General features: G+C 34.9%; 1 protein-coding gene and 1 long non-coding RNA gene across 3 annotated transcripts; both read right to left on the reverse strand.

The window, feature by feature from the left end:
* Positions 1-17,597: 17,597 nt before the first annotated feature.
* On the reverse strand, positions 17,598-33,444 carry LOC141370667 (uncharacterized). Of its 2 annotated transcripts, none has more exons than XR_012374919.1 (3): positions 33,110-33,444; positions 32,522-32,656; positions 17,598-17,660 (listed from the first exon to the last, which is right to left on the reverse strand). It is a non-coding gene; the product is annotated as an uncharacterized lncRNA (long non-coding RNA). The 2 variants fall into 2 exon arrangements; XR_012374921.1 differs by lacking the exon at positions 17,598-17,660 and adding an exon at positions 20,571-20,619.
* Positions 33,445-70,128: 36,684 nt separating this feature from the next.
* On the reverse strand, positions 70,129-71,516 carry LOC112809653 (heterogeneous nuclear ribonucleoproteins C1/C2-like). The gene is given in 4 exon segments (XM_073881486.1): positions 70,129-70,584; positions 70,587-70,966; positions 71,006-71,129; positions 71,132-71,516. Coding segments are annotated over 4 exon segments (879 nt in total). The 5' UTR covers positions 71,322-71,516; the 3' UTR covers positions 70,129-70,399.
* Positions 71,517-72,089: the final 573 nt, after the last annotated feature.

Here is a 72,089-nt window from a genome sequence, read left to right on the forward strand (position 1 = left end):
TGGATATAATGATAGCTGATAGTTGTGAGGATAGTTCTGACTGGTTTTATGTAAAAAGGAGTTAGATTCTTAATTTGTGAATTATGAATATTATTTGTTTATTGGTAATCCTCATTTCAGATACACAAAAAGTGAAAATTGTTTTCATTTTTCCCTCTGTCCCTTGAAACAAGATAACAATTATGAAGAGCTGAGTCTAGGCGAGCTCACACAAGTCTGAAACTAAAATACTGTCCCTTTGCACTGAAAACAATAGAAAATCATGTGGTTATAATAGCACCATTAAATCAAAATATTCAAATTTCATATAAAATATGCAGCGTTATATTAGATATTGTTGTTTCAGGAAAATGTGGAGAACTTAGAGGATGATAAACAAAAAAAGAGGCTTCTACAAAGATTGGGGACATTTAGCTACTTGCATACATCTTGGAGTTTAGAGGCAGAAGAGCATATGCAGATAAGTCTCTGGCATCAAATGTCCTGAGTTTGGATTCTGGCTTCATCACCTGACGGTGGCTGGGACCACGAGAAGATTCCACAATATCTCTGTGCCTCAGTTTCCACATCTTCACTACAGGGATAATAAGAGCTTTCATCTCATAAGGTTTTTTACATAAATTTATATTTTTTAAGCATACGCAAGATAACGACAACCAAGAATAATACTAGCTAACTCTGTTTAGTTCCTCCATATGCATTGCCTAATGGATGTTTGGTGACATATTTAAAATATAAGCAATGCAGTCATTGAATATTCTTAAAATATTCAGACCTGAGATTATGGTTAATGATCATCTTCAAGATAACGAGGAGAAAACGAATAGCTGTTCTCTTCCATCCTTAAGCTTTAACAGTGTGCTTAATGTAAAGCAATACGGCTTTGGTTAGACACAAATAGGATTTTCTAAACCTGAAATACCCTGTACATTGACACGGGTTATTGAAGGAGGAAGTAGACTTTCCTTCTTTGAAGAAATTTAAAAATGAGATTGTTAAAGGTGAGAAGGATGCTTTTGAAGCTGATTATATCTGAAGGCCCAGGGACAAAAGATTAGACTATCCTCCTTTGCTCTTTACAAATCATCTTTAACCACACGGAGAAGGCTGAAAAGACTTAGATCCTAGGCCGGTTCTACCCCATATCCTCGGGCCGAGACTGGGGACACAGACCCACATGTAATTCTGAATACCAGCAATCAGAGAGGAACGTCAGGCCAGTGTAGGCTGGGGGGCTTCCTCCCCGAAGCAAGTGCATTACATGATTGCAGGCAGGACCAGGCAGCAGTGTTTCTGTTGTTATTTATCCATTTTATCCCACCTTCGCCCTGCTCCAAACCATACACAGCTTATAAAAATACACTAGATTCAGCGAGATAAAAGCAAACTAAAGATAATTAGGTGAGCCTTTCTGGACTTTGGGGAGATAACTTGGTAGAGAGAGTCGGGTATGAGATTACTGCAAACAAGTATTGGCTGTGTAGTTCTGCATAATGGAAAGAGGTGGATACTGAATTTTCTAACAGCTATCCAAAGGTGGAAAACAGTCAGTTATATAATTCAGGAGTCCAAAAAGTCAAAACAAACAAGCCAAAAAAAAAAAAAATAATGCAATTTGGTTAAAACAATATGCTTCCTGTTTCTAGGTTCAAAGGGAAAGTCGTCTTTTTTTTTTTTTTTTTAGGATTTTATTTATTCATTTGACAGAGAAAGACGCAGCGAGAGAGGGAACACAAACAGGGGGAGGGAGAAGCAGGCTTCCCGCGGAGCAGAGAGCCCAATGTGGGGCTCGATCCCAGGACCCTGGGACCATGACCCAAGCCGAAGGCAGACGCTTAACAACTGAGCCACCCAGGTGCCCGAAGGGAAAAATCTTTTTACGTATCTTCATAAAGAACTCACTGTGCAAGGTGGTGAGAAACAGCCTTCAGAGCAGCTCTCCAGAGCTCACGGAAATGGATTTCACAGAGCTGGCCGATTCTTACGATGTCCTTCAGTGTTGGCTAATGGCGGACAAAACAAGCCAGTGTAACATGGTCATGATCACGGGTCACCAAGCAAGGGTTGCTCTCTCAGCAAGTAGCAGGGCTCCAGTAGGTGGCGGGAACATGCAGGCTTCTCTCTTCCTTGGTCACAAGGTGGGGAACAAAGCAGAGATGCAGTCCTAACAGCATTAGGGAATTTCTCAGATGATAAAAATAGGGACTACGATAGAAGAAAGAAGACAGAGACCCAGTTATCTAAACTGGGGCACAAAATGAAGTTGGTGTCTCAGGAACATTGCCTAGTGATAGACCTGAAAGCAGAGTCAAATCAGTTGACAGATTTTCGATGGGTAGCTCCACAATCCTTGGGAAGGATCTAGGAAGGCCATTCTGATTCAAGTGAGAGTAGGGGTTCCAATAAACTTGGAGGCTGAGGTCAAGCAATCCTAGCTGGAGAAAGTGACGACATATGATTGTACATTATTATGAGATTACTTGTTCAGCTTTTCTCTCAAAACAAATCGAAAATCTCAGCTGACTCAAACATAGAATATTGTAAGTGGACAGGAACACATTACAGTTTTTCAGAAGGCAATTTGAAGTTTCTCCTCTGTCATGAAGCTTGTTTTGACTACTCGTCGTGAATCTCCAATAACTCGGCTCTGACTCCAGGATGTGCTGCTATTTCAGAAACCCTATACCTTCCTCATATTTGTATTTCTATTATGGTTTCAATTTGCTTTTAAAGCCCTTTAGTCTTTACTTTTTGCTACTTTATTGCTTCCCTTTCCTGCCACCTCTTCAAACTTTGACCGTGTTATTCTTGCTTACACTATAGGACCATGAAATTTATTTATGTAATGCAGATGAAAATATCACTTCATCTGTTTTCTATCAGCTTCTATATAGTCATCCTCAATATTTTAATTATCCCCAGGTGCTTTAGCATATTGTGGTAGGCTGTGCAGAAATTAAGTAACACGAGCCAATAGGTATTACAGTAAAGAAAAATACGTTTATTCTAACATATTGAAAAACTATTTATCTCTTCTGAGGACCAATTTAACAAAACCAAAATGGAAAACTCAAATATCTATTCTGAAATTTTTGTCATTACGTAGGTGACACTGGTAGCAAGGGAAATCATTTTGTGCTTTGGAAAACAATTCTCGGCTGCTATTTTCTTCTTCTTTGTGCAAGAAAATTCCCCTGAAGGTATACAGATGAGGGCGAAGTTCAAGAACATTTGGAGTTGCCTGACTTGGTGTCAGTTTGAAACTTTGGATTTCTAAATAAAATTGACAAAGTCATTTATAGAAACTGCACATTTTTATCCTTGGGACTAATAGCAGCAGGGAATAGAAGCATCTAACCAGCAAGATAGAAAGAAAGGTCTACTGATGCTTTGTGATTTTTAAATGAAAATAATGGAAGATGAAAGCAAATCTTCATTTTGTCTCATTTGTGATGCCTAATAATTATGCTTGAGGAGATAAAAATACTCATTGAACAAAACATTTAAAAATTCCATAGGCTAAGCCATGCCGATGCAGGCTTACTACATTTCTTTATTAATCCTTTTAGAAAAGGACTTTCTGTCTGGCTTTTCCCTGAAAATGGCTTTAGTCGGGGGTTATTTTTATTTTTTTCTGGTAATTCATTTATTCAATATTGAACAGCATTTTACAATTGCTATTCTTATATTCAAGGAAGGCACTGTGGAAGATACAAGGAAAAGATGCGGTGTCTATTTTGTCCATAAATAAGGGACAATATATTCTTACCTTTGCAACCTACCTACTTAGCATACTACTTGTCATAAAGTAGGCATCCAAATTTTGTTGAATTTTAATGAAAACTCTCAGTCTGTAAGGGACAGGAATATTTATCACATGCTAAGAAAAATCTGTAGTAGTATGCAGGAACACAATGAAGACACAGAGAAAGAAGTTCACTCTCCTACTTAGAGAAGTCAGGGAAGGCTGTCCGGGTAAGATGATGATTGGGCTGAGTTTTACAGGAGGTGTCGGTGATTGCCTATAAGGGAAGGTGACAGAAGGTTGGGCCACAGGGGACCACGGGATGCAAGATGCTTGTTTAGTAAACCCATCTTGTGTTGTATGCATCATTGGCTTCTAAAATTTAGGTTATCTTCTAGAACAAAGTGAAAATAACAGCCTTATCATATTTGAAGAAAGATGAAAGATGTTTAAAAAGAATAAATGTACTTAATACGATAGTCAAAGCAGCAGGAAAAACTCAAACCGAAACAAGTGCTATGGCATTTGCCAGTACTGACAAGAATTTTTTAATTGTAAATCCAAGATCGGTTGTGAAAGGCAATAAAATGGAAAACCTTTCTGGAAGACATTTTGTCAAACTAACTTAGCGACAGAAAACACATTTGACCCCAGCAATTCTATTTCTAGGGATTTAGCCTAAAAGTATAATTTAGGTATGCACACCAGTATTTACATAACAACATCGTAAAATATTCATTTATAAAAAGGCAAAAGCACACAAAATATCCAACAATAACAATGGTCAGGAAATTTGAGTGCTTCGTCTAAAGAAATATTATCCAGCACTTACACATTATGTTTTTGAAAACATTTGATGACAGAGAAGTTTGCTCAAAACATAACATTAAGTGAACATAAAAGAATATGCAACCGCATATACATGATGACATCAATGTATTAAAAGCAAATACGTCTATTGCAATACCTACTCTTTTTAGCCAACAGCAATGGTCTTGGCTTTGGACTGGCAACCAAACTCATGAGTCAAGATTTGGTTCCCCCAGCACTAAGATTACATCGTGTTAAGAAAGGATATAAACACTGGGTGTTATGCACAAACAATGAATCATGGAACACTACATCAAAAACTAATGATGTAATGTATGGTGATTAACATAACAATAAAAAATTTAAAGAGAAAACAAAGAAAGGATATAAAACAGGTAACACAATAAACCCTGTGTACTTAGATACTGAAGATTCTCCCACTAACTACCCCCTAAATTCTTCCCGCCTTCTATGTACATGCCACATCTCCAATCAAGAGGTGGGGCTATATCCTATCTTTTTGAATTGGACTGGATCTTTAAGTATTTACTGAGGTTCTGGAACTCTGAGTTGGCATCTTATGCTTCTTCCTTCTTGGAACTCAACTGCTAAGAAGCTACATGGACAGCGTCACGTAGTGAATCAAGGTGCCAAGATGACAACACCAGCTGATGAGCCATTTCAAGCTGATGCCACATGGAACAGAGATGTACTTCCCTCCTTCCTTGTCCAGGTTATAAATAAAGGGTGCTGATTTAAACCACTAAGTTTTGTTACACAGCAACAGAAAACCGAAACAAAGGACAATTTCATAGGGGATTTAAGATCTAAATACTCCTCACTGTGACTTCTGAATGTCTCGTTCACTTCATCCATTTTGCCTTTAGGATCTGTATGGGCACAAATTCTAGGCTGGTTGGGTATCAACCACATTAGTTCAGGAATGCTAACATATCTGTGATATCTTCAGCTTTTGTGCCTTAGTTATGCAGTCTCTTGAGGGGTACATGACCAATTTCCATTCCTAGAATAACCATATCTCATAAATATCAGTGCTTAATAAACAACTTGAACAAATGTCAAGTACTTGATCCTGTACATGCTACCTTAGCTAGATTCTCATTTTTCTGGGATCTTGCTATACTCCAGTAATTTCCTTGAATTACCATTAAAGGAGTATTCAATCAAAGGACAGATTCTCAAGTGTCTTGAGGTACAGGAAGGCCACGTACTACTGTTTACCCTTTCTTCCTATCTAGCTAACTATATTTATATTGAAAAAAAGACCAGAAGGATATGTATGAAAATATACATGTCATAGTCATTGGATTGTTGGTGATTTTTATTATGTTTTATTTATGTTTTCAAATATTCCATTTATTTAATATAATAATGTAATAAAACTTAGGTCACTTTGGAAAATGCAATGGAAGCCAATTTTTAGGCCTCTTTAGGCTTTTACCAAGTGGTCTCTCTGACAGAAGACCAGATGCATTTTTTCAGTAGGGACGTCACTTTTTCAGAGAAAATAAAAAATATATTTTTTTATTGAAAGAGAGAGTGAGTGAGTGTGAGTGGGGGAGGGGGTGAGAAGGGAGGGGTAGAGGGAGAGGGAGAGAATCTTAAGCGGACTCCACACTGAGCATGGAGCCCAACAGGGAGCTTGATCTCATGACCCTGAGATCATGACCTGAGCCAAAAATCAAGAGTCAGAATCTTAACTGACTGAGCCACCCAGGCGCCCCCCTCTGACCTTATATTTCTACATTGATTACCATCCAGCAGTAAAACACTCTTGGGCTCTTGCTCTGCCTCTTACTCCTACCTACAGATAGTGAGTTACCAAATTGGTCAGGCATGCATCACACAGCCTTTCTGCCCCATTTCTCTAAAGAGCCAGCACAGCTGGGAGTATGCTGCTGTGTTTCTCCTTCCTGTAAGTTTGTCAAAGTAAGCCCCTCTCCATGGGAAGGCCTGTCATAATCCAATACTGCCTGTGACAACACAGAAAAGACTGCTTAATTATGGGATTTCTTATTAGGAAGTCAAATATTGCCCCATGTCTAAGTGACATTCCCCAATATAAGCTTTAACTGGTTGACTGTGTATTTTGTTGTCCATACTCAGAGACCTTTGAGAATGAAGGAAGGTACCAAATAGAATAAATACATGTTTATCATTTAGGCAATCCCAACTTTAGCGCCTGTAAAGCTGTAATATGGATTCTGTCTGATTTACTCTTGTGGTTTATTACTCAGTTGAGTAAGTCCTTATGATGGGAAAGGTTCTGCTATTTTGGATTCCCTTCAAACCCCAACACTGATCATTTTTAAAAGTTTTCTAGCTTTCAGAGCAATGTTTTCTAAAAATGAATTACCAGTGTGAAAAGAAAAAAATAAATCTGGAAAGCTATACCAAAACTGCCAATACTGCCTTTTTCAAAGGGTAGGATATTAAGTTAAAAAATATATACATATAAATGTATATATATAGTATAAAATATACATTGGCTAAATGCATAGAATGATAGGATATATATCTCTATCTACCATCTATCTATCATCTATCTATCTACACAGTGAATTTTTACAAGTATTTCTTGGATAAGCAGGAAAATGAAATTAAAGAAAAAAAATCTCATGATATCTGGTGAATATTTTTTAATGTAACAAGCCTTGCATTATCTCACTTAATCCTATTAACAACATATGAAGTAGGTCTTATTTCCCTGTCTTATTAAAAAGGACACCAAGACTCAAAGATACTGTGCTCAAGTAATGGTGAAGCCAGAATTTGAATGTAGGCCTATTTGGGCCCATGTGGTTAATTGTGGTGCTATGCTGCATCTTTTTTTTTTTAATATTTATTTATTTAAATAATCTCTACACCCAATGTGGGGCTTGAACTCACAACCCCGAGATCAAGAGTTGCATGCTCCTCTGAGTGAGCCAGCCAGGAGCCCGGTGTTATGCTGTCTTACTGTTTAGCTCACGATGGCTGATAATTGAGTTGGGAATTGATAGCTCATTTCTCATTTTCCTCTATGTTATACGGCTGGCTCATGTGTGAAGATAAGTGCACCTGAGCTCAGTTCTCAGATCAGCAGTGAGCACTCATTTCTAATTACCAAGAATATCTAGTATCAATTTTCATAGTCATAATACTCCTTCACATCTAACAGTCACACTCCTACCTCAGTGGAAGTTTTACCACTTGGTTGGGATATCTTGCCTTCTGTATAGTCCTCATATGATTGATTCGCATGTTTTGGATGTAGCATTCTATGCATTTAGCCATCTCTCCATTTTGCAAGATTCAGCACATTTTCTGCTGTTTTTGTTTTGTTTCATAACTTACTGTGGAATCAACAAATGTGTGGATGCACATGAGTACAAGATTGATTAAGGACAATGTACTCCATTCAATTGTGTGTGCTGACAATTGGAATTAAATTTCACACCAAATCTCGTTTTCCATGTAATAGCTCACTTATCTTTTTAAGGGAAAATTTACTTATGCTGAAGAATCAGCTGTGAATGAATTAGATTTGGAGAGGCCAGAATGGAGGCCTGTGAAAATGACTGTGTGATCTTTTACTACAGCAAAAATGCATTGATTTTAAAACCTCAGTGTTTTAATTGGCTTTGGGATAATCTTTGTATTGGACTCAATATAAGAAATTGATCCTACTCTGATGAGATGCTGGGTTGTGATCAGCTCTGAACGTGGTGAAAATCAAGGAAAGCAGCTGGGAGGAATAAGCGTGAAAGGATGCTATGTGAATAGGAACACAGATGCTGCCTAGGATAGTAATTGGTTCCTTCCATGGGAAAACTTTGAAAAAAAAAAAACCTCAATTGTTTTGAAAGTCTTTATGATCATCTGTAGCACAAATCTTTATGAATATGTCAATATTCATTTTTGAAGCAGAAATAATAAAATAATAGCCTTCTAAATATTTTGCAGTCCCTTTAAGAAATTTGTCTAGTACTAGGGTTTAAGAACGATCTGTTGTTAGATATTAAAAAAAAAATCTTATGTATTTCTACCAGAGGTTACGGTTAGCATACTTTGAAATATTATTATTGCCACTTAAGCAACTTATCTATTTATTTAGTAAACAGACATTCATTGCATATTGTTGTTATGTACTGGTGTGGTAGACAGGGTATGGATAAAGGGAGTTACTTCTTACCCATAGGAGTTCATGAATTTGTTGAGGATATAGCATCCCCTTGTCAGGAAAAAAAATGGATTCTTTATGAATGGAAACTGCTTAGATTTGTCTAGGTTGAAGTAAAATTGAAACTCTTTTATTTCTAGAATGATTAGGCAACTTGAGAAAAATTGATGTAGCAACTAACCAAAGGAACTAAGTTCATATATTCAATACCAAGCATCATATATTAAAGTAGTAAAAGCTCACCTAGTGCCAAACATTTAAAAGTTTACAAATAGTCTGACACTATACGCTAGGGAGTAGAGGGTTCAAAGTAAATGGTCAGTATGTTTTTTTTTTTTTCCCCTTGTACTCAAATTACATTGATGTTTATCGTTTAGTACAGAATTTTTAAAAATATGATGAAAAAATGAAAGCATTCTCTTTCCCAGAGCATTTTATTTTAGTCTTAGATCTCAACTTTAAAAAAGAACCTTGACATAAAAATTGTATTAATAATTCATGGACCATATTAATGGCTGAGTTAAAACTTTAACAAGTTGGTGTTACAAAACTGTCAAAAACGTAACAGCCCTGCCTTCTTTAATTTCAACTGCTTCTGATGAAGCGTAGGGAAATGCCTTATTGGTGTGCAGTGTTACCAATTATCTGACAGAGCCAGAGTGTATTTCCAGCTAATCAGAAATAAGAGTGCAGAATTAAATCTCCCGTGTGAAACTCATCATTTACATATTTATGATTCAGAAATGATAATAAGGCTAATGAGAAACTCACATACTGCCTTAAAAGTCAAGTCAATCTTACAGATAATTTTCAACAGATAAAGCTCCTGATACATGGTTGTTGAAAGATGACGTCTGTTGATAACAATTTCGTTTAATTAACATTGCAAGTTATTTGTGTGGACTTATCCGTACATTATATAAGGGCATTTGTTTTTAAACTGTTACCTTTGGGCTTCTAAGAGGGAGACACAAGGTTAATGGAAATGGGTGTAATGTGGAGTTTATACGAATACAACGCGCTGGGGGAGATGGTGATATTAGATGCATGCATACACGCGCCCAACCCCAGCACCACTTGATACGTGTCTGGGAGGATCAAACAGGAGGTGGCCGGTTGTAGTTTGTGAGGGGTCTTTAAAGCTGTTAAGAGCTTGGAGTTGTGAGTGACATATACATTTCTGAGTTGAGGCAATATGTCATGAGCTTTGATTATGCTCATAAGTGGCCCTACCCTCAGAGCCAAGGCATTTGAATATGTTCACTGCTGCAACATCATTAACTAAAGAGGTGACATGCCGACACCCCCACATCCGCTCTAAGAAATGCTTTATACAAGTCATCAATTTACTGATGCTGGCAGATGACCCTTTCTGTGTATGATACAGATTTTAGTTCTCTTTGGGCAGTCTTATTTGTGCAAGGATTTGGGCACACTGTGTAATCAAGCACTGTCACAGATCTTATTTTCAAGGCACACTTATTTTTTTTCCCACTGAGGTGGCTTTAAAAGAAAATGGAAACTTTTAGTGCCATAAGATGTGTTTATTTCTTTTTTGCTTTCTTTTTTAAGATTTTGTTTATTTATTTTGAGAGAGAGAGAGAGAGAGAGAGAGCATGAACAGGGGGAGGGGCAGAGGAAGAGGGAGAGAGAGAGTCTCAAGCAGACTCCATGCTGAGTGTGCAGCCCAATGCGGGGCTGGATCTCACAACCCTGAGATCATGACCTGAGCCGAAATCAAGAGTTAGCTGTTAACCGACTGAGCCACCCAGGTGCCCCGTATTTTGCCTTCTTATTTAACACCTTTCCTAGGAAGAATTTTTGCACTGAATAACATTGCTTTGTAGAAAAGAATAGAGACTTGGCATTTTAAAGCTCAGTTACAACGCTGTTTAATGCCTTATTGTTATTCGCATTATTATGACGATAATGTAATAATGACAGTCAAAATACCAAAAGCATTAACAATAGCTTATATGGTCATGGGAACAGCAGAGGCCAAATACGGCTGTAGAAAAGTAAAATATTGTCATGGCTTACACAGAATCTTGTATCTACCGTGCTGTAGTACTTTTCTATTGTTCCATAAGAAATTATAACAGAGTGACTTAAAACAATACACATTTATTATTTTGCAGGCTTTTTTGGTGTCAGAAATCTTGGCACAGCTTCACTTGGTTCCCTGCTCAGGGTCCTACAGCTGCATTCAAGGCATCAGCCTGTGCTGTGGTGTCTTGTGAGGTTCAGGGTTGTCTTCCAAGCTAATAGAGTCATTGACAGAATTCAATTCCTAGTGGTTGTAGGACTGAGGTTGTAAGCAATTAGAGTTTATACAATTGCCTTTTCTGTGGCCTTCTCCACTGGCAGTCCACCTCATAGCAGTTTGCTTGTTTGAAGTCAAGAAGAGTCTACTGCTCTAGTCCACTAAGATAGCGTCTTACAAAATGCAACTTGAGCGTAGGAGTGAAATTTTATCATCTTTGCCAGATGCTCTTGGTTAGAAGCAAGTCACAGGTCATGCTTTCACTCAAAGGGATTATGCAAATTTGTGAATCATTGTAGGTGACCTTACACTATGTCCACAAGTCCACCATAACCTCTGAAAGGCAGCAGAGAATACTAGTTATGAACATAGGCCCCAGCTCACACAGCCTCAAATATTAGCTCTATCATTTACTGGCTGAGTGACATTTGCAAGGTACCTAACCATCCTGTGTGTATTTTTTTTTTATCTTTAAAAGAAGGCTAACGATGAAATCTATGCTTAGTAGTGTCATGAGGATTAAATGCATTAACTCATTTTAAACACTTAGAACACTGTCTGGCACATAGCAAGTTCTCCATAATTCTTACTGTTGCTGACTATTACGGTGAAATAAACACTTCTCACTTCCAAATTCTTTAGGGAGGAGGTAGCACTGCATCTGTAGATGAAGACATGACCCTGTAGTGAGATGACAAAATTCACTAGATGATTTCCCTTCAGATGACCAAGTTATCTATGACTTTATAATCATTGAGATCATTATTTGTATTATATTCTCGTATCTTAACTTTTGGAGAAGATGACCTAGTAAGTAAAGTTTATGCCTTAAAACCTCCTTTATACTAAATATAGCAATGCCGGCGAAAATTTTTTAAATAAATAAACCGAAATGACCCAGGTAGAGTAAAAAAAACCAAAAACCAAAAACCAAACAAACAAAATCCATGCCCATCACCAAGGCACAGAAAAGAACTGGAAAATGTTAAACAACTATCATGGAGGAAGCGGCTCTAAAATGAGAAGCAGGGAGAGATATCTAGAGTTTGGCTCAGATGGGCTAAAGCTGACTGAAAGCATTCTAGGTAAAACAGAGGGCTGAAGCCAGGCTGTCTTAAAAACTAGGGACTTAAAACTAGGGACTAAGTTTGGACTTCTGCAACCCTCAACTCTTAGAGAAGGTGAAAAAATAATGTGTCTATTTTTTCGACGGCTAATGAACTAAAACACGCACGTGCGCGCATGCGCACACACACGGTAGAGAGACAAAAGCAAATACGGAGAGCTTCCTTCCATCAGAATCCGCAAAAACTTGCCTCACGCAGTCTCCATGCTGCATATGCAACATTCACAAGAACATCACAAGGCAACAGGAAGCCTGACCTGGAATCCTAACAGCACTCCACCTGGTCTGAAGGGTTAACTTGCTTCAAATGAACACACTCCTTACTTGCTGACCAAAGACCCTTGTTCTATAACAAAACTAATTTCCTCTCTTTGAGATTTGCAGACCACTAGCCTTGAGGAGTGAAGGACCAGACCTTCACAGGCCACAGAGACCAGCAAGTCTGTTTGAAGCCTCCTTGGCTTTCTGATTAGCCTAGCAATTTTTTTTTAACAAAATGTTTTTCTTTCTTTTAGGTCACACAGATGGTTTTATTGTCCTCCCTTTGTGGATCTGTAGACTGTGCCCTCCTTTGCAGAAAGAACAGAGTCCTCCTGCGCATCATGAAACAAGAACTGGACCCTCTCCCGCAAGCCCGGAGCACTGAGATCACACTTGTAGCGGGCATCACTGAGTCTGCACATGATCAAGACATGTTGCAGGCCACTGCACTGTCTTTGCTGATTAACTACCCTAAACCCCTTTAAAAGTCCCTGGACCAGGCAGAAACTGGGAGGAGTTGCCGTTTGGACAAGAGTCTGCCTTCTCCCCAGGTTGCTGGCCTCCTGAATAAAGCTCAAATTCCTTTCCAATCAAAACTTGTCTCTAGAGTAATGATCTTTCAGGAGACAGGCAGCTGAACTTGGGTTTGGTAACAGATTTACAAGATCTAGTGATGGAGAGGGAGCCTTGAGGGGTAGTAGAAACAACTGCAGGATCACCTGCCCATGTGAAATAAGCACAGAAGGAAAAAAGAGAGAGAAAAATTGTATAAATAAAAACAAAAGAAAACCTCCACTTAAAATGAGTTTGCAGACAAAAATGCTAAAATATGTGAAGAAATAGAATGCCAAAACTGAAGAGCAGAATGTGAATTTACTGTAGCTGGAATTAATTTCATGCCAATGTTTTTTAAAAGTATAAGATAAGTATTTTATTATGGCCAGTGAAATAAAATGAAGACATGACATCCATAAGAAGCAATTATGCTAAACAAGGTTAATATGATATGCATTAATTTAAAATATCTGAAAATAAAATTATATATTTATATAAAAATTAAAAAAGATAAAATCTAGAGTGAACACAGTAACAAGGAAATAAGTGAACTAAAAGGTATTCCTGAAGATTTCTAAAAACCAACCATAAAGAGATTTTTTTGTTGTTGCTAAAGCCTGGTAGCTTTTTTTTTTTTAAATACAAAAGAGCATTTAAGAGACATGAAGGGCAGGCTGAGAAACACCAGAATTTGTCTAACAGGATATTTGGAAATAATGAATTGCAGAAATCATGACAATATATACTTAAAGAAATAATTGCTGAGACTTTTCAAGTACCTACCTACGTTTTTTAGAATGTAAAAATAAATGCATACCAAGAAACACTGTGGTAAAATTACAAGAAATGAAGACAAAAGAAACAGTCTTAAAATCTACTAGAAAGGAAAAAATAAAAACACATTCATATGAACAAATGAGTACTATTAGCAACAATAATTTTCAGGAGAAAATGTTGTAGTTTCTTCCAATAATAGTGATAGTCAACGGTTACACTGGATTTACTCTGAGTTGTATATAACTTGTATATTTCATGAGGTAGCTATTATAATTACTGCCATTTTACAAATGAGAAAATTGAGGCCCTGAGAAGTTAAGACTTTCCTAAGTTTATATAGCCATTAAGAGGTGAAGCTATCTATTTTATGTTTTTATGACTAGCTTAATTGTTATTTGACAGTGAGGGCTAAATCAATATTTTTCAAGGTACTACAACAAAGAATTTAGCACTCTAAGTCACTCAAATAACTCATGGAAACTGCACTTGATTAAGAAGATAAGTAAACTCAGAGAGCATGTACATATATAAAATATAAGAAAGAAGAGAAGCATAGAGCTTGACAAATAATGTTGGTAAGTTTGATTAACTGTAAATTTGATTTATAGTCAAATTTGATTGGTGGTAGGAATAATAACTTCTCTGAGTTTGAAAAGTAAGATAAAACTTCTAAAATATTAAGGTGTGTTGATTGGGATGGTAGTTGTCATGGGCAGTTAATTATGGTAATGTTTACTGCCATATTGGGAGGAATACAAAAATATTGAATAACAATTGATTTTGTTAGATAAATATACCAATAATTTATGTAAAATTATTTTCTAAAATATATATAGCGTAGCATACATGTTACCTATTTTGACTTCCAATCTAGTAAATGAATAAAAGAAGAATATGGGTTGTAGAAAATAATATTAATTTAATAGTAGTAGGTAGAAAACAAAAAAAGAATAAGCATAAAATGCAGAATAAAATGGTAGAAAAAGTTAAACTATATCATCACAATAAATGTAAATGGAGTATATACACTTACTGAATTACAGACTTTTTTGGTAGGAAAAAAACCCCGTATCTAGCTATTGTCTGCTTTTAAAATATGCATCACAAATAAAGCCATGTTGAAATGTTCCAAATAAAGAAATGAACAAAGATGTATCGAATAAGAAGTGTTCAGAAGAATGCTATTATGCCAATACAATAATAGACAAAACCAAGGCAAAAGCATTAATGTAGATAAATATATCGCATAATATTCAAACAAAAATTTACCTACGAAACATAAAAATTATGAAATTTTATGTACATAACAACATAGCCAAGAAATTAATAAAGTAAAAATTGCGAGCATTGTAAATTCACCAGACACTGGTAAATCAAGCAGATAAAGAAACACTTGCACTCAACATATTTTTCACTCAAAACTGACTATAATTTCAAAGAGATGATTACCCACAAAACACATTTTGAACCATAAGGTAATGAAAATGAAAACCAACACTTAAAAGATAAGTTTAAAAAATAAAATATGCTACAAAACTTTGAAAGTTTTCAGAAATGTTTCTTTGAAATGTGTTTGATTGATTTTTTAAAAAATCTAAATGCAGTAGTTTATATTCAATCCTTTTCAATTTCATCTTATTAAATTCTTGGCCCTTTGTTTCAACCTGACAAGATCATCTTAGACATTAAATCTATGACCATTATAATTTTTATTCCTTCACGATTGGTGTCACTTTTTATATTAATAAACATGTCTTCCATACGTTCCTTTAGTCATTTATAAAAATGGTAAATCTGTTAACATGCAGGACAGAAACTTAAATTCCTAATATGTCTAATTAGTGATGGACTAATATGTTAGCCCTTCCAGATTATAGAGATTTGTATTTTAATTATCTTTTTTCAAACTCTGATACCGTATAAGATAGTAGCAATGCAGCTTCCTTTTTAAGTCTATATCCAATTATGGACCTAAACTCTTTTTTATTGATCCATAACAAGACTGAGAAAACATCGATACATTAAAAAAAGGAAAAAGACTTTTCTAAAGGCTTAAAAGAGCAAAGAAGAAATAAACAATAACACATGAATCCTCTGACTTGTAGATCTAACACAGAGGCATAAGGGTTTTTCTTTATTGACATAAGACAGAAGAAAGAAAAAAAGAACCCCCCTCCCCACCCACCAACAGTGACTTTCCAGGTCCTCATCTTTCTACTTACAGGATAAATACTAACCAAAATGTCACCTCTAAGTGACGTGGAATACAAAAGCAAAGGAAAAAAATAAATTTCCTTACTACCTACAGCCCATTGACAAGTCCTTGAAAGAGGCAGAGTGACCTTCCTCTGGGAGCTCAGCTGCCTTGATGTTGACACTTTGCTAAGGGCAGAAGGCAGACTTGGATTACAAGATCCTGACCACCCAGAATCCTGAAGTCTTCTTTGACAGGTAAAAATTCCTTTGGAAACTTCCTTTATCTCTACCCCCCAAGATACACGTTAGCAATCATCCTCCAAGCATATGGCCCACCGACATACATCTGAAGGGTCTCATGACCAGGGTTTTATTAGACGGTAATGAATGACCTTTTCCTACCAATAGCTAGCACCTTCAAGGTCCTGGGAACCTTGCTTCCAAAATTCTTTAAAGACTTACACTTCCCCTCACCCCCTCCCGACTTGATCATATATTATCAGTCACCCATCACAACCTCAGTGCAGCTCCTTCTGTCCAGGGGTCCTGTCCCTGTACTTTAAGAAAACCACCCTTTTGCACCAAAGACAGTTCAAGAATTATTTCTTGGCCATCAGCTCTGAACCCCAACATTTCCTACATCTTAAGGAATGACCTTAGATAGCAAGACCCATTAGTGAAGGCCAAGCAAGAGGACAAATTTATCCCACACACCATTTTGTGGCTGATCTCTCCAGTTTTGTACATCTCATCAAGATAGCTGTATCTTAAGAGACAAAAAGAACACTAATATTCATACCAGAAGAGTTCCACTCATATGGTCATGGAGGGAATTTCTCCAGAAATACACTGCCTTATTTAGGTGTGAAGTAGCTTGGGTACCAATTCTCGCTGGTATCAACACTGGAGTGTAAGTTAGAGCAAGATCTTCCCCTGTTGGAGCCTCAGCTTTTCTCATCTGCAGAATGACGGGGTTGGATTAAGTTAGGTGTAGTTCTTGTTCTCATCGTTTGCTGGGCTACGATCTCCCCCACCCACTCCATCTGTTCAAAGCTTGGCTCCCTGTAAAACTCGGAAAAAACTATTCTCTCTATATATCCCAACCATCTAGAAAAAAATTCTTTTTTAAAAAAAAATATCTCTTGGCAGAGCTATCTCATTTGTTTCTAATTTAAGCCCATGCTCTTCCTCCTTTAGTTGACTTAGGTCTCCCTTTTCATGGGTGTCCCAATTGTGTATCTGATCTCTCCTCAGCAATGTTTTAGCCAGATGGCTTTTTTTTTTTACTTTCCTGGTAGAGAATTAATTCCCATTTAGCCTCGTCATCTTTTGAGGCACATTGACATTTCCTTTTATTGCTTGAATCTTCTTCATGTAGGATGTTTTCTGCTATTTCCCCAAGCTTACTGAAGGTATATCTTTTGCCAAATGCAAATATTCCCCAGTGCAATAGGCTTTATGACCCCAATCTTCTTCAGGCATATCCTTAGCCTACTGTGCTCTGCTGACCCTGCAAAGCTGTTTCTAATCCCTTCTCTTAAAAATGCATTTCCTGAGCAGAGTCATTAACTTTCCCTTCAAATGGCTGTATCAACAACTTTTGTTTGTAGGCATTAAAGAACACCAACTATTTGCCAGAAGTGTTCAGGTGCCTCATTGCAGTAAGGTGACTTACCATGGAATTCTCCTGCCCAGTCATCTCACTCTTCAATATGCTATGAAATGGTAGCAAACATACCTAAATCTAAGAAAATCACCTTTGTCACTTGAGAGATTTGCACATACTAATAAATTCCCAATTAGTGTATTAATCAGTAGCAGCTACTTTTTTTATTTGCTAGTTAAATCTCTACGTTGTCTTAGAGAGATAGTGACACTTTAACATGGTGTTGAAGAATGAGTAGTCATTCACGGAGTAGAGGGAAAAAGAATGTCAGGATCTAATATGGAAGTGAGAATAAATATTCCGTGCTTGGAATGAAAGAAATGTTCAGATATGTTTAGAGTATAAAGGATGTTTAGAGAAGTATTACATGATGAGGTTAAAACAATAGGCTGATGAACATTGTCCAAGATGTAATCTTAAAGAGTTTTCTTAAAATTACAGCAAAAGGCAAGCTTTTCAAAAATATCCTTGAGAGGAACATAATTAGATTTGTGTTCTAGCATGATCATGAAGGGGATGAATTGGAGGGAATGAGAGTGGAGGTGAGATAAAGTTGGGAAATGGGAACCGAGGTCATGACAGGGGAGAGAAGAAAAAGATGCTTTATGACAAGCAACTGGTTAGAGGAATAGAGAGGGTGAGACCATGTTTATTGTTCAGCAAATGAGTAAATGGTGCTATTATTGGCATAGCTGGAAAACTGAGAAGAGGTGCAAACTTGGGAGAACCAAAGGGAGACATGATTTCAACTTTAGGTGTGTTTGAGTTTAAAGCTGCAGATAAAAATCTGAATCTTAAGGGAAAGCTGAGATGTAGAGGTATGAAATTTGGAAAGGTGGCTGAGAAACAAAGACAGTCCTTTTTAATAATTGTGTCTATAAAATGAAGGACAGTCTTTATGGATATGGTGTCTGGATGTCACTATTATTAGCAAAGTCACCTACATTTATTCTTAAAACCAAAGACACTAAATTTATAAAGGCAGTGGTTGTATGTTCATTTGACTTCTAGAATGTAAACTTCTTTTTATAAGGTCCATATTATGAAAGTGCCCTCAGCATGTTCTAAGAACACATTGGCATGGTTAGTTTTAAGCATGTCTAACATAAATTAATGGGAAACTTTAATATAGCAGTTCCCACTTTTCTGTGGGGGGATATGTTCCAAGACCCCCAGTGGATGTCTGCAACTGCAGGCAGTACCAAACCCTGTATACACCATGTTTTCTCTTACCCATGCATACTTATCAAAAAGTTTAATTTATAAATTAGGCATAAGAAGAGATTAATGACAATACCTACTAATAAAATAGAACAATTATAACAACATACTGTAATAAAAAGCTCTGTGAATGTGGTCTCTTGCTCTCAAAATATCTTACTGTACTGCACTCACCCTTCTTCTTGGGCCGTGAGATGCTGAAATGCCTATGTGATGAGATCTAGTGAGGGGCATGGCAGAGACACCATGACATAGCATTAGGCTACTACTCACCTGCTAACGCTCCATCAGAAGGAGGACCACCTGCTTCTGGACTGCAGTTGACTGCGGGGGACTGAGACTGCAGGAGGTGAAATTGTGGATAAGGGTGGACTACAGTAAACATAGTGAAGACAAATTATATGTTAAAACTATCAGACACCATACAAAACGAAGGCGATCTTAGCTGCCTCTTATATGCCAACGAAGACAATCTGTCTTTGGAAGTTTTTATGAAATTTGACAAATTCCTCAAGTGAAAAAGTTAGTGTTTCTTCTAATGTGTGCATTTATTTATTTATTTTAGGGGGGCAGGGGTTTCTCTTTCTCCACGGTACCCCCATGCCTCAAACGCCTGCCCTCGGTCTTTAGGATTCTTTTAACCTGTGCCTATTCTACTTTTCCACATTTCTTTATTCTATTAGATCCCAATTATTTTTGCTTCCATCCAGAAGTAGTAACATAAGACTTAGAGTAAGGTTGTCCAAACACCTGTTGATGTTTGGACACAGTGGAAATATCATATTCCTAGACAAGTAGCATATTAGTATCATTAGTATCATTAATTCACATTCTTAAAAATTCCTTTGCCATTCATTCCTTTTCTCAGAAGTTTTACCCAGCTCACCCTACTATTAGAATCCTGGCCTACCAGCACATATTTGATTCAACTTCTTTCATCCCAAGCTTGCTAAACCACAACCACTCACCCAAAATCACATTCATCATATTTGTTTAGTAGCAGGAATATAGATTGATAGATAGATGATAGATAGATAGATAGATAGATAGATACTTTTTGGTTTAGTCTCAATCCTTTAGGATATACTCAGCCTCAACGTCACAGAAAATAAGTACATTATCATATATCCAAAACCAGACAAATTTTCTCTCTGAGAAAAATTCTGGAGGGCTGAGATCTTAAAATACCATTTTTCCTCTTAGTTTTTAATATTGGAAATTATTCACCAGTCTCATCATGTGTCAAGTTAGAGTGAATAAAAAATCTCTCCTTTTATGAAGTCCTATTAGGTATTTCCCCCCTTAAATACACTCAAAACTAAAAAAAATGACACATGGGTCACTTAAACGATTGCTATTTCATTTTGTGGGAATGAGTTATATTGTAAGAAACATTCTTTTGCAATTGATAACAAAAATATAAGAGGGGTTATTTAGCTTCAAGAACAAATTCTGTGTTTCTTGAAATTGCGATAAAGCACAAAATATCTTAGAGTTATGACAGAAATGTTCATTTAAGGAATAACACACAAACAGAAATTTCCTCTTAGAAAGCAGAGTCCAGGAATAGAGCAGATGTGAGAAATGGTGAGGGAGAATGTACCAAAGATGGAACAATCCTTCCTATAATTAGTGGTACTATTGCACACTGAAAGTATTGTGCTTTTGTGTTGTTCCATTCACATGGTGTTTTGCAGTAAAAAGGAATCAGGATTGTATCCTGGCATGAGTACTCTCTTACCTAAAAAAGATAAGAACATGATGGATGAGCTTTCTCAGTGTAAGAGGGTTCTGCACCTGGGAGAATCTTGTCAATCTATCAAAGAAAAAAAGAAATAAACCAGACAAAGTTGATGAAGACCAAAAGCTCTAAGGAGAAATATAATTCCACAAATCCACAGAGACAAGTCCTCTAAAAAGAGCCCATTCTCAAAGAAAGGTAGCAGTAAAGAATCACCCTGGACCTCTAAAGATGAAAGCTCAGATAGAAATGGAGTGCCTGAAAATCATTTTGTCACAGAGAGTTATCCATGATACCGACCATCCAATGCTAAAATCTCTGAGTATTACAGATCTTAACTTCTCCAGGAAAACTGTCTATTCTGATGTTCATTCTTCTCCGACTTGACTAACTCCAAAGCCATCTAGTTTATTTAAAACTTACTTGAATAATATATCCATGTATTGAGCTCCTATTTTGTCCCAATTTTGTATGTATGACTTGCTTTTAATTCTCATAAACTTGTGAAACTAAGATGATCATTAACTCCATTATGATTCAGTTTATGTTATTTACCAAATATTATGCAAATAGTTAACTGTGTGCATTGAGATTTGAATCTAGGTATATCTGGACTTAAATCATCTGGTCTTATATGGTTATAACTTGCTTAGCCTTAGTAGAATAGAGGGCTGGGATATAAAAGGAATGAAAAATATATTAAGCTAGTCATCAATTTTAGGCCAACTAAAACTTTCCATTATGTAATATTTCAATTTTCTGCTACATAAGGACTGGAAAATTCCTTCACTCTTTTTTTAAGAAAGATTTTATTTATTTATTTGACAGAGTGAGAGACAGTGAGAGAGGGAACACAAGCAGGGGGAGTGGGAGAGGGAGAAGAATGCTCCTTGCTGAGCAGGGAACCTGATGCGGGGCTCGATCCCAGGACCCTGGGATCATGACCTGAGCCGAAGACAATCACTTAACTGACTGAGCCACCCAGGTGTCGCAAAAATTCCTTCATTCTTAAAAGACTGAGACCATGGTAAGTGATGCTCTGGGTAGTGACTTGTGCATATGTTTAGGCTCAAACTGAGCTCTTACTTTGTATAGCATTTAAATAGAGGAGAAAGTCCACTGAGGAATGGAACAGGGGAGACACTTTGGGAAGTAAGGAGCAAGTTCAAATGTATATGAGAATAAAATTCTACAAGTTTGGTGATATCTATGGTATCAGACACTTTAGAAGGGAAAAAGTAATGATTTGCTTAGTAGTTTATGACATACTTGTTCTCATCTGAGGACATTTTGAATGGGAATTCAACTATACCTATACTTGATGCTTATAGTGGCTAAAACAATGATTAGTAAATAGTCCAGATCCCTTAAGTACACAGATTTACCCAACAATTGTCAAATGTAATTTCCAATGGAAGCTTTTGCATTTATGATTGTAACTCTCATCATGCTCAAAATCAGCATAACTGGTAGTAGTGTATTAAATTAAATATCAAGTTCTGAACAATATAGTTTGAGTTATATGTATTTTATTGAATTAATATTCTCTAAGATGCATAAATGGTAACAGCCAAATGTGTATTATAGACACTGTATTATTTGTTACTAGAATAGAATTTGTGAAATTTTGTAAAATGTATTTTTTAGGCAACTAAGAGATAGTAAGAGCAATAAGTTTTAGGGCACCTGGGTGGCTCAGTTGCTTAAGCGTCTGCCTTCGGCTCAGGTCATGATCCCAAGGTCCTGGGACTGAGTCCTACATCGGGCTCTCTGCTGAGCAGGGAGTCTGCTTCTCCCTCACCCCTTGTTCCTCCCCCCTGCTCATGCTCTCTCTTGTTCTTGCTCTCTCTCAAATAAATAAAATCTTAAAAAAAGAACAGTAAGTTTCAAAAGGCATATTTTTACTTTATATGCATATGCAAATCCCTCCATATAAAAACATTCTTTTTTGTTTTTGTTTAAAAAATTCTTTAAAATTTATTGACAGAAAGATCTATTTTCTTATCCTCAACCCTAGGTAGAGGAGGCATATTCTTCCTGGTTTGGAAAATGAAATAATTTTAGGCTATAATGTATACTTGTGAGGTTTGAGTATTTGTTGAAAATAATGTAAATTCTTAAGAAAGGATAAGAAGTTTGATTTACATGAGAGGTTTTTATAATAATGTGTGCTGTATCTCACCACTTGGTACTATGCTGATCAGCACTGTTTATAAATGTTTAACATAATGGGGCAAAGTTAACTATTTTAGAATAACAACGTTTCTTTTCTCATACTGCTGTTCTTTTATTAAGTTCATCTGTGTGCTATGGAAATGTAGAAAAGATATTTTTGATCTTCTAGAAATAAGTACCATGTTCTTTTCCCATGAGGCAAATTAATTCAAAATATTATTTTTCTCTATAAGTTTTAACGCTATGCTAATAAGCAACCAAATGTCTAGAGTGAGCCATTAAAGTCATTACCTGTTTTTATTCATTCACCAAGGATAGGGTAGGCACAGAAAGAGGTCCAGAAATCCTTATAGGGGTCCCCTTGAATCTAGACACAAGTGTCTACATGCAGAGGGTAAAGCCCAACTCTGTTGGATAAGAATAACTTAAGAGGCAAGAACACTGAATAGGATTGCTGTATGGAAAGTAAATCCCAGAACAGACACGGAGTTGGCAATTATTATGTTCCTCTGAAGCCCGAGAGGAGAAACTTCATTGACTTCACAAGTAGGTAAGTAGGGACTAGACAAGGCCACATGCAGAAGTGGGGTGAATTAGCTCTAAGATGAAGGCTAACTTTGATCTCCTCAAAACAAAACATTCCAAAATTTGTGAAACGTAGCTAAAGAAGCATTTAGAGAGAAATCTATAGCATGCAAAGCTTAAATTAGGAAAAAATGGTTTCAAGATGGCTGATCTCAACTTCCATTTTGAGGAACTACTAAGTAAAGGTATTTTAAACACAAAAAAAGTCAAAGAACTAGAAAACAAAATTCCATAGGAAAAAGAAACCCATGACTGATAAATCTCTAGTCATACTAATCAAGATGGAATAAAGAAGACACGGATTCTTAAAATCAGCAATGCAAGAAGAGACATCATATATTCTACAGATGTTTAAAAAATGAATAAGAAAGGGAGAAATTACGAAGGGGTATAAGGAAACTTTTGAGGATGACACATCATTCCTGATTAATGTCAATATTTCACACATGCATACATGTGCTAAAACTTACCAAATTGCAAACTGTAAACATATACAGCTTAGTATATGTCACTTACATCCCAAAAAAGTTGTTAATAACTGTAGTCATTCCTATACATAGAAAAGTGTTACTGGACTTACGTGGTATGTGTATATATTCATGCACATGTGTACGTGAGTTTGTGTATTTCAATAAATATACATTTGCTGTTTTACTGAGTTAGGTGTAGCATTTACTTCTTTTTTTTTTTTAAAGATTCATTTATTTATTTTGAGAGAGCGAGAGTGAGTAGGATGGGCAGAGGGAGAAGAATCCCAAGCAGACTTTGTGCTGAGCATGGAGCCCAAGATAGGGCTCGAGTTCATGACCCTGAGATCATGACCTGAACTGAAACAAAGAGTTGGATGCTCAACCGACTGCACCATCCAGGTGCCCCTTTGCAGCATTTACTCCTGACTGATCTTTTCCTATCATTATTAAGAATACATGTTTTTGTGAATTGTGTAAGACTGTTGAATCACAGACCTGTACCTCTGAAACAAATAATACATTATATGTTAAAAAAAGAAGAAGAAGAAGAAGAAGAAGAAGAAGAGGAGGAGGAGAAGAAGAAGATAGCAGGAAGGGAAAAATGAAGGGGGCAAATTGGAGTGGGAGACAAACCATGAGAGACTATGGACTCCGAGAAACAAACTGAGGGTTCTAGAGGGGAGGGGTGGGGGGATGGGTTAGCCTGGTGATGGGTATTAAAGAGGGCATGTATTGAATGGAGCACTGGGTGTTATACGCAATAATGAATCATGGAACACTTCATCAAACACTAATGATGTAATGTATGGTGATTAACATAACATAATAAAATAAAAATTAAAAAAAGAATACATGCTTTTTCCTTAATTATCTTTATATTACAATGTAGTGGCATAGTTTGGATTTCTAGGTTTCTGACATAACACTCATCAACAGAATTAATATTCTAGCATATATATATGATGAAAACATTTTTTCTTCATTAAATAGAAATTTCATACTGCATATATTGCTGTTCCAAAGACTCATTTGTATTTATTATGCATTATGTGACACAAACAATGCTAATTTAATCTATGAAACACTCTAAGATAGTTTTATTATCTGATTTTATAATTAAGGATCCTGAGATTTAGAGGAGTGAAATCATTGTGTGAATACAGCACACTGCTGGTAAATGCTGGCGGTTAAATCTGGTTGACTCAGCACCTGCATCTTTATTTACCGGCCTGTCCCGCTGTTGTGACCATGGTGGATGCCCATACTTGGGTATTTTACCTGGACTGTGACATGTGGAAAGAAATGAAAATCATGCAGTATTAGTGGGAAATGATCACATTCAAGAAACATTTACAGAGTATCTTCTTTATCCCATCTGTTGTGGTGTACCTGAGAACCTAGAAATAGGTTTTCATCTGGTTAGGCACCAAATGAGTGATAAATTGCTCCATACACGTATACACAAAATCTTTGCTGTCATTTTATTCGTAAATAGAATTAGAAGTACATGATTAGACTCAATAGCATGAAGTTTGATGTAGCTTTTCCTGGTTGCTGGGTTTTTTTGGTTGTCCATTTTCACTGCATGTTTTATTTAATTAGTTGCTATCGATGTACCTATATTAATCATGGCTTTGGGCACCTGGATGGCTCAAACGGTTAAACATCTGCCTTCTGCTCAGGTCATGATCCCAGGGTCCTGGGATAGAGTCCTGCATTGGGCTCCCTGCTCAGTGGAGAGTCTGCTTCTCTCTCTGCCTCTGCCTGCTCATGCTCTCTCTCACTCTCAAATAAATAAATAAAATCTTTTTAAAAAAAGAAATGGCTTCATTTCTTTTGCTTATTATTATTTTCATCTCTCAATACAGATTTCACAATACTTGTGACTGTCATTTATTTATAAATTTAGTTTCTACCATGCCCTCTGATTTCTGCTGGTTCTTCTCATTCATATGGAGAGCTCACCAAAATCAAAGGCTAAATGCATTCTGGAGAATGAGAGACAAAGGAAGCATATCTCAAAGTCAGTTTCTGAAGCACCTGCATAAACACCTCCTAGGATGCACACCCAAATGCAAATTCCTGGCTAACCTCAAATTGAAGGAATCAGAATCTCCATTTGCCATGGCCAAGTAGCCTGCATTTTACTCACCTTCCCCAGACAAAACTACAATCAGACAGGTAATGGTCAGAGAAGTTGGCCCCAGGGACCAAAACCTATTGACTTCAAATACAGGGTTATCAACAACTCCTTTAGTCCTGAAAGCTGCCTCAATGATGGTAGCTTTTTAGATCTTGTTTCCAGAAATGTCTTCTTGTTTTCTCTTTCAGTATTTGTGTCATCTAGATGCAATTCACTCACTCTGCAAAATGCCTACCCAGTCTAATGGTTTTTGTCACTTCCCAGAAATCAAAAGCATCGCCATTCAGGTACGGTTTACATTTAAAGGTCAAGAGAAAACAAACAGGTTAATCCTCCGAAATCAAGCACTTGAATTTCCCTTTATCACCCCAGCCATGCCCTCTAAAATAGGACTTAGTGTGTGTGTGTGTGTGTGTGTGTGTGTGTGTGTGTGAAATTTCCAAGCATGACAGAGAGCCATGATATCTCAGATTTACCTTGAATAAGAAACTTTTCCTACAGCTCTAATTAAAAGGAAGTTTCAAACCTACAAATTAACAGTTTTAATATGCTGCTCCTGGTGATTAACTGCTTCATTTTTAACAGGCATTCACTGTTAACGCTGCAACTGTTAATTTTAACGGCTTGATTTTTAAATTCCAAGAGGAGTAAAACTGGTTTAAATTGATTCCTGTAATTTTTACCATTGGCCTAAAAATCTTTATTTAGAAAATCTTCTTGAATAACATTATTCTCCTCTCCAGAATTTTTCTCTTTTACCTCAAACAGAATAGACGCTTAGAAGCAATTGCTTTCACTTTTATTTTTCTTTTTTTGGACTATACTTCGAAACTACCATTACCAGTTACTATGCCTCTGGAGATTTGATGAGAAAAATATCTCAATAATAATCTTTTTTAATCAAACATTTACATATGTATTTTTTAGACAACATTTGTAGTGTTTAGAAATAAATTTTAAAAATTGAGCCACAATATAACCAATTTATTATAGTGTATATAAAAACATACGATAAATTAAATCTCTTGAAAAATCTAAAATAACTATGTAAGGCCAGCTTTGCAGAAGGTGACTTCTGACTTAGAGTTTTGCTTATTCATTTGTATCTCGAGAGGACACACAGTTCCTGATAACCAAGAATACCAAATCCACAGATAATCCAAAAAATTCCTTTTAGCCTTTGGTTTTAAAGCTTTCCTTGGAGAAATCCTTCTTCAAAGCTGCTAATAAGCAGCTGGAGTGGCTAATTTAAAATGCATTTCAGATAGCTATATCTTATATGTTTATATTAAATGTCACTTGTATCCATTCTCTCCCATTTTAATATCCATCGTTGGCAACCTGTTTCCACCCACCTCCTACAAGAAACCAATCTCATTCATTTCTAGTTTATTCTTTGTGTTTCTTTTCTTTTAAATATATATTTTTTAATTTTATTTATTTTTGAGAGACAGAGAGAATGACAGAGAGAGAGAGCGAGAGGGTGAAGGTCAGAGGGAGAAGCAGACTCCCTGCCGAGCAGGGAGCCCATTGCGGGACTCAATCCCGGGACTCCAGGATCATGACCTGAGCCGAAGACAATTGCTTAACCAACTGAGCCACGCAGGTGCCCCTTCTTCTTTGTGTTTCTATTTGCCTTTTCTGTTCTTTATGCACAGAGAAAATATATACAATTTGTTTTTATGTATTTTATACATATAGTAATACACATATATGTATGCTTATATAATATACATATATTATTACATACATATATTATATGCTATATATACATATATTTTATTTTGGTTTTAAGAGAAACGTAAAGCTCTAGGTACTTTTCCCCTTGGGAATATGTATCTTGAAAACCCCTCCATATCAGTTCACAAACATGTGCCTAAACCTTTTATATAGCTGCACTGTACCATGTTATGTGTGCTATAGGTTACACAACCACTCTTTTATGTATGGCCATTCATTTTATTTTCAATATGCAATTACAAACAATGTTGTAATGAATAATCTTGTGCACATATATGTTTCCCTATGTTGGAAGAGTTATCTTCAAAGTAAATTCAAGAAGTGGAAATGTAGGGTCGAAAAATAAATGTAAGAGAGTCCCTGTCTCCCTGCAACTACTCTAACAGAAAATTCTTATTTTTTAGTAGTTTTTATTGGAAATTTATTGTTATATGTTTTAATTTATGCTAATATGATATCTTATAAATATCTCATTATAATTTTTATTTAGAGGCACCTAAGTATGATTGAGAGTAAATATCTTTCCATATATTTAAGAGCTATTTTAATAGAAATTGTTTAGAGCCATTAAATAGAAATTTAATAGGAATTGTTCATGTCTTTACCTATTTTTTTTTCTGTTGGGTGTAATGTAAGGTGAGGATTGAATTTCCTCTTTCCAATGGCTAATCATTTACCATGGTTCTATTCTTCTTTAAAGTCCACCATTGCCCCAGTGATTTGAAATGTTAACTTTATCAGATATTAAATATCTGTATGTGCCTCGGCTTATTTCTGGACTTTTTATTCAATTCCACAGTTTTATTTGTCTATTCATGCACAAGTAACATACTATTTCTATTACTGAGGTTTTAATGGCTGGAAGGCTAGTACACCATCACAGCTTTTTGTTTTTAGTGTTTTCACAGCTAGTCTTGAATGTTAGTCTATGACAGTTTTATGTCATAGAATGTTCATTTATATGTCAATTTTAGTAACAACTTCTCTAGTCTGATTGAGAAATAAAACTTGCTAGTATTTTTATTTGGATTGAATTCAATTTACAAATTAACATAAAGATAACTTTGCATTTTGTTATCTTTCTTTTTTCAGTCAAGTTTTTCATAATTTTTTTGCACTCTTATTGTTAAGCTTACCTTGGATCATTCATTAATTTGTGCTGCTCTTATGGACTTAGGATTGGCCTCAAAAGTGGGGGGCAGTTTTGTGGGACCGAGCCCTTAACCTTTGGGCTTGCACTAATTACAAGTAATTACTGTCCAAATGAATTAAATTGTAGGACACCCACTTGGTGTCTGCAAAGAACTGAAGAACTGTTTAGTGTGAAAAACCCAAACATTTGGTGTCAGAAGTGTTGAGAGAGTAGAGAAAAATAGATTTTCTTTGTTCATCTACATGGAAAGTCTAAAAACTTTCTTGTGCTTCATTTTTAAGTATGAATAAAAAATACAGACCAAAACACATTTTTAAAAAGCCTCACATAGGGGTGCCTGTGTGGCTTAGTTGGTTAAGCATCTGACTCTTGATTTTGGCTCAGCTCATGATCTCAAGGTCATGATCTCAGGGTTGTGAGATCGAGCCCTATGTCAGGTTCCATGCTTAGCATGGAGTCCACTTGAGATTCTCTCTCTTCCTCTCCCTCGGCCCCTCCACCTATTCATGCTCTCTCTCTCTCTCAAATAAATAAATAAATCTTTAAAAAGATAAAAACTTCACATAAATATTATAATAACAAAAATAAACAAAAGAAGAAAGGACAATGGAAAGAGCAAAAGAATATTGCCAATAATTATAATTAATACCTTATAGAGATAGGAAGATATTGTATCCATGCAATAAGAACAGAAGTTATTGCAAAGGAATAATCAGAAGGTAAACTATAGCCCTGGAAAGGTAAAATGTATAAGCAGGAAAATTAGAGTTTAGTGAAAGTCTCAAAATACATAGTTGAGAAATAATCCCAAAGTGGAACCAGAAAGGCAAAGGCTACAAAACCAGGGAGAAGAGTGAAAATCAAACAGTTATTGCAGGAAGGGCAATATCTGATTAACTGGAGTTTGAGAAGGAGAAAACAATGAAACTGTTAGGAGATAAATTATCCTAGAAAATGAGTTTCTATACTTAAACACTCTAGGTTTTCCAAATCACTACAATAAATGAAATTTCAGGACACCAGAGATAAAGGTATCTTTAGAAATTCCAGAGAGAGATTGGATTCATTGCTTTTGCTTGTTTTGTTGAGGAAAGAAAAATGAGACTGTATGCAACTTTGGTGTTCTTATAATTGCTCTGTTATTATATAAGTTCTCAATTTTAGGTAGTTCTTACAGTTTGCATGAAGATCCCCAAAATACCTAATATTGCATATGTCCATTGTCACTTTCATTTGTCGAATAAGAATTTGAGATTGTGGGTGTATGCTGAGCACAATTAACACTTACATATTAAGCTCCCCAAACACAGTAGCACATGTATGGAGCGATATAGTTGTTATGGAAAGAGGGCTTAGATTTGGATCTCTGCTCCAATTCTTGCTGAACCAGTCAATTGCCCCCATGAATCTCAGAATAATAGTACCTTTCCTGCCTTACCTCATATCACTTGCAAATGAACTGATGACCATGGAAACCATTTTAAAAGAACTCCATACAAATATTCTGTTATCCAAATAATATAGCCTGTGTTTACTCTTTTTAAAAATATTTTCACCTCAGGGGTGCCTGGGTGGCTCAGTAGTTAAGCATCTGCCTTCGGCTCAGGTCATGATCCCACGGTCCTGGGATCAAGCCCCGCATCGGGCTCCCTGCTCGGTGGGGAGCCTGCTTCTCCCTCTCCCACTCCCCCTGCTTATGTTCCCTCTCTCACTGTGTCTCACTCTGTCAAATAAATAAATAAAATCTTAAAAAAATAAAATAAAATGTTTCCACCTTAAAAGAGCTATCTACAATAAACTTGACAGGGCACTGCCCTTCCCAAATCACCCTCATCTCAAATTTAAAGTCTATGTTCATGTATATGCTGCTTTATCAGCTTTAGTTATCAGGAAATTGTTTGTTACCACACTGATAGTTTTTCCATTTACTATTTCTTTCTGTTCTGTTAACTGTTTTGTGAAGTTTGGCTCCGCTGGTACTTCCTTATTGATGCTATACATCCCACCCTGGGAGGGTTTTACCTCCCTGTTTTTGACAAACAGCTAGTAGTATGCCTCCTCTCCATTTGCCAAATTCTGACCATGAAATGAAATGAAATGAAAAAGGGGCAACACTATAACATTTGGTTAAGATGAGTCAATTTTAATATTGGGAATGGTTTTGTATGTATACAGAAAATGTGTATACTGGTCTCTGCCCCCAGTTCCTGGCTCCTGACACAGGGCTCCTAAAACCCTTGTTTCCTAGATTCCTAAGTGATAAGAGCACTAGGAGCATCTTTTATTTTATTGAGGCAACTCTGGGTGAGCTCCTGGTGGGATCCTGGATGGAGCTGGTCACCAGAAGCCCAAGCCATGATTAGAAGCTTGGAATTTTTCAGTCCTCCCCACCCCTACTTCTCCAGAGAAGGGAGAGAGGCTAGAAAGAGAGTTTGAGTTATCATGTCTACTTGGGGAAGCCTCCATAAAATCCCAATAGCATAGGGTTCAAAGAGCTTCCAGGTTGGCAGACACCTCGACACCTGGTGGGTGACGCACACCAACTCCACTGGGTCAGAAGCTCCTGTGCTCAGGATCCTCCCAGACTTACTATATGTATCTTTTCATCTGGCTATTCATCTATATTCTTTATCAAATTGTTTAATAAACTCATACAAGTAAACAAGTGTTTCCCTGAGTTCTGTGAGCTGCTCTAGCAAATTAATCCAACCCAAAGAGGGGGTTGTTGGAACCTCCAATCTATAGCCAGTTGGTCAGAGACACAAGTGATAATCTGGACTTGTGACTGGTATCTCATATGAGGGGATGGGAGGAAGGTCTTGGACTGAGCCCTTAACTTGTGGAATCTGATGCTATCACCAGGTAGATAGTGTCCGAATTGAGTTATATTCCCAGAAACCCTGCTGGGGTCCCAGAGAATTGCTTGTTGTGGGGAAAACTTCCATGCATTTGGTGACCAGAAGTGTCATAAGTGAAGTGTCCAGTGTGAGTAGTAAAGGAGGCAGGCACCCAGGGCAGAAACGCACAGGAGAGAAGAACTAGGTTTTTCCCTACATAAGGAAGAAAAAAGACGGGGTTGTTTTTCCATTGAATTTTGTTTGTAGTCTATCCAGAAGCCAAAAATATTCCAACACTTTTATAAAAAATTCAATATAATACAACTTTAATTTCCAAAAGATTTCAACACTGTCACTGTTTTGGACCCGTAAAGTAGATGCTGGCAGCCTGGGTGTTTGTTTTCTTTTTCTCCCTATGGAACTAATTTCTATATATTTCAGGATAGTTTCTGTTTCTGATGGTTACATTTACTTGGCCAATAATTATCAGTGTTATTTTTCAAAGTGAATGCCTCAGACATTGTATTGGCCCTGTTTTTGCACAGCAGTGTTGCCATGTATCTGATCCAATAAATTAGCATAAGCATGCTGTAGACATGTTTGTCAATAAAATGAATTCATATTCTTATATATAGGTTCATGTATAACGTCTGTAGAAAATATACATTATATTTTTTCTATTCAAACCATTACGCCTCAATATTCCCTTTCCTTATTTTCTTGTAGCAACAATCCTGATCTAAGAATTGCCATTGAATGGGAAGAAAGAAAGAGTCACAGGAAATGAAAGAAACAGAATTAGAATATCTTTATGATGAGGAAGGTAGTCTTATTTTTCTGACCCAGTTAGACAGAAAATTATGACTCTACATACCTTACTCAAGTTATCGAGTTCAAATGGTATTTGTTTTCCTTTCTGGGAAAATGGAAGTCCATTCTTCCAGAGTAATCCTCCAAAAACTATTTAAATGATCAAAGCTTCAAACACAAAGGAAACCTTACATTAGCCCTATAAAAATATAAAAAGATGATCAACATAAATATTATTGAGGATTTACAGTTAGATATAGGATGGTTGGGGCTAGATTAAAGGACATAATTTAGAGTTGACTCATACCTCCCATTCCTGAGAAAGTAGGTCAATATTTCTATTAGAAAGCAAGTACTTAAAAGCAGGGATTTGGTCTCTTTTGCTCACTACTGTATCTCCAGTGTCTAGAAGATAATCTAGAACACAGTAATTATTTAAATAATAATTATTGGTTTACCAAATCATTGAATGAATAAAACACTGGGATAAATAAATGAAATTTATGGATTACAGGTAAAATCATTGGCAGAATTTACCAATTATCCTATAAATTTGGAGACTCATGGACTGGACTTCTGAGTTAAGATGAGGGATTTTTTACTTGGACCTCCCTTTCCACTGGGGGTTAAGAACACTTAGTGGGATCTGTACCTGGGATTACAAGCCAAGAGTAACTCCATTAAACCAAAGTCCCTGGGTTGCACAGGTTGCTTTCAAATGAGGCTTTCCCACTCTGAGTGGCCACATTTAAATTTTTCCCAATGGCACATAATCCTCTCTTAATGGGAGCAGGCAGTCTCTAGTTAAAGGGGCAACTGCTGGGGGAGAAAGCCAGTCTCAGACATGGTGGGTCCCAGAATAGATTCCAGGCCACACTGAAAACTAAATAGGCAAAGCTGGTCACTGACTAAGCAGTTTCAACAAATACAGGCCAGAAATCCTACATAGAGATGACTTCTCTCCTGGGAGCTCTTGTTCTCCTGATTCTTTCCCCTTCACCCACCAAGTCTGTGGGATTCCTGAAATGATAATGTAGAACTATATCTTACAGTTCCATGGTTTATGATCTCACTGGCAGATTCTGACATTTCAGTGAAAGGTAAGAGACCTGGTGAAAACCCACTCACACTACTTTTGTAAAATGACTGCCTAGGAAAGACTTATTTTCAATTAAGGAGAAATAGACTTGAAACTTATGTTCTTTGAACAAATTACACAAATAAATGAAAGGAATGTACATAGCCCTCATGAGGTAGAGGAAAGACTATCATATAAATAACAGTATGAATCACAAGTACATTTTAATAGCATCTGACTTTTACTGTCAAGTAAATGGATGGCAACATAGACAATAAAACCTGAAAGATTAGATAATGAGCAAGCACACCAATATGAAAAGGGAGCTATCAGATTTATAGACATGTGTTAAGTATTTTATATGTATGTATGCAGAGTTGTTAAAAATTCTTTCCCTTCTTCCTTATAGTTGCAAATACTTTATTAAGTGAGGTATATTTTTCCCTCAAACCTCATTGGCATATTGATAAATTTCTGTAGTGAAAATTGTTTTGCATTGGTTTAAAAACAAAACTATAGCCTGTGTTTGGTTTCTGGGAATCTCTGTATGAATGAAAGCAATTTAAAATTAAGAGTGTAGCAAATCACTTTTGGAAATTTACTAGAGAACATTACTTCATATGTCTGATAAAATACGATGAAACAATTCTAGAACATAAGTATTGCACTGGCAAAGTAACATGACTCAGCTTCATAAATCTACCAAGTAAATCAGGGATCCATCATTTTAGGTAGGTAGTGCCCTTCAAATTATGAGCCATTTCATATGTGAACATTTTAGTGCAAATGGGACTAAATAGCAAGGGGCTTTGGAAGTGTAAAGTCTGTTGGAGAGAAATTTATTTTATATGAGGTAGGTGAACTATTTTTAATGTGACAAATTTGTCTTGCATGGAAAAATGGCTTTTTCTGTAGACATGAATGTAGAATCTGTGGTGCCATGAAGTTCACAAACAGGCATCTGTAACTATATTGCTGAAACGTTCCAAATATTTCCCATGTCAATTTTTATATTTTTTCCTTTATTGTCTAAATTCATCACTCTGACAAGACTCAAATAACTTTCTTTATCACTGTCTTTCCAATCTCAAGCAATATATGCATCTGGAAAAGTCAGTCATTCTCAATCATTTATTTCTTTAAAAAAGTCCTTCAAAATGAGCTTGAATTCCCAGTACAGATTTTGTAACTACAGTGGAGTCACTCCAACTCTTCACTGTGAATACCAAAAAAAAAAAAAAAAAAAAAAAAATCATAAGTTACATAGATCATTATGGCAAAGCAGTAGATTTTTTAAGAATTTGACCTAAAAGTGAAAGTAATTTAATTAAGTGTATATATACATATATATATACACACACAGTCACACACACATATATTCTCTTTTAAATAGATTCTCAGAAATGACCAAGACCTTCTATTTAAACAATTCAATATATCCATGACCCTTCAGGAAATGATAGTCATTTGAGTATTGTTTTTTTTTAAAGTGTTTAACTCAGTAATACGTAAGGAGACTTGTTAAACTGCAGAAAGAAATCAATCAGAAAATATGGATAAAACTAATTGAAACTATATAGGGACTAATATACAAGATCATTCTATGAAGAAACTGTGACAGTATTCTAAGGATTGTTTTTTTTTTCCTGTGACAACAGTTCAGCACTCTTGTGAAACAATACAAGTACTCTGTATTTAAAAGAAAAAGGATTAAGAAAGCTCTAACCACATAGGCCAGAGTCAAGGTAACATTTATAACTAACTTTGAAGCCTTTGTAAACCTGATTCATTACAAAACAAGAGTGAGATCATTGGAGTTGCAATGATTCATTCACCAGTTAACTTCCTTTTGTGAAGCTAAAACTAGTCCTTTCTATTCTTAATCATAAATACAAATCATTTAAATTCAACAAGTATTTATTGAATGTGTTTATCATTTATCAGGTACTGTTCTTGGCACTGATGATACATTAGTGAAGCAAACAGATAACAGATCTCAGCCTTTGTGAAATTTTATATTTTCACAAAAGAGAGTAAACATTTTTAAAAATACATATATATATTGAGTATGGTAAGTGAAACTGGGAGTGCCAATGGCTTGGTGGTACATAGAATCCACTTTAAGACAGAGAGGTACAAATAGGCATCTTACTACATTGCTAAGTTCACTTATTAGTTCTGGTAGATTATTTTTAGATTTGTTAGGATTTTCTATTTAAGCAATGTTGTTGTATGTAAATAAAGACAATTTTATTTCTTCTTCCTCAATATTTATAACTACTATTTCATTTTCTTGCTTATTGCCCTGGCTAGCACCTCCAGTATGATGCTGATTAGAAATGATTAGAGTGGATATTCTTGCCTTGTTACTGTAAGGGATAAAGGTCCAATATTTTATCATTAAGTAGGGTGCTGACTCCAGGTTTTCTGAAGAAGTTCCCTTCTATATTTTAAAAATAATTTTGCCATTTTCTGAATTTTATTATATCACTTTTATTCATCTCTTATGTTGTTTTCTTAAAGTTAAACCAACCTTGCATTCCTAGGGTAAATCTACCTGGTCATTATGTCTTATATTTTTATGTAATTCTGGATTCCATTTGCTATATGTTGTCTACAATTTTTATATCCATGTACATGAGGGACATTGGTCTCTAATTTTCTTATCCTGTAATATCTTTGCCAGATTTTGGTGTCATGGTTGTTTTGGCTTCATAAAAACAGGTTGAAAAATATTTCCTCCTTCTATGTTTCTGTAAGAATTTTTTTGGAATTGGTACTATTTCTTAGAAGTTTGATAGAATTCAACAATGAAATCATATGACCTTGAAATATTTTTTATTGAGAGCTTTTGTAATGAATTCAATTTTTAAAATAGCTATAAGAATATGTGTACTTTTACTGCTTTTTATTTCTCCTGCCCTCTAGGGCTTAGCCTTTAGCTAAGTCTCCAGAGTCCTCAACTGGATTGTCTGAGAGAAAAGGGAAGGGAAAAGAAAAAAGAAATAGAAATCCTTTTGTTGATTAGCAGGCATACTGTGTGGTAGACTTGACCTTAAATCTCTACTGCCCACCATCAACTGGCAACAGTTTCTTGGAGAACCAGTTCTAAAATCTAAGATGTGTTTAATTAGTCCAGCATGAGTTTACAAGTAACACTGTAAACTTACTTTATAAAAATAAGTAATTTTAATCACTGGGGTATCATAGCAATTTTTCTTGGTTATTTAAGACATAAAGAAGACTAGCTAATACATTAGCCTTCTGTACAGAAGGGACTCAAGGGAGCTACCAAAGGTAAGGCAGACTCATGGATGTTTTAATATTTGTCTAGGACTGATCTTAAACAACTCAGCACATTTAAAACAATGATCCAAGGAAAACAAGCAACCTAAGTAGAGATTTAGGTCATAATAGCTGAGGAACTTCATTGAGAATAATCAAACAAGGCTGATCCACATCATGTGCTCTGTGCCTTGCCTCTTGGGTCTTACTCAAAGCTGGCAGGGCAATTCTCTTCCAAGCTTGACCCACTTGTGCATGGTGCTGATAATTATTTCAGTCTAAATTCAGTATTTTAAAAAGCCTCCCAAGTTTTGCATAGAGCTGCATAAGACATTCATTAAAAGAGGTACAAATTTAAGTATAAAGTTTTTATGGGAAGTCAAACAACATATATGATGAATTATCTGTGTTCGAAGCCTGTCCTTAGGAAGGTCTGGGGCATCTGTCAGCTGGAGTCCTAGACCCTTTACTTTTTTTTGTATTAGCTACTAAACCAGAAAAAAGTTATATACTATGTTGATTTTTCTTGTAAAACTAGCAAAAATTATTTCTTATACTGGGTCATTTATTTTTAAAGGGGGTAGAACAGTTGTTGCAAAAGGCAAAAGTTGGAAAACTAAGCGAAAAAAAAACTTCCAAAAGCATAAAACTTACACTACAATTGAGAAACTAAGTTTTCCAAAACTATGTTATTAATTAAAAAGACTCCATATAGTCTTTTAACTTAAAAGACTATAAAGTCATTAATTTAAAAGACCCCATATAGTCTTTTAATATCAATATACTCCTTAATTCAACAGATTGATATGAATATTGAAAAAGACTCATTTTAAGTTGTTCAAAATTATTTTGCCTGTAACTCAATAATTATAGACATTACATAAGAATACAAAGCTGTAGCAATAAAATCCAGTGAAAAAATACATGATACACATTAGTGAGGTAGCAACATAGCAAGCCATATAATGCATATGAAAGATTATCACTGGGGCACCTGGGTGTGAGTCGGTTGAGGCTCTGACTCTTGATTTTGGCTCAGGTCATGATCTCAGGGTCGTGAGATCGAACCCTGCACCAGGCTGTGTGCTCAACTGAAAGTCTGCTTGGGATTCTCTCTCCTTCTGCCCCTCCCCACAGGCTCTCTCTCTTTCTCTAAAATAAATAAATAAATCTTAAATTAAAAAGATTATCATTGGTTATTGGCTGAAAGTTCAGCAGCTTCATTAATTTCAATCTTTGCTGTTAAAAAAATGCTAAATATTCCAAAATATTCCAGATTAGGGAAATGTCATTAACTCAAAAGTTATCCACATGATGATTACTAAGAAAAAACTTACTTTATGAATACTAAGACATTTTAATTAAATCCTTTGTAAAATAGAAATGAAATATAGAAATAATTTAAGAGTCAGGTAGATGAATTAAGATAAAATAATGAAAGGAAAAAATGAAATATGGTTATTAAGAGTTGTGTCCTTAACTGACAGAGAGAGTAAATGATGATTAGTGCTTTTAAAATTAATAAAACATATTTCCTAGTAAGACTCATAACAGGATATGAATGCATGTTTTATTGTTCATCATTCCATAAGGTTATCATTTTTGGGAAAAATAACAATTATATGTATAGATAGATATAGATGTAGACATACAGACAAATGCAGGACATATAAAATAAAAAAAATTATGAATCTAATTTCAAAAAAGTTAACATATACTCCGAGCAAAAATAAACATCTCTAGTTTATGATAGCTCTTTGAAATATTTTCTGGGATAATAATAATGAATAAATTATTAATTAGTTAAATTTTTAATTAGTAGTTATAAAATACAACACTTTTAGCATCTCAGGCTTTCAAGCTTTCAAGAAACCCATAATTTCTATGACATACATATCATCCCAGATCATAATAGATGAAAATTTCCCTCAAATTAGTAAAATTGTAAAATTAAATGTAGGCAAAACTATAAATATTTGCAAATAAAATATTACTATTCTCATTTTTTTCATTTTATAAACATGTCCTCATATAAAAATAAATAAGTAAAATCAGCAATAAGTTAAAATTATATTCATTAGTTTGAGGAATTATAGGGCTCTCTATCTACAGTGGATTAATCCTCCATGTATCTTAATGTCAAAACATCCAGCACAGCTTTTCAAATGAAAGAGGAAATCTTGAAGCAGATCACTTTCTGAGGATGTGTGGGAGCAGAGAAGTGTTAGGTCCAGAGTTAAATGATAGCTACCACAGAAGACTGAGAGCTCCTTCACTTTCTAAGCCAGCTAATCTGATTCCCTGAAGACTATTCCCTTGCTCCCGTATTAGGTACTTGACCCCAACTTTACAACCACAAGAAAGGGGACCAAGATACCTATAACAAATGTAGCTCTCACTGAGATTGAACAGAGAATTTCATGTGATCTACCAGTACTGATCAATAAAGACCTTCAGTTTTAAACATGGCATCACAACAAAGAATCAAGTATTTGAGGAATTCAGCATCATGAAAGAGAGAACTAATCACAGAAAGAGAACAATGGGTGTGTGGGTGGCTCAGTCAGTTAAGCATCTGACTCTTGGTTTCAGCTCAGGTCATGGTCTCAGGGTTGTGAGATCCAGCCCCGCACTGGGCTTTGCTCTCAGTGTGGAGTCTGCTTGAGATTCTTTCCCTCTCCCTCTCCCTCTGCTCCCTCCCCCCACTCTCTCTCTCTCTCTCTCTCAAATAAATAAATAAATAAATAATTTTAAAAATGGAGAAAAATGAATATACAGAATAGGAGTGTTTATCAGAGAAATAAAAGATAAACACATAATTCAAATCCATTGAGATTATTGAGAGAGTGTCATAAGAAGTTAATTGCTATACCAAAGTGAAACATTTAGAACACACTGAAAATTAAAAACATGGTGGGCAAAATTTTAAAAAGAAAACAGATAATAAAAAAAGGAAAACAGACAATAAAAGAAACTTGAACAGACTGAATATTAGGATAAACACATCCAAAGATTGAATCTTGATTTGGTCAACAGATTGTCTCAAAATATTCCTTGAAAAGATAAGGAGATAAGAACATTAGGACAGTACTGAAGTTGGACAATCTGTCTAATAAGAGTTGTAGGAAAAGTGAAGGAAATGGAGAAAAGGAAATACAAAATAAATAATTTTCTTGAGCTGAATAAAACCTCAAGCTTGGCTGTTGGTGGTGTTGGTGAAGGAGATCTACAGACTCCATGTAGAAATTGAAGAATTCCAAAGTTAAAAAGCCTCATAAAGAGTTTCTTATGAAGAAAGCCAGTAAACAAAAATGATCTTTGTCAAAGGAATTATAGTTAGACTAGCATTGGATTTATGTTTTGTAACTCAGGATATTTGAAAATAAAAGGGGGCAAATATTTTTAAATTCCAAAACAAAATGGTAAATGTAGAATTTATTTACTTCAAAACATCATTCATTTCCAAGTGCAAGTCAGTGACATATTCCACCTTACAGGATGGTCAGAAAGTCTTTCAGAAACAATAATTAATCTGCTCTAACAAATAAGAAAACATGAAGTCAAGAACTATTGAACTGATAAAATATGAAAAATGGGGTTGAGCAAAGAAGCCAGCAAAAATTAGAGTTAAACATACTTGACAGAGAGTATGACTACAAACCTTAAGACAATCAACAAAATTTACATCTATAAAAGTAGAAGCACATTGAAAATATAATAAAAACCAGAAATTAAAACTCCAGAAGATTTCAACAAAATATGGGATACTGGAAGGAAAAGGAGAAAGTGACAGCTTGCAAAAAGTATTTTTATTTGGAAGGAGATGTTATAGCTGCTGATTAGTTCTCCATGTTGATGGAGAAATATGTTTAAATATTAAACAAATGTTTAATATAAATGTTATATAAATATTGGTAGAGTCACCATCTTAGCACTGGATCACCTACCTCAAAACTACTTTTTACATGAGAAAATAATAAAGCTCAGTGTTTTTAGATTACTTATTGCTATATACGGCAGAAGCTGATTCTGACTGATGTATCTTCTCTTTAAGTGAAAAAATAAGCTCACCATGTTTTTTCTTTTTTAATTACTTGAGATTTTAGCTTCTATTTCTGCTAAGTTTTTACAACTCCCTTTAGATGTAACAATAGGTCATTTTTCCCCCTCCTGATTGCTTCTTGTATCCCATTTTCTACTGTATATATTTTTCTTGCTAAATGCATCCTCTAGTAATATTTATATGTCCATTGTAATGATAGTTTAGTAATCATTCTAGGTATAAATGTATAACATTTTAAGTTACATTTTTAATGATAGTATTTTGAAAACAATATCTTCTTACATTCAATGTAATGAGTAGGAAAGCTAGGATCGATATGATTTCTGTCATAGGAAGCTTTTATAATTTTTCTCTTTTACTTTGGGGTTCTAAAATTTTGTTATGATATCTCTAAGAGTGACTTTTGGATATTCTGCTTGGGACTTGATGTGCCCTTTCCATTAGAGGATTATGCCTTTTAAACAATACATTCTTCTTTTTAATTTGCCTTTTTTTTCCCCCTGTAAGAACATATAGGTTCCACTCCCTTAGCAAATTTCAATTATATAATATGATTTCATTTATATGATAATAATAGTTGATAACTATAAACAATACATTCTTTTTTTAAAAAAGATTTTATTTATTTATTTATTTATTTATTTATTTATTTTTTTGAGAGAGAAGGTGAGAAACAGCATGAGAGGGGAGAGGGTCAGAGGGAGAAGCATGCTCTCTGATGAGCCGGGAGCCCGATGTGGGACTCAATCCCAGGACTCCAGGATCATGACCTGAGCTGAAGGCAGTCGCTTAACCAATCGAGCCACCCAGGCGCCCCTAAACAATACATTCTTTTTTTTAATGGGATTTATGTTGTGGGGGAGGAGTACCAATTGGTCTGATTCTTCTGGTACTGGAAGTGGACTGTTTGTAGTAAGTGGATATGTGTGGTGAAATTTCCACCTGAAAAATGCTTTGGGTTGACTTTTGTCCAAAGGTAACTTGAGTTGATGTGGCAAGGCAGCCCAACTGATACAAACATAGAGATTCTGGATAAAATATAACAATTTTCAAAAGAAATAACTTCCTTAAGTGAAATTTTAGGTGCTAGAAACAAAGAGCAAAATCAAAACCAGTTCAGAAAGTGAGAGCTGGTAATGCCAATGGCCCTCAGGAGTTTGGGACTTAGATATAGACCCTAGTAGGTGGGCGCTGAAGTTTTGCCCTGGATCTCTAGAAAGGAAGAGACCGGAAAGAGAATCTGTAGCATAAAACTTCCAGCTCCAATGAGCTGTAGCTCCTGAGAGTAGCAGCTAGCCATCTTCATTCTCTTTCTTGGGAATCAGCACAAAAGCTTAGTCCTTGGGTCAAAAAAGTCACCTGTGAGAATTCCAGTAGAACCTCATGTAGAAGGAATTAGAAGGTTAAAAAGTAAAATATGTGAAATCAGAGTCACTGACTCCTTCAGAATAAAGGCAAACAAAAGAAGTACTTTGTAAAGGAACTTTCAAATTGGGGACAGGGTTCACTTGTATTTAAAAACTAATAATATTATTAAATAAATAATAATAAAGATGACTTCACAGTGACAGTATTACAGTTTGCACTGGGAAATCAATCAACAGTTGAAAGATTCAGTAAAAATAGTATACCAGGAATGGAATATCAGAAAGTTGTGAAAAAAATTCTGAAGACTCAAAGTGATCATTGATTGCTAATAAGCTGAAGCTATCAGTGTCTTATATTGTTTGATATTCAATATTTATAGGTATTCCCTATGACAAAATTAAATTAGTTTTGATCTATCTAAAAAATACATTTTCACAACTCCTATTTTAGAATAGCATAAAAATTCTAATAATAATGTTAAAGATTAATGTAAAGGTATGGCTTGTACCTTTGTAATAAAAGTTCCTAGGCAAAGTAAAATAGAAAATTACAGAAAATTATTACCATGCTTTTTGTCCCAAGTAGGTCAAAACAATTTTCTTAACTAAAAACCTTAACGTAGTATTTTCACCATCCACTTTACTAATATGTACCTCTAGGTAAATTAACTTATCTGACTATGAGTAGTGGATATTCACATCATTAAAAATTGCTTTTGTATCTTAACACTGGTCACATTTTATGAAAATATATCAGGTTTCTACAAAACAGGAATTTTCTCAAGGATTTACTTTATCACTTTCTGTTTTCCTATTTTTTATGTTATGTTTTGTGTGCCTTTATGTATAAGTTTAAAAAATATTTAATGATGAAACAAATTGATGTATAGACAGTGGGGCTTGTATAACATGAAATGGTATGTAATAAATAGGAAAGCAATCCAGTAAATTTATTCAAATCAAATTTTATTTTATTTTCTGTCTGTTTTAACTTTTTTTAGTTAGTTTTTTAAGTTAGTTTAGTTTTTTTTAGTTTTTTGTTTTTTAGTTTAGTTTTTTTAGTTAAAAACATAAAGAACATGATTTCCAAGCTAGATACTTTTTATGTTTTTCATAAAATGAAATGAGACAAGAATGAATTTGGTTAACTAAAATGGCTAGAATATTTAAATCAGACCTGGTCAAGTTCAGAGAATAGGTGGTCAAGTACCTTTTTTAAAAAAAGATTTAGAACAAAGGCATATTTTATCATGATCTAGTATATACACTGACAAACACACATACATGAATTGGAAACTAATTTTCATAATACTTACTTATCCTTATATATACAATACCATATAAAAATCTTGCTTCTATTTTATTTTATTTTTTAAAGGCTTAAATGATGGTTTTAATCACCTAATTGAGTTTATGATCTACTAAAAGTCCTTAATAAATTGGTTTTAAAAGCCACAGATCTAAATTAATCTATTTATCTTACAGATTGAAGACGAAGATCCTTGAAAAATAAACTCTCTTTCTTAAGCACTTGTGCTGGAATCTGGTAAAATCCATTTTTTTTTTTAAGATTTTATTTATTTGACAGAGAGAGACACAGTGAGAGCAGGAACACAAGCAGGGGGAGTGGGAGAGGGAGAAGCAGGCTTCCCGCTGAGCAGGAATCCCGATGCAGGGCTCGATCCCAGGACCCTGGGACCATGACCTGAGCTGAAGGCAGACGCTTAACGACTGAGCCACCCAGGCGCCCTAAAATCCAATTTTTTTATTGCTAGTTCCTTTATCTTTCCCATAAAATATTCTATTCCACTTGAAAGCATAACCATAATAAGAATATATGTAATTTAATTTGACCATTATGTGGAGAAATTTCATAATAAATTTCTGAAATATAAAGGGCTGACCTCTTCCAGGTTAATAGCATAAAACAGCATTTTGTGGAAAAGTTAAGTCTTTTGCATTTTGAACTCTAGCCACTCATTTCAGAAAAGGTTGGAAGTCTTCCAGGGAGTTTGTAAGGTCAGAGAAGGTCAAGCCATTTGCTTTGTGCAGTTTAAGGTGGTATGATTTTGACTCATTGCCACTCCTGAGGTTGGATGTACTAAATTCTGACATACTCCTAGTTCTGACATACTAAATGGACCACCTCTTTCTTACTCATTCAAGTATTCAAATTTTATTGAATTCTTATTGTGTGTTAAGCCAAGTACTACAAGACAGTAACGACCAACACATAGGCACCTCCATTACAGCAGTTTACTGAATTTTGGTAGAAGTCTGAGTTTCTTAGATCAGGCTGCCTGTTGAGAATGTTTCCCAAATCCCAGTCTCCTCAAAATGACCCTTTCATGTGCTCTACTCTCCTGATTTGACACGGTTTGTCTATGCATTACCTACTTTCCAGGATTTACTTGGAGAAGAAAACATGAGATAAATGACTATGGGGGCGCCTGGAGGTCTCAGTCTGTAAGCGTCAGACTCTTGGTTTCCGCTCAGGTCACGATCTCAGGGTCGTGAGATCCAGCCCTACATCCGCTCCACGCTCAGCGGGGAGTCTGCTTGAGATTCTCGCCCTCTGCCTCTGCCCCCGCCCGCAGGCTCTCTCTCTCTCTCAAATAAAAAAATAAATCTTTAAAAGAATGACTATGATTTTACATATATATGTTTCATAAAGGGATTGGGCATGTTTTATGTAAAAAGAAAATACCATTCTAATGCCATAGCGCATTGTACTAGAAGCAGGATTATGGAGGTGTTTGTTTTAGTTTTTCTAAAGATTTGCTTATTTATTTATTTAGAGCTAGGGGAGGGGTGGCAGAGGGAGAGAGCGAGAATCTCAAGCAGACTCCCTGCTGAGGGTGGAGGCTGACATGGGGCTTGATCTCAGGACCCTGAGATCATGACTTGAGTCAAAATCCAGAGTTGGTCACACAACCAACTGTCCACCCAGGTGCTCCTATGGAGGTTTTTTTTTATGTTTCCTCTGCTAGATTACTCATTTTAAGAAATTTAAACTCAGATGATTCATTTTTTAGGGGAATGTAGAAATCAACAGTAAGATGTTCACAGATTCCGCATAGGGTATTTAGAAAAAAAAAATGTATCCAATATCTCTTAGGGCATGGTCAATCTCCAACAGTGCTCCTATTCCAAAATGGTTTTCATAGTTGATAATAACAAAAGCAGGTGACAAAAACATTATAAGAAGTAAATAAAATTCACAATGGGAATATTATTGAAGATAAAATATTGAGCCAGTCATATAAAGAGTAAAATGACAAAATAAAACTTCAGTATATGTTAAAATATATTGGTACAGTTAGTGGGGGGAAATTTAATTTGAGAAAGAAGATAAAATAATCAAAACCAACAGAAATAAAACCTATAAAATAGGTTGATATCATCTAAGACAAAGAGCAGTACAAAAAGAAATGAGCAAAAAGAAAAGTTGTAAAAAATTTATATAACCAAACCAGCTAACTCAGCAAACTAAAATAGAGTGGAGAACAGGACAGAAAGCAGAGGAGGACCGTAGGGGTTTACAGTGTTACAAACCAATAGCAATTATATAATTGTCTTCTAAAACCTGGTAAGTCCTGGTAGCCTTTCTCCAAGGAGAATCTAACAAAGGAAGCTTAACTCATTAACTCACTTCACTTTTTTCATTCCTTTTTTAATGATAAAATATTTCAAACAAAGAGAAATAAAACTTGCATTTTTCCTTATAAATATAGCATGTTCTAAATATTTAAAAATGTTACATAATGGTAAGCAAATTTTTGTCTACTGATAGACAAATCTTACCATTATCCATCTTTGCTTCAGATCAATATTTTAAAAGAACATAAAACATCAAAGTTAAGGCTAGAAGTCTGTCTAAAAGATCTCACTTGCCTTATTCACACTCTAGAAGGAACCACTGTTTTATGGCTGTTATATATTTCACTACAACATATGTTTTCAATTTTACTATAGTTACATAGACATTAATGATATGTACTATTGGAGTTTGTTGTTGTAGCTTTATGAAAATGTGCATAAATATTATTATAGGCTATTTGTTATTGTGTAACTTGTAACATTAAGCTTTAAAACGTATCCATTATTTATTTATGTACTTAGGATATTCAGTTCAACTACAGTCTTCTAGTTTGATATCTGAACATGTTATTTTATTTACCAGTTTCCCTATTTATGAGTCTATAAATGATTTATATGAGATAATACATTACATATACATATATATACATTCATACATATACATACATATCAAAATTATGCAATTAACTTTGCTTCTTTTTTGCATTTTCTCTTTCTCATTAACAAGAAATTCTTTTGATGCACAGCTACATATGGAATTAATGGATCATAAAGAATTTGCCTCTTCCCTTTACTACATATGACCAAGTTTTTATATAAAATTCTTACCAACTTACATATGGCTACTAACAATGTAAATGTTGCCAGTTCCTCACAGCCTCATTGATATTTCATATTATCAGTCTTTAAAAAATTATGCCAATCTGCTTAATATGACAGTAAACTATTGTTTTAAGTTGCATTTTCCTAATTATCAGCAAGACTGAGCATTTTTTCATAGGTTTATGATCATTTAATTTCCTCTATGAATGGAGTGTTGAAACTTTACTCCCATTTTAAAAATTGGGTTGTTTGTCTTTTCTTATTGATTGGGACAAATTTCTTTATATAGTCTAAATATTAATTTATGGTCAACTATCAGTGTTACACTTATCTTTTATTTATCTTGTCCAATATGTGGGTACTCTTTACATTTTCATAAATCTATCATCTATCTAATTTATAACATACACATGATTTTATAAATAAACATTATTTATATATGTATTAAAATATATTTCTATTATATGTTACTGTTATAAAGAGTTCTATATTTTTTGTAATAGCTTTGTTTTCAGTTTTAATATTTATATTTTTATTGTGTATGGAATTGATTTTTATATATGTTCAGATGAGGAATGTAATTTAATTTTTCCATCCATGGAGATGCCATTTCTTTAAGCATTATTGGATAGTTCATCATTTTGTTTCACTGATTTGTAATGCCAGTCTTTTATGTGCACAGGTCTGTTTTGTGATTTATGAGATTGCTGCACCCTGTAACACTGTCACTATAAGCTTAGAATAATTCCATATACTTGAGAAATTTTCTTTTTTCCCCACTTATTTTATGCTATAATTTGTACAATATGTACATGTGCATCTTTAAATTTCGATAGGACTCACTTTAAAACCATCTGTATCTCCTTTTTTTTTTCCTAGAGAAAGAGAGTACCCATAAGTGTGGTGGGAGGGAGGGACAGAGGGAGAGAGAGAGAATCTTAAGCGGCTCCATGCCCACTCTGGGCCCAACTCAGGGCTCAACATGAGGCTCAATGCAGGGCTAAATCTCACAATCATGACATCATGACCTGAACAGAAATCAAGAGTTGGATGCTTAATGGACTGAGCCACCCAGGTGCATGTATCTGGGACTTTTAAGAGAAAAACTTCTTGAATTATAATTATATTAATAGTCATTGTTGATTCAGAGATTTTTTTTCTATTTATGTCAGTATTCCATTTTATATACATACATATATATGGAGTTATATATATCTTTTTCATTTAGTTTGTTTATGCAAATATTCTTTTTCATCATCAGACTCACTAAAAATGTAACTGTTTTAATAAATTTTAGGAGAATAAGATAAATTTTCTATATTATTTTCTTATTTTTATCACTTATGTCAATTTAGCCATTTTATTTATTATTGATCTCTACCTTGTGTCTTTAGGTTTGTCCATTTAAATTTTCTTTTTTTTCCCTACTTCTTACTTTAAATATTTAGATCACTTTCCCCAATATTTCTTATTTTCTGATAAATGATAATATAATCACCTCTAAGTAAATATTTATGTTCTATAAAATTTGTCATATATAGTGGTTAATTTTCATTCAAGTTTACAGATTTTGTAATTGCTCTTATGAATTCCCCTTTTAATTTAATAGAATAGTTACTGTTGATTCTAAAACTTAGTATCTTTTTACCTATGTTTCTATTATTGATTTCTAATTTTGTTTCATTAGAGTTATAGATCTTAGTCTATATAAAGTTGGTTATGTTTTTCAATTTTAAAATCTTATATAATAATTAATATATAAATCTAATGTGTAGTTTAATAAATGTTAATGATAAACAAATACCCATAAACCCAATACTCACCTAAAGATCTAAAACACTAGCTTTTCCAGAGACTGCTTATTCTCTCTTCCATATCCTTTCCCTTTTACTCTATGGTAATAAAAGTTCTAGCTCTACACACAAATGTACAGTTAAATACTAGAATTTCAAATCTATATTGAAGCTTGATGTGGTTATATGATTAGATTCTCAGTGAAATGATAACAGAGGCAGTGACCTATGAATCCTTCAAACTTTAAGTTTTTAAAAAAGGATAATAATTTATATATCTCCTTTCTTTTTTCCCATTCCTATGGGCTAGGAGAATGATGTAGTTTTGTGCTATTTTCAAAAATGCAAATTAGATTAAAGGTGTCTCGTTCATTAGTGCTGTCCAGATCCCATATTAACACAGGACTTTGCCATTTACACTGGAGAAAGAAAGAGAGACAGGGTGAGAAATGGAGAGAGAAGGAGAGGGAGAGAGGGGGACAGGGAGGGAGAAAGAAGAAGAAGGAGAATGAGGAAAAGCAGAATAATAAGGAGAGAAAGAAGAGGAAGGAGAGGAAAGAAGGAGAAGGAAGGAGGAGCAGGAGAAGAAGATGTAGAAGAAGAAGAAGATGTAGAAGAAGAAGAAGATATGGAAGAAGAAGAAGAAGAAGAAGAAGAAGATGTAGAAGATGTAGAGGAAGAAGAAGATGTAGAAGATGTAGAGGATGTAGAAGAAGAAGAAGATGTAGAAGATGTAGAAGAAGAAGAAGAAGATGTAGAAGAAGAAGAAGAAGAAGATGTAGAAGATGTGGAAGAAGAAGAAGAAGAAGAAGAAGAAGAAGAAGAAGAAGAAGAAGAAGAAGATGTAGAAGAAGAAGAACAAGAGGAGGAAGAGGAAGAAGAAGAAGAATTTCTCTTAGTTAAGCTACTATATTACTATATTTTGGAGTTTCTCTTTCCAGAATATAATATGAATGCTAGATAACGCATTACTATTATTGATAAACTTCTTGTGTCTTCTCTCCCAATCATTTCCAATGCCTCTCACTTGAATGATAAACACCATCTTGAAATTTTTATTATTTCCATGCTCTTAAACTTATGTGGGTCAGCACCTGACAAATTTATGAAATCAAGTGAAAGAAAAGATGTTAAATTATTTATTTATTATATTTCCAGGGAAAACTTAATTATCCCTTTTCTAAGTATAAAGTATGTTGTTTATTTGACCCACGACTGTCTCTCATTGGTCTGTGTCTATGATTTCAGTCAGCTTGTAGTTACTGATGGAAACGACTAAACTATCCTCATGTGAAAAGTGGAAGAGAAAGAGTCAACTCTGATTGTCATGACCTGGTCATAGAAGAGGACCGTATTTATGTCACTATTATTAAATATATGCACTTTTATAATGACTGTGACATACCTTTTCCCTTTCTTAAAAAGAAATAAAAAAATGGTGAAGTAGATCTGCTTTGGGTTTCCTGACTTGTAATCTCTGACTCATCAATTCAGTGAGACCGTTAAGCTGGTGCAATCAGAGGGCTTACCTTTTTCTTTCCATTTTCGCAAGAGATCACAGTCCAGCATGGTTTAATTGTCAAATGACAATTAAATATTTTTTTACATTTTAGTTGTTTCCTATATTTTAGTTGTTCAGTTTCTTCATGTAGTTGAGGACTTCATATTCTAGTTGTTTCATATATTCCTAATTGTTTAAAGCAATAGAGTAAATCTTTCCCTGTTATTCTATCTTGATGGGGAACAGAAATCGAAGCATTTTCATTACATTTTACATTTTTTCTTATTGATTTACAGGATATCTTTATGTATTCTCTATAGCAGTATTAAACATATGTATTGCAAATATCTTTTTCTCATCTGATTTGCCTTTTCAGTTTTCAATAGATATAATGGATATTTTTAGTGCAGTCTTTAAGAGTCTCTCATTAACCAGTGGTCATGAAGGCCTTCTCCTGTTTTCTTTTAGATGCTTTATTATTTTGCTTTTTTCATTTGTGTCTGTGATTCACTGTGTGTAAATTTTAGTGTTTATATGAGCTAATGTTTTTTTCCAAATAGATATCTAATTAATCTGTCATTATTTATTGAAAAGATCATGTTTATCCACTTGTAATTTAGCACCTTTGCAAGAGCACGTGTGACCAAATATATAATCCTGGACTCTCTCTGCTGAACATTGGTGCATTTGTCTATCCTTGTACCAAAAAGACACTATACACTGTATTAAGTATGGTGAGTATTGGGCGCCTGGGTGGCTCAGTTGGTTAAGCGACTGCCTTCGGCTCAGGTCATGATCCTGGAGTCCCGGGATCGAGTCCCACATCGGGCTCCCTGCTCGGCAGGGAGTCTGCCTCTCCCTCTGACCCTCTTCCCTCTCATGCTCTCTATCGCTCTCATTCTCTCTCTCTCAAATAAATAAATAAATCTTTAAAAAAAAAAGTATGGTGAATATTCAGTTTGATACCATGAGTCCTCCAACTCTGTTCTTCTTTTAAAAAACTGTACTACCCATCCAAGATTTCTTAACTTCCAAATTCATTTTAGAATCAGCTTGTCAATTTATATACACATAATATGCACATGCACACATACCTCCACTGACTCTCTAGGTAAATTTGCATAGATTTGTATTTTAACAATATTGATTCTCTTCTAATACATAAACCTGTATATTTGCCTACTTTTTTATTTCTTCCTTTAATTAAGCTTAGAAGTATTATTTTTGAAAAAATTACTTTTTCCATCCCTTGTATCTCTACAAACTGGTGGTTTTATCTGAACGCTTGCTTATATTCAAGTTAAATTTACTACCTTAATTTTAAGGACAATTTTTATATTTCCTATAAAAAGTTACAGAATTAATATACATTTGCCATGATCCATTCAATGTGAGGGAAACAAAAAAGCAACATTTATCATGTACAAATCTCTGATGTCCTTTTTTTAAAAAAGATTTTATTTGTTTATTTGACAGAGGGAGACACAGTGAGAGAGGGAACACAAGCAGGGGGAGTGGGAGAAGCAGGCATCCTGCTGCGGGGGCTCGATCCCAGGACCCTGGGATCATGACCTGAGCCAAAGGCAGACGCTTAATGACTGAGCCACCCAGGCACCCCTCTGATGTCCTTTCTCATACCAATTTAGAGTACTGTATAGTCAATCTCCATTATCTTTTTTTTTACATGAATAACATCATGTTAATCACATCACAATTGAATTTGCTTTTGTCACTGAAAAATAAAACATGACTATTTCTGCTACTCAAGAGATCAGGGCTATGGTGTTTTTTCATGTATGTCTGCAAAATTCTACTTTCTAAGAAAGCTGTACAATACAATCAAACATTTTCCTACTGATGGACACTATGCTTGCTTCCAATGCAAACATAATGCACTTGTCAGGCTGATTCTACATTACTGACGGACATGATAAACCATTTTTGAGGTTGCTACGGCATTTGAGCACTACATTCTATACTGTTCATAAAGAGTTGATTTTCACAGTTTTTGTTTATATATGGTTATATAGTTCTTTGATTTGAGTAAATAGAATCCTGAAACCACTAAAATCTCAACTATTTTATTTCACTGCTTGGTTGCATTTTGTATTTCTTTGTTTCTCTTAAGACATTTTAATATATTTCTATTTGGCTCTGAGACAGCTTAATGCCTCCATTCAGACCCTTAAATCATTATTTTTTCTATTTTGAATAAATAAGGGTCTTCACTCCACTGCACACATCACTAAGGTTGTAGTTAAGTTTTTCATCAATCTCTTTACAGCCTGATTGAATTTTGTATTTTTTTTCCATATTCTTCCCTCTTGGCAGAGCTGTAGATCTTCCAACTGAATATGTTTTGGAAATATAAGGGCACAAAAATAGTTTTATTTGGAGACTACCCAAATAAAGCTTTTGTTACTTTACTCCTTGCAATGAGAAGGAAGCATGGCCTCAAAGGTTTGTCTTACTTACTATGAATCCAATAAATCTAGAAGATACTTATAGTTCTTAAGATTTAAAAATCTTACTTATGAACAATTTTAAAAATAAGAACAGAAGTAAAAGAAGCAACTGTATTAATATTTGTGAGCTAGAAAATTTAGCTTTTGGACCCGAGAAGGCATTTGCAAAGATGCACTTCACACATTGTTTCAACTATTGTTTTCATATATACTTAGACCCTCCAGTATATTATATCTGTTTATACTAAGTATACAGTGGCTATTGAGCTGTGTAAATCTGCTTCCAAAACAGATGAATCAAACAAAAAATTCATGAAAATTTAATGAACTATTTTCTTCAATTACTGTTAGAAAATAATTTTTGTGTGGTGTTATTTAAGATCCACTGATTCCATTCTTTCAGTAGTATATGAAAAATCAAAGTCCAGAATGTGGAGACATAAAGCCCTCTTAAGGTAAAAACTCTAGGAATTAAACCTTAAATTTATGCTTCTAGGTGAAAAACATCTTACATCACTTCTTTGACTTCTTTAGTGATGAGAGATCTAAAACTGAGAATCTCTCAAATTGTCCAGAAACTGACAGTGTCATGAAGGAGACAGCTTTCCTAAGAACCCTGGATCAAACAGAAGATGACTCAACATGGACAGGTTCAGATCAAAAACTTTTATTCCAGATCAAGAACTCTAAATGCCAGAAGCCATTGACAGTCACATTCTTTCTTGTCTTTTGGTTATCAAATTTCTCACTCACTTGGTTTAACGTTTGTATTAAAAACTCCTCTGGAATCAGGGGCAGTTGATATATATCCGTTTGGCATCTGTCATTTAATGAAATGGAATAAAGTTAAAATGCAGATTCTGAGTCAGTATCTCTGGGGTCAGACCTGAAATTCTGTGTTTAAACAAGCTTTTAGGGTGTACAGATGCTGCTTGTCCATGAATATCATCTTACAGAGCAAGAATCTAGAGAGAGTTTTACATTTGGTATCATAAACATGAGTTGCAAAAAAAGGTGAAAATTAGAGTTAGTACAGTTTAAGGTTCCTATGTTAAAATTTCCCCTTTTAATACTATTCAGGCAGAATTGAACAACTATATAAAGGAAACTAAAAAACTAGACATAAAAGTATTCCTTTAACTAGAATTATATCATGATTCCACATAACAAGATTTACTCATACCACAGAATCTTGCCCTTGACATGTTGTTCTTAATAATTGTATTAATCGAAAGAATGACTAACTTCTTGCCAGAAAATATTGCTTCTTTATGAATCTCTGTTAAGGTAATTATCTTGCAATGCAGTAAACCCTGTCTTTCAATAAGGGATAAAACATTAATGATCAAAAAGGAAATAGCTCCAAAATTTAATTACATTTCAGGATTCTCTGCTGATTCTGGTTAGGTTTGCAAACAGATGCAAAATATCATTAAACAAATTGTATAAGAAACAAAAAAAAAAAAAAGAAAGAAAAGAAAAGCTGAGAGAATGAATCCAATACAAAGTCATGAAATTAAGTTTTAGGGAGCTATAGATATCTCTGAACTGATTGGTGATATCCTAGAAAGTTAACCATTCAACATATGTCATAATTGAGTCCCTAAGACCAATTAAAGTATGCAATGAGGAAAACAGCCGGCAAATCAATAAATTTTCTCTTCATATTTCCAACCACGGACACATTCTTTATTTAACTCACAGATTATGAACGAATAGGCAGTTAATGATCATTAATCTTTGAAATAATTCTTGAACATCACAAGTAGGTTTGAATTTCACAAGTTGCATTTCACCTGAGGGAGTCAAGATTATTCACCATTTTCTGATGCTAACACCTGTGATCAAAACATAAAGCTGATATAGTAGCATTTAGCTCTTTGTATAAACACATAAGCAGAAAGATAAGTCACGAATGTGCCAGTTGTTCTCTCTACTGAGAATATTAGCTAATATTCACAACATATGCACATGGAGCTTTCTAAATGCAGGTATTCTCCCTTCCAGCAAATTTAGAGTATTAAAATGCTGGTGTCCACGATCAATCCCAAAAGGAGGAATGGAACTCAGAATTTGGGATAGCATAATTTTCTCTGCTCTTCTTTACTATGACACAGTGGAGGTTCTGAGAAAACTAGACATCCAGATTTCACAAGCTAACTCCATGCCTTTTCTGATTAAAAGAGGCAATACATGTATCCTTTTTCTTAAAATTTTAAATTGGGTGAGACTCTGGTGTGCACCATTGCAGGTATGGTGTCTGTTCTTTCATCTCATGGGACATGTGGGTTTTGTTTGTTTTTATCAAAATTGGTATCTTTATATCTCCATTGCCTGTTTCATGTTTTATATAAGACTCTATAAGTATAAACAACATCATAGGATTCATCCTACTAATAAATATGGAAGTCTTTAATAACAGATGTAGAGTTTTTGTGGTACAAATCAAGTAAAAACCCTATTTGATTAATTGCAAAATGGAAAGTCTTCAGTTCTTCAAGTCCCTAAATTACATATAAACAGAATAATTAAATCAATTAGATAGAAATGATATATTTAAAAAATCACATATTACTTATATGTTGCTTATATTATCTTATAATGCTTATATTATTGGGGCAATTTAAATATATTTTATAGAAAGTTAACCTGATGATTTGTTATAATTTTCTCTGATTCAGATATTTATAATGCCAACTGACATTGAATACTCAATTAAACTGAGGGAATCTGATCCAGCTGATCCTGCCTTTTCCCAGATAGAAGTGATCATTCAAACTTCATATTCAGGTATTGCTTCACTGGCATATGTTAAAACCAGAACTAATTCCTAGTTAAAACTAGGAAAAGCTCCCAGGGATATAAAAGAGATCTCTCTGGCAATGATGCCAAGGCTACACAATGGGGAAAGGATCATCTCTTCAACAAATGATGCTGGAAAACTGGATATTCATATACAAAAAAATTAAGTTGAACCATTACTTTATAGCTATATAACCATTAACTCAAACTGGATTAAAGATTGAAACACAAGGCCTGAGACTATAAGCCTCTAAAAGAAAATATAGGAGAAAATCTTCACGTTATTGGATTTGGCATGATTTCTTGGATATGACACCAATAGCGCAGGCAACAAAAGGAAAAATAGGTAAATGGGACATCATACTTAAAATTTCTGCTCCACAAAGGAAGCAATCAACAGAGTGAAAAGGCAACCTACAGAATGGGTCAAAACATTTGCAGATATTTGATAAGGGGTTCATATTCAGAATATTTAAAGAAGTTCTGCAACTCAACAACAAAGAACCCTGAATAATCCAATTTAAAAATAGGCAAAGGACTTGAATAGACATATCTCCAAAGAATATATACAAATGGACAAGAAGTATATGAAAAGATGTTCAACATCACTAATCATTTGAGAAATGCAAATCAAACCCTCTATAGGCTATCATCTTGTATCTATTAGGATGACCACTATAAAAAAAGGGGGGAGATAATAAGTGTTGGCGAGCATATGGGAAAATTGGAACTGTTGTGGACTGTTGGTGGGAATGTAATTGGTCTAGTTACTATGGTAAACAGTATGAAAGTTCCACAGAGAATTAAAAATAGAACTACCATATGATCCAGCAATCCCATCTCTGGGTATATATTCATAAAAACTGAAAATAGGATCCTGAAGAGACATCTTCACACCCATGTTCACTAAAGCATTATTTGCAATAGCTAAGAGGTGGAAGCAATATTAATGTCCACTGGAATGAACAGATAAAGTATTGGGATATGCACACAATGGAATATTATTCATTTAAAAAATAGATATCCTGTCATATGCTACGATTTGGGTGAAACTTGAGGACATTACGCTAAGTGAAATAAGCCAGTCACAAAAAGAAAAATACTACATGATTCCATTTATATGAGTTATCTAAAGGGTCAAATTCTTAGAAACAGAAAGTAGAATGGTAGTTTCCAGTAGCCGAGGGAAGGTGGAAAAGGGGAGTTATTCAATAAGCATAGAGTTTCAGTTTTGCAAGATGAAAAGCTTCTAGAGATCTCTTGCACAACAAAATGTATATACTTAATGCTACCCTACTGTACATTTAAAAATAGCAAAGATGGTAAATTTTTATGTTACATGTTTTTTACATAAAAAAGAAAACAGAAAGGAAAAATTCCTTTACTGTCAGATAAGCTAGACATCAGGTGGATTTGGGGAAAATGAAGAAGCTCTAAGTAGACTATTGTCTCAAACAGAGAATAGAGTGGACCTCTATTTATACATTTATATTCTCTAATTAAAGAAATAAAAATGAAAAAATAATAAACATGATATAAAGCAATGAGCAAGGTAGAACTTCACAGAAAGCCAGATTAAAGGTTCTACAATTTAAAAATACTAAATTAAATACTGGACATATCATTATGCCTCTGTGTGTACTGAACAATTAAGGTGAAATTGGAGTTTTATAAGTTTGAAAAAATTTGAATACATTATTTTTTATGGTGCCCTAAATTCCTATGTTAGCATAGAGATTAGGGATAATTATTTAGAAAATACAAGCTTTTTCTCTTTGATGATTTTTCACTTAGTTTAGCAGAAAATGGATATTTGAAAGATATGAAGAAATTGAATTATTCATTGTCCCCTAAAATGCTGTGATTATACAGAGATTGTAAAAAACTGATTCAAACCATGAATATGAAAAAAATTAGTAGATTTAAATTCAAAGCATACTTAATTATAGAATGGCATATGTGAATTTTAAGTAATAAGATACACATTCATTAAAATTATTTAAAACTCCAGTAATATTAAATAAATGGGCCTTTAATGCTCTGTTTTGCCAGGACTAGGAAGATAGGAGAGATAAGAAATAAATGATAAATTCTAATGTTTTAATTCTTATTTCATTTGACTTCTGTTTTTTTCTTTGTCACTTTATTGTTTTTATCAGTAGGAATCTGAGTTTCATAATGACTACCATTAGTGATTAATATATGAGGCTGTATATCTTTTCTTCAGAATAAAAACCAAAATTGCTTTGATATTAAAACATTCCAAAATTAATCTTTATATATAGTGAAAAGAGACAATTAAACACTATATTTTCCCAAACTGCTAGATGCACTTAATTGAATATACTGTATAATAATATTTTAACATATATATTTTTGACATTAAAAAACCTTAATTCGTGGTAATTGTGTATACTTTTGAAGTGGAGTGGATTCAGCTCATATGAAATATTTATTTTGTAATATTTCAAAATGACTGATTGATGCCTTTTGCTGAGTGTCATTGCTTATTTACAGAAACACCTGTTCTAAGTATAAGAATACGCTGTTCTGTGTATAAACTTTCTTGATAAAATTTTCACAACTAAATATCAATTTAATTTATTTCTTTTACAGACATGAATTTTCTAGATATGGAGTCAGGTAATACACAGTCTTTTATATTGTACTTCTCTCCCTTAGCATAATGCTTTTAAAGTTCACCCATGCTGTGGTATGATTTAATACTTTCTTCCTTCTTATTGTTGACTATGCCACACAAGTTTTTGTATTTTATATCGTAGATGTGATTTATGATACAGATATTCTCAGTTCTGTTATATTTTCCCAAAATGCAGTAGTGTTTTTGTTTCAGTAGATACCTGAATTGACTGGACTCAAAATGCAGACTATCATATCCCTGGTGGTCAGTTCAGATCTCAGTTCAGTTCTTTAAGACTCCATTGCAAGTTGCTTTCAATTTGTCCTGCACATATGTAGGTAAGAGGTTAGGAGAGACTCACTCAAAAAGAGGTCAAAGTTTACCTGTAGTTTATATGCCTTTCTCACCATCCCACTGCAACTGGGCTGTCTTCAGGATAAGGCCACAAGGACAAGAGTAACATACTCTATGATTGTTACTTGCTCCGTTATGGTCTCCTACCATAATTTGCTGTGGTTTCCTCCCCGCCCCCACTCCAGAGCTATAGGGAGTTGCTTATTATGATTATGATTATGATTATTTTGTATCGTATACAGAATTCATAGCTGTTATTTTTTAGGAGAATCAGTGTAAGCATATTAGGAGCAGGAATGGGGAATACACTTCATAAAACAATAATTAAAAACAATCACAGGGCCACAATCTTAAGTTTTGTTGAGAGAGATTATTATTGTGAAAATAAAACCAAGCAAAAAAGAAACAAGCAAAAAGAAAAAGAAACAAACAACAAACAGAATGTAGATTAAGCTCTTTAATTTTGTATGGAGATAAAGTTGGTCAAAATTTTTTTTGAAATATTTGGAACTTAGCACATATTTAATGTGTGAGGACAATGACACAACAACAATGAATATTAGTCCGTCATAATCTTTCTGGCTCTCCTGTCAGCTCATTGTAACTAGGAGCTTTTTTATTCATCTTCATATGATGCTCACAGAGAGCATGATTATGGGATAATAGGTAGTTCATTCTTTACTAATACATGGTTTATGTTGCTGGAATATTTTTGCTAATGATTTTTTTAAGGTGTAGTATGCAGCCTGAGGAAGCTTTTTCAATTCCCAGCAGGATTGTTCAAGGTGATAGAGTGACATTTTGGGACGATGTTGTTACTTTTGGTAGCCTAGTCAGAAGGGATGGACATGTACAGAGGTCAGCCCCCTTCCCCACACTTCATCATTTTTCTATTTACTATTTCTATTTTATTTCTATTTACTATTGCTTTCCTTTTCTTTTTTTTTTCCCTTTCCTCTCCCTCTGTCCCAAGTTCCATCATTGGAGTTCATATTTTGGAGGACATTTTCTTTTCTGGTGGGAATGACCAGGAGTTGAAGAATTCTAAGCCCTGGATGTTAAGATCTAGAGTGTTTGTAAGATAAATATGATTGTAATTGTTATGACTAAATATTTCAGGGACATCTGATTGAATTAGTGGTAATTATGGATATTGGACTAACAAGGCAAGAGAGAAACCATAAATTTAACTGTATCAATAATTACTAAAACTTCTTATAAGTTTTATAATTTATTCAGTACACTAATAACTATGCACTTAACTAAATATATTTGGTAAACTTTACATTTAAAAACTATAATAGCAAATTCAGTCAGTTAAGCGACGGATTCTTGATTTCAGCTCAGGTCATGACCTCAGGGTCATGAGAGTGAGCCCCGCATTGAGCTCCACACTGTATGGAGCCTGCTTAACATTCTCTATCTCCCTCTCCCTCTCCACCCCCTCTAAAAAAATTATAATAGTAAATTCTATCAACCTTATTGTTAATTTTTAGATTTTTTTGGTTCTTGTGGAATGGCTGCTATTTATTATTAGTAGTGATAGGGGAATTGTTGTTATCATTACCATCGATTATTAATACCCATCTCCACCCTTAGCTCAGCTTTTGTCATTGTATACTTCCTTAAAAGGGTTCATTTAAAAACTCAACTGGAATGACTCAACTTGGACCATTTATCACGGTTCTTTGGTGCTAACATCTCACATTCCTTTTCTTACTTTTTTTTTTTTTCAGCATCTGCTGGGGACAGTAAATTTCTGACTGTGTGTTACTGGACTTTGTACCATGGCTTCATTCCTGGTATAAGTATCCTTTGGTTCTTATTTGTCTAATGGACTTTTCGATCTGCTGCTTTAGCCTAGCCTGATTTTTGATATATTCTTTGTTCCTGACTTCCCTTCTTGCTTCTGATTCAAAGCTTTTCTCCCCCCAGAAATTAAATTTTCCCTCATTCCTCAAGGATTTCTCAACTTTTCTTTTCCCAAAAGCTTACTCTGCAGTCACCACAGATAAAATGAACTACATTGATTAAGTGCCTACTATACACTTAGTAGTGAGATAAATGATATATACATAAAAATGAAAAGTTTACAGTATTCTGCTGCCACCCTCAGCACGACAGACTCCCTGATTCTAATGAGCTATGTGTTTGGTAACAGATTTCATCATTTCACTAGTTGCCAAGAGTCTACCTACCAACAAACCAGTTTTTCTTTACTATATGCTAGCGATAATTGTCTTCAGTGTCAATCACTCTATCCCGAATCACTAAATACACGGTATTGTTATTACTATAATTATTGCTATTATTGCTATTGTATGTCAGTTCTGAATGCAGAGGGGAATTCTGAAGAAGGAATATTTTGAAAAGGATGGTACTGACACTTTCACTAAAAGGAAATGAATTATGCTAAACGTGAGTCAGAAATTTCAAGTCACAAAAAAGGAACAAATTCAATGTGCCTTGTTAGAATTTTTCTTGCTAGTAATTATAGTATCATTCCTTTTCCTAGCTGTTTCAGGATCAATAAGATGAACCTGTTAGAACCCCTTGGTTATATAGTCCTTTCCCTGTTGCTAGCCACGTAAATTGAGGAGATCAGGGTAAATGGCAGGCAGTCATGCACAAACCAGACCCTGGACCCTTACACTTCCAGAGTCCACGCAGAGCTGAAATACCTGAAGAAAACTCATTTGAGGTTGTAATATTTTGCCATTCGACAAGATGCACACTCTCTAGGAACACGATCTTCATTTAAGACCTTCATACTTGATAATATGTGAGCGAGCAAGAGGGAGAGAGGGGGAGGGAGAGAGAGAAAACATATTAACTTCTAGGTGTTTTTAGGAACATTTATGGCTCACCCGGTACTAATTATAATATGATTTCAAATGTGTTAAGTTAACATTTCATGAAGTCCTTTTCATATGCCAGCCTTAGCAGGTCTTATTTTTGCTTCCTGCATATTTTCAGGCACTGAGATAAGTAGTTCATATTGCTTCTTTTCCTTTTATAACTTTTTAAATATGTGTGCACTCAAACATTATTTCTTAACTGGATCTGTATTGCTCCCCTTCACTCTTTAAGCTCAGATATTTTAATTGTACCATTTGCAATATATTCAAAATACAAACAGCATATGAAATGTGTCAGTCTTCACATTGAATTTATAAATAAGTCTGGTCACAGTCAAATAATTTCACACATTGCCCAGCATAAACGTCAATTTAAAATATGAGGCTCATAAATAAAATGAAAACTGTTACCCAGTGGATCTAAAAACAGTTATTATGTCAGACTTAATCTTTGCACCAGCTCATGGTCTTCCTACACACTGTGTTAAATGTGAACCCCTAAATACCAAGGGTCCTGCATAATGAATCTTACTATGCTAAATCATTTGCACATTTAAATTGGGAAAACATCATCATCTACCTGAATGGAATTTAACCTTGTGGAAAAGAAGATAATTGTGTATTTGTAAAGGATGTCAAAATAACATGAGATGATGCATTTTCATTGAAAGATAAGTAAGGCTGTCACGAAGTCTTCTAGAATGCCTGAGAAATGCCATGAAAGCATAACCATAGCCTACTGAGTCTTCCCTGCAGCATAACCATAGCCTACTGATTTTTCAAGGATTGGGAGATACTTCTGGTAGGTCCTAGACTTTGAACCACACCATCAACACCCGATCATTCACTGCACAAAGTATAGAAAACACAAGTGGAAAACAAGCCTGTATCAATGGCTGTTCAGTTTACAGAGGGGTCTTCAGGGTAAGTACATAGAGAAAGCACTATTCTACATTCTCCCAAGGAAAAGTAAAAATAAATAAATTTCACTGCTACCATGGAGTTTGCATTACCTATGCAGAAACAAATAGAATAATGTTTAGATATGCTGGTGAGGATTTGCCTGCATGCCAACACTCAGTGGCTCCACATGATGATTGTCTATATCATTATTTTTTATCAAAAATCTTTTGGGGTGCCTGAGTGGCTCAGTCGTTAAGCGTCTGCCTTCGGCTCAGGTCATGATCCCAGGGTCCTGGGATCGAGCCCCACATCCTGGGATTGAGCCCCGCATGGGGCTCCCTGCTCGGTGGGGAGCCTGCTTCTCCCTCTCCCACTTCCCCAGCTTGTGTTCCTTCTCTCACTGTCTCTCTCTCTGTCAAATAAATAAATCTTAAAATCTTAAAAAAATCGTTTATTTTTGTTGGTCATTTTTTGTTTATGTCTATAATGTGAATTTGACTTTGTAAATTATACCAATAGTGAATTTTACACCTGGGGTTATTCTTTTTTTTTTTAATTTTTTTATTGTTATGTTAATCACCATATATTACATAATTTGTTTTGGTGTACTGTTCCATGATTCATTGTTTGTTCATAACACCCAGTGCTCCATGCAGAACGTGCCCTCCTCAATACCCATCACCAGGCTAACCCATCCCCCCACCCCCCTACCCTTCAGAAACCTCAGTTTGTTTTTCAGAGCTCCAGTGGCGCAATCGGTTAGCGCGCGGTACTTATACACCTGGGGTTATTCTGATGCTCTCTGCAGAAAGTCTGTATCTTTTTAACTGTTTGGAAGTGCACAGACTCTTCTAACTTTTTGAACAATTATGGCTTGATTATTTGCAGCAATTTTTGTTATGCAGATTCCCAAAGCCACTCTGATTTTAGCAGCCATGAAAATAATGTTTTGTTGTTATTTTTAGTGGTGGTGAAGTATTTCTTCTCTTCTACTTATATATTTAAATATTACTTTCTTGAATTGTAGAATTTCACAAAATTTTTCCCTAAAAGCCATAAACTATTAATTTTGCCTAGAAAATTATAATCTCTTTCCAAAATATCCAGTTATGGTTCTTTCTCCAAATTCTGATTACTTCTTTGCCTCAATATTCTCATCTGAAAAATGACATAGCACTTGTCTCATGGGTTATTTTATGAGCTAATGTACGTAAAGAATTTAGAATGGTGAGTAATTTAACTGGTTTTTAAACTGTTTTCTGACCTTTTTTTTTTTTTAGCAATTCACCCTAAGTAGATAGTAAATACCAATTCTCTCTTAAGTGTTTGTCATCTTCTGTCATTTATTGAGATTGCCATGAACCAGATACTTAGACACTTTGCATAAATTTTAATCTGTATTTTTTCAATGGTCATGTCAGGTAGGTATAATTTCCATTGTACTGAGAAGGAAATTTTGAGTCTTGGAGACGTTCAATAACTTGCCTGTGGGTAAATTGTTGTAAATGGCAACGCTACAATTCCAGCTATGGTCTAGTTGATGGTCTAGCTGACCTCATAGACTGGATTCTAAATTCTTTTTTTTTTTTAAGATTTTATTTATTTATTTGAGAGAGAGAGATTGAGAGATAGAGCATGAGAGGGGAGAGGGTCAGAGGGAGAAGCAGACTCCCTGCTGAGCAGGGAGCCCTATGTGGGACTCGATCCCGGGACTCCAGGATCATGACCTGAGCCAAAGGCAGTCACTTAACCAACTGAGCCACCCAGGCGCCCTTGGTTCTAAATTCTAAGTGTATTTTACCCAAAACCTTGCTCTTCTTCAGGCAGTGTACATATATACACAGTGTGTATATATAGACACATATACTTTGAGTCTGTTTTCTGTTTTACTGACCTAGATTTCATCAGGGTTGGTTTTATTATCCAATGTTTCCACTGATGATCGTACTTATTCCATAAGTGAACAATTTCTATTTGTTGTTATTTTAAGGAAGCAAGTGTTCTTTTTCCTTTCCCAGAGAATAGATGGCAGCTTTTTTCTAAACTCTTGCTTTCCACTGCTGAAAAGATGCCACTTATTTTTCTGCTGTCTTTGCATTTTTATAATGCTGAACTTGATGATGGCTGCTAGATTTTGTTTCTTCTGCTCACTCAAGCTTGCTTGGTAAATAGACTTTCAGGGATGTGGCTCCATAATCCTGTTTATGGTGATACTTTGTGACAGTATCAGTACTAATGTTGGATGGAAGGGTTAGAGCTACTGGAGGTATTTTTTAAAGTACATGGTAAGGTTAATTCTATAGTTAATGGGAAAGCTTGAAGGCAGGAGGAGAGTCACAATGATCCAGCCTCCAAATAATGACCCAAAGCTCAAATCCAGTCAGCCAGGCAAGGATCATCAATAGCATTTTGCCTGGGTTTGGGATTGAGGACTATGACAGGTGATCAGAGCTTTTAGTCCCTTGGATTTCAGACACTTGATTTTCAACAGAATTTTCTTCTAACATTTATGATGAAGGCAGAATGTTCTAGAATCACTGTGGTTGGAGTCATATGGACTGTGAGGGTAATACTTGATTGATTCTATACCCTCAATTCTAAAAATGATAGAGATTCTGAAAGCAATGATTCTCAAATTCTAGACCTTGAAACTCTGGCTTCAGAATTATCTGAGGAGATACTTCCACTGAATCAGAATATTCTGGAGTTAGCTAAAAAGCCTTTTGAAATTACCCTAAGTAATTCTATTGCACACTGAAATCTGAGAAAGAAAAGTGTCCTTTAAGAACATGGAATATACTCAATTAATTACTTTTTCCTTGGAGATATTACAAAATTTTTTTCAAGTGTTTTTGAGATCTACAAAAAATGATTATACAAATTCTTACTCTTCTATTTCCCAGTTAATTTCAACAGGAAAATTTTATAGTAAAATGTTGTGAAGAACGAGAACATAACGTTCAGTACTTAAAATGGAGTCTTATCATTTGCCAGTAATAATCGTTTCTGGAAATAAACAAAATTTGCTGACCTTACTTGCAGGAATTCACTTCTCTTAATGTTTCATTCTGTTGGCCAGGTAGGCAAGAGAAAATCAGGAGAGTTAAAAGAGTTGTTAATTATTTTTCCCACTCGTTTATCATTCAAACAATGAAAAGTAATTAAAATCTTCAGTTTAAAAACTGACCTACCAGATCTTTTTGTTTTTTAAATTTTTTATTTACATTCAATTTAGTTAACATATAGTGTGTTTTAGTTTCAGGGGTAGAATTTAGTGATTCTTCAGTGGCATATAACACCCGGTGCTCATCACATGCCCTCCTTAATGCTCATCACCCAGTCACCCCATCTCCCCTCCAGTGACCCTGTTTGTTTCCTAGATTTAAGAGTCTCTTATGATTTGTCTCCCTTTCTGTTTTTATCTTATTTTACTTTTCCTTCCCTTCCCCTATGTTCACCCGTTTTGTTTCTTAAATTCCACATATGAGTGAAACCATAGCATCTTTTAAGTAGATGCCTTTTTGTGTGGAAATGCAATTACATTGTGCCTTAAAACACCTTTGTTTTAAAGTGTCTTTCTCTTATAAATCATGTGACTATAAAACTCTATTATAGAATGTTTTCCACATTTCATTTTGTTGTTGTTGTTTTGTTTTTTGTTTGTTTTCCACATTTCAGAAGGTAGGTATGTAGTGTTGACCCTTGAGCAACATGGGTTTGAACTGCATGGGTCAACTTAAATGTGGATTTTTTTTTATAACTACAGTACAGTAAATGTATTTTCTCTTCCTTATGATTTTCTTAATAATATTTTTTTCTCTAGCTTAATATGTACAATATACAATACGTATACAAAATGTGGTTTAATCAACTGTTTATGTTATCAGGTAAGGCTTCCTGTCAACAGTAGACTATTAGTAGTTTTTGGGGGTTAAAAGTTTTTTGTGGATTTTTGACTGCACAGAGCAGTTGGTGTCTCCAACCCCATGTTGTTCAAGGGTCAATTGTATTTCTGTAGCTATTGTGTTCACTAACAATCTCATTGGAAACCAAAGGGCTTGTTTTAGCACACTGATTCTAGAAGACATACATACATATGCCCGTGTACATATACAAATTATTTTATATATGTTATAAAATAATATGAGAATAATTTATAATATTCACAGAATGATATAATATAGGAAAATGAAAACATAATTAAATATCTTTCGTTCCTGAATTTAGGTTTTAATTAAAGGACAGAAATTTGATAAATCGAGTAATGAATAAAGGCTTTGTATGGAGGTTTATATGATTTTTAACACAAATTTTAAACTTGCTGTTCAATAATAGTGTATTGTATTAGAAAGAGTACTATGTTAGAAATCAGAAAACATGGGTTCTTGTCTCATTCTATCACTCAGGCAAACGACACTAGGCACGTCACTTTAAATTTTCAAGTATAAAATTAAGAAACTTTTTAAAAAAATTTTAAGAAAAGATTTATTCTTGACTTCTACAGCTCAAGCCAGTTTTTTTTTTTTTTATCCAGTTTAAAAGTAAGGAATCTTTCATTCTAATTCTGATTTCCAATTGAAAGAGACAGGGTTACTATTTTAGCATAGTGAGAAAATACACGTTCTATGACAACAAAGAATTGTTAAATATGCAAGGAAACTAATAACAGATATCATACTCTATTAAGATTATTCATTTAAATCTTTTAAAATATTTTTTTCCTACCACATGTTTATATATTTGTCTAATGTCTTTAACTGAAAAACTAAATCAAGTAAAAAATTTTTGCTGCATTAGGTCTAGGTCATGATGTTGGACACTTATTTTTATATAACACAGAGCTGTTTTCATTGCTTTTTAAATGACATCTTCCCCAAAAGTGTACTACTAAAAATTTCAAAATTCACCAAGTCAAAGAATTGTACAATATTCATATACCTACTCCCTAGATTCTATAATTAATTTTTGCAGTTTTTATTTTATTAAAAAGATCTCCATTTATTCACCTCTCAATTCATCCCTCTGTCAATATTTGTCATGTAGTTTTGATGAATATGTTTAAGTAATATGTAGTCATTGATGGGGTTTAGGGCATGCTATCCTCAAACATGGCACCTTGGCATGTTAAATATCTTAAGGTGAAGGAGTTTACGAAAATGGCAGAAGCAGGAAGGTGGCTCTGACCCTCCCCTCCCTTGTCTTTCTTCCCTGAAAACAGAGATAAATATCCCATGTTAAGTGTACATTCCCTGTACCAAGAGACACAGCATGCTTATCACCCACCACAGGGAATTTAGGACTGAGAAGTTTGCATAAACAATCCTGGTTACTTCTCCACCATTTCCTACCCATGGTCCCAACACATTGGTTTTGTCAATTATTCACATATATATTGTTTATTTGTCTAAAAGACATAAAGCTTTGATTCCTTCTTGGGGTCTTCATTCTCTTGTGAGGTCTCCCATGGACATGTAACAGTTCAATAAAATTTGTATGCTTTTCTCCTATTAATCTGTCTTATGTCAGTTTAATTTCGTAGGTTCAGCCAGAGACCCAAAGAGGGTGGAAGAGAATTTTTCCTCTCCTACAACATTTTATCCTTAAATACTTTAGCATGTATATCATTAACTAGATTTCAATGTTTGTTTACTATTCCTTTTGTTTGTTTTGTTTTGAGATAGGGAAAATGTGTGTGTGTGTGTGTGTGTGTGTGTGTTCATTTTCCTGATTGTATTCTATAAATGCTGCCTTGTTCAATATAATTTCTAATGTGTTTGTCTCTAAATAAAATAGCTAAAATTTATCATGTTTTTGTTTTTGTTTTTCTTTAAGGACTCAGATGACTATTGCTTTTTCCTCCATTGTCTGGCTTTAGAGAAGAACTTTCCAACCCAAATTGCACCCAAACTATCTCAGCTTTGAAAATGGAAAATTCTTAGTGTGGATGGTAGGAATGAGAAGAGAAAGATGAGTATGGGAGAAAAATATTGAGCCACAGGCATTGTTGACACAAGAGGCAAAAGAAAGATTAGCAGGAAATGAATAAAACTTGGTAGCACTTTGGTTCACGAAGAGGTACAGCAGGAAGTTTTCCACATGGTTTGTGTTAAATAAAGTGGGATTCTTGTTTCATTCAGAGATCTTAGATCTTAGACCACAAGATCCTCTCTAACTTACAAACACACAAAATGAATTTATTAGGGGGTAGTTAAATGTTTTACAGTTTCTCTGGGAATACAGCACTAGAGAATTACCATCCAAGATTATACAACCAAGAAGAGTACACATATATTACACTGCCTGACAAATTTCAGATATAATGGCACTGCCACTGATGGTACTGCAGCTTACACAGAGGTCACTGAGCACAAGAACCCAAATATGGCACAATTTATAGCACAATCTCTGCCATTCTGGTTTTGAAAGCTTGAGTTGTTTCTTCCCATACTCTGCCACCCATATAACAGAATGGATTTTTCACATTGATCTCTTTCAAATCAATGTCTATCTTGACTGTATCTGGTTGACAAAATCTAGTTCACATGTGATGTACTAAGGGCAAGAATAGCTGGGACAAAGGGTTACTACCTAGCTCCTACATTGGGAATGTAGAACCCATTAAATAAGGGAAACTGCCATAAAGGTTGTTCAAAAAAATATGGTGTAAATATTTATTAGAGTCTTATCATCATGATACCATTTTGCCCATGAGTGTTTTCTTGAAGGAATTCTTACATTTTTCTGAAATGAATGTATGTCATGCCAGCATATTTCTGCTAATCTATCAGTTTGGTAATTCTCTTATATCCCTGCATACCTATGTCCTCTCACAAAATTCTGTGTTCCTCACTTCTTTTCTTTTGAAAGTTATGTTTGAAATCTATTTTAATCGGAATCAAAGATTATTATACTGTTATCTTAAAATTCTCAATTCCCAGTTTATTTCACCAATTTATGCAATTACAACAAACCAAACAGATCAGTTTCTTAAAGAGTTTTTGTGCTTATGCAATTCTTTCCTCCCTTCTTCCCCTGCTTTCTACCTCCTCCCTCTCTCCCTCCCTCTCTCCTCCCTCTTTCTTCCTTCCTTCCTTTCTTCCTTTCCTTTCCTTTCCCATTCCTTCCTTCCTTCCCTTCCTTTCTGTTCCCTTCCCTTCCCTTCCCTTCTCTTTATTCCAATAGGCTTGGGGTTGATCACATGATTATAACATTAGAGAGATAAACCAAATATTTATGAATGTTACTAAACAAAATAGGTGATACAGTCCTTGAAATCAGTCATATTTCTTTTACCGCTTGAATAAATGTGATAAAGTGAGAGAATCTGGCATATCTGAACACTGAAACAGACCTCTATAGTTATTATGAAATAATCGCTTAAAAATCTTAATGTTTCAAATTTGTTCAGAAGTTAAGAACTGTACAGAATGACAAAATGCTTCCACCTAGAGTGCAGGGGATTATCTTCATGCAAGTATGATAAGATGTCTCATTTTTATAAGAAAGAAAATCTAGTTACTGAATAAAAGAGAGGATTTATTTACATTTGTAAGGCTTTGAAATTATGTATTACATTTACAAAAGTTTAGTATTTAAAACAATCATGAATAACAGAAATCCTATTCTAGACATTTTATATTTTGGAGACATAAATGAGTATGCTAGAGCCAAGAAGCAAAATATCACAATTAATTGCTCAAGGGATTGGATGAAAAGACATGTACTTTATTCATGGAGTTGCTGGATCGATGACTGGCCCATTTTCCCCTGGTTTATAGAACTTTAAAAGGAGAACAGAATGATAGTTATTAATCTCACTGAAAGTGAGGAGTTCAAAGATTATGAGAGAGTAAAGTTGACATAAATTTAAAAAGAAAACTATTAAAGATATTTGTCACAGAGCCAAACAAACTCAGATCTAGTCACAAGATCTTAAATATGCTGATCAATGGAAAATCAAGGTAGTTTTCTTGAAATAAAAAGAAAAGTTAATGATGAACAATTGAGGCTTAAAAGTGGTTAGGATGCTTGACTCTTAATTAAGAGACGAATTAATACACTATCATCTTGAAGCATTTTTTTAAGGATTTTATTTATTTATTTATTTATTTTTTTAATTTTTTTTAAAACCACACATCCTTTTTATTGTTAAGTCATAAAGAGGTATCAAAATTAAAAGCAAAAATTACAGGGTAAGACTTAACATAACTACTAGGAGCGTCAAAGGAAGTGCAAATGGGACTAGGCGCAGGGCACTATGAATTAATGTAACATGGGAAGGACAAGGATGGGGAGCACAGTGAGCATGTGCTGAAGATACTAGGGGAGAGGATCTGGTGAAAATTTTGATCTTAGACAAGCGCCTAGGTAAAGAAATAATGGGACAGCATTTCTAAACCCCACTATGTGCTTAAGAGTCATCCTCGCCATTGGTGCTGTCTCTGTCATCCTCTCCTTCCTCAGCCTCTTTTTCATCATCCTTGATCAACTCCAGCTGGTCATCCCCCCGATCTTCATTATCATCATCATCCAGTAGGTCCCCCTCCTCAGCAGAGTCATCTGCACCCCCCTCAGACTCCATCTTCACATTAGTCCATCTTTCTTCAGGGAGCTGCTGCTCTGCTCTTCTTCTGACTTTTCATTCTTCATCTCTACTCCTTGTTTGCTCTGTTCTTTCTCAATTTTTTCCAGGCTTTCCAGTAGAGAATCCACTTTTTGTTTTATCTGGGTCAACTCCTTCTTAACAGTCTGAAGGTCATCACCTTTCAACTTTCCCGACTTGGAAGAAGATCCTTGCTGTCCACTCTTAGAATTGAAGCCACTTTTGCCCCTTCGTGAGGTGTTTCCTGATACACGCTGGCGTTTTGAAGGAACTACAGCCCGAGCAATAGGAGGAGGAGGAGGAACACGTGCTGGGTAACTATACATCCTGTCATAATAATCTCCTTGAAAGTCATAGTCCAAGTCAAAAGAGGAGCTGAGTAGAGGGGACGGAGAAGGGTGTTCTGGTACTGACCCGTACATCTCCGCTGCAGATCGTTTCACACCTGGTTTTCCTCGGTTCACTTTTGGCTCTGTGGCCAGATTAATATCTAAAACCTGGCCAGCAATCATTCTGCCATCCTCTCCTGCCACAGCAGCCGGGCATTTCTCTCATTAACATACTGAACGAAGGCAAAGCCCTTATGGACAGAGCAATCAACAATTTTGCCGTATTTTGAGAAGATTGCCTCCACATCAGATTTCTTGACCACAAGAGTATTGAGATTCCCAATGAATACACGGGAGTTCATGGAGCGAGGATCTGTCTTGTTGGTAACACTGCTGGCCATTTTCTTTGATGATAAGGTTCCTCACAAGGCCGAAAAATGTAGCTGAAGATCAAAAAAATCTCACTCAAGCAAAGTTCCACTAACTTATATATTTCAAGTGATTTGTAACCAGGAGGGGGAAGGGAGAAGAGATTCGATTCTGAATCTCCTACTCCCGAGTTCTACGTGGAGAAGCCAACTGCTGCTCGAGGTCGACAACGCTATTTATTTATTTATTTATTTGAGAGAGAGAGAGAGAGAGAGTGCACGTGAACTGGGTGGGGGCAGAGGGAGAGGGAGAGCAATAACCTCAAACAGACTCCTCGCTGATCCAGGAGCCCGATGTGGGGCTCAATCTCATGACTGAGATTATGACCTGAGCCGAAATCAAGAGTCCCATGTGGCTTCCTGCTGGGGTGGGGGGTGTCCTGTTTCTCCCTCTCCTTCTCCCTCTGCCCCTCCCCTGACTCGTGCTCTCTGTTTCTCAAATAAATAAATAAACTCTTAAAAAAAAAAAAAAGGAGTCCGATGCTCAACCTACTGAGCCACCCAGGGGCCCCTCGAAGCGTATTCTCTATTCAATTGTTTACTCTAAAACATAAGGGACATATTATAGCACTGATTAGAGAATAGTTCACTCACCCATCTGTGTTTTATATGATCTTCTTTTTTTTTAGATCCTCTATGGAAAAAGTGAAAATTATTCTAAGATACTGGATGTGGAGGTTCTGAATGGCTCTGTCTATCAAATAAGGAATTGTTCAAAACAATAAAATGACTTAATAGAGA

The sequence above is a fragment of the Callorhinus ursinus genome, unplaced genomic scaffold (genome assembly GCF_003265705.2).
Source record: "Callorhinus ursinus isolate GAN/ISIS: 27379988/994484 unplaced genomic scaffold, GSC_fseal_2.0 scaffold42, whole genome shotgun sequence".
NCBI lineage: Eukaryota > Metazoa > Chordata > Mammalia > Carnivora > Otariidae > Callorhinus > Callorhinus ursinus.